Raw genomic sequence first — 64784 nt, 5'->3', positions numbered from 1 at the left:
TAGCGGGCAGCCTCTCTCTGCAAACATTGTCAACTAGGCTAATGAGTTCACATAAATAAAAAAAATATGCTATTTATTACACAAACCAGATGAACATAAAATGGTACAAAATGATTAATAAGTCATGTTTAAAAACCCAAGTCTGCCCCACAAAGAACTGTAAATTATCATTCCACTCTCCTGGATTATTCTAAGTAATCACCCCAAAGTCTCAAATTGTCAACTCTCCATTCTGACAGTCAAACTTAGAGAATCCCGTTTCTAGAATAATGACATGGGACCCATCTGTAACAAAGAGACATATTCATTATATTTCCCACTACACAATGTTAAATAAATGTATCACACTTCTCTCTTTTCAAAGGCAACTGATTCTAAGTCATTTAAATATGTGCTATACCTTTGATGGGCCTTGCCTCAACACCTGGTGTCTTCTGAACCGTCTTCCTTCCCATCTCAAAGGAATGTGTGCTTTTCTCTTAAGTGCCTCAAGCGGCCGGACCTGTCGTGCATGTACAAACGGATGTACACATCTACCACACCATAAGATCGCCCATGGCAACAGTTCAAACAGCCATCAGCCCAATAATGCTCACATATCAAATTCCTTCATTTCCTAGAAGGCTATTTCTGGGCGCTCTCTGTCTCCAAGCTAGAGAAGCTGACATCACATAATTCACTAACACACAAATTCATTCCTTAATATATACATACATGTATATAGTATATTGACAGTTTTGTATGCCCCAGATTTGCCTATGTATAAGACTTAAAGGGGAAAATATCAAACCAGCAGGGAGATAGGTAGACCCATAAGGATTGGAGTGACAGGGCAGAATCAAAGAGTGGCTTGCTGGGTCAGACCCGTAATGCCTCTCCAGGGACCGCACTCGGAGGGGGTCGCTGTTTCTTCTGACTAGATCTTCAAATTTAATTAAAATCCCCACTTCATTTTCCTCACTTTTACTGGCCGTAGACCTTTTCCCTAATCCACGGGTCATCACCAGTGACATTGGCCGAAACCAGTGTATGAGGCCTTATAAGCAGCCAGCACCCTCCATCATCAGTGAGTCTGCTTGTCATCACGGTGAAGCTCTACGATTGAACCTGGGCAGGCAGGAACTCATTCTTCACATATACTGAACCGATCGTAACCCTGTTACTGGACCACCTGAGAAGCTTTGATCTAGACAACCTGGAGATGTGTGTGAGCAAGCATTACCAGGAAGCAAACACGGAGTGTTACCAGTGCAAGTTACCTACTTAGCCGTACCTCTGTGTTCCTGATTGCCTGAAGAAGCCACCCATACCGAGGCTGATATCATTTCATTGCCCGTTTGGCTCACGGACCACTTGCAAATGGCCATTTACATTCTACCCAATTAGGTAACTGATGCAATAATTATGAATTCAGCGCATTAATGTTTTGCCCTTTTTTTTGCTTGTTCATTATAGTGAGATTCGTCCATTATTCCACTGTTAAATTTACTTTGTTGTGTTTGTAAAATAAAATAAGTGTTAAGAAACATATCCTGACTTGGCAACCTTCTAATTATTAATTGGACCTTACAATTATTCCTTTTGTATATATATATATATATATATATATATATATATATATATATATATATATATATATATATATATATATATATATATATATATATATATATATATATAGTATAGACCCAATTGAAGTACGCAAGCTGTTCATCATTTGGAACAAAAACATTATAATTATAAACTCAACCAAGCGATTTCGAAAAGCTAATATAACTCTTTCGTGCCTGTTCTTAAAGATGTCAATCATTGCCTGTCATTTCGGCCGGGATAATGACTGAGCATAGACTTTGCAGAAAATAATAGTGTCTAACAGGCGTCTGCCGATCAGTTAAAATATTCTTGCTATATTGGTGAGTGGCGTTTGTGAAAAAGAAAAAGGAAAATATACAGATCGGATTTCGAAATGCTGGAAACAGATCTTGAATTATCTAGTGAATGCGTCATTCACTTGGTGTATAATTTAAAAGACGGGTCAGATGAAAATGTCTCTAGTATCTGGAAAAAAAAAAATTGTAAAAATCACACATGAAAACATTCAAGGTTGGAATGGAAGTCTATGCAGCAGCAACTTCCTCCGATCTTCGGGATTTTCCTTCTCTCTCTTTCTCTGCCCCTCCCATCTCTTGCTCTGTGTCCCTTTCCATAATGCCTATAACCTTCTTTCTTTCAAGCAGCTGTCGTCTCATTCTTATTGTGATGCGATCATTTTTATTTCCCCTTTCCTTTTATTGCTTCGTCCAGGTTTTGGCCATGTAGGAGGTCAGAACTGCAATTATTTACACACGCACTCTCTCTCTCTCTCTCTTTCTCACACGTCACACACACACACACACACACACACACACATATATATATATATATATATATATATATATATATATACAGAGGAAGGGCACAGAAACACATACACACCCAACACATACATTTATTGTTAACTCGTTTCTTGACCCATGGTCACATCACCAGGACATTTATAAAATAAAGAAGCATTCAGCGTTCATAGTAATTAAAAGAAACATACACAAAATATAAGAAAATTTAATATGGAAAATCAGTTAAATACTCAATCATTAAAAAACCATGAAAACTTAAATTGGCCGCGTCAAGGAACCTGGAGACCTGCTTCTCTTGGAAAGTCTAAACATCAAAAGAATTCTACTCACGTTAAATTGCCAATTATCGGCTGATACCTTGTTCATAGTATAACTCGATTGTTTGTTTATATTTGTCCCCCTTCTTTTTTGTTCTTAAGTTGTGTATACTTTGTGTGTTTTCCTCTTTCACCCCGAGAGGTGGGCCCTTGTTGCTCTTCCTTTTAAGTTCATATGTAAATTCTTTTTTGCCGAGTTCATTTTTGTAAAGCTCATTTCAAGTTTTCTTGGTTTTTTAATGTGTAAATGTATTTAAGTGTGATTGAGTATTTAAGTTTAACTGATTTCCAATTTAAGTTTTCCTATATATTTTTTTGTATGTTTCTTTTAATTATGTATGCTGAGTACTCCCTTTTCATATAGATGTCTGATGATGTGACCATGGGTCAAGAAACCGTTGACAATAAATGTATGTGCTGGATGTGTATGTGTTCTGCGCCCTTCCCCTGTCTAAATATATATATATATATATATATATATATATATATATATATATATATATATATATATATATATACACACACACACACACACACACATATATATATATATATATATATATATATATATATATATATATATATATATATATATATAATGTGTGTGTGTGTTCCTGCACCCTTCCACTGCCTACTATAGTGCCCTTTGATTGTGGATTATATATATATATATATATATATATATATATATATATATATATGTGTGTGTGTGTGTGTGTGTGTGTGTGTGTCTGTGTTTTATTAACGACCCAAACATAAACAATGGATGAATTGCTGGAGCGACCCAGTAACAAGCTAAACAGAATTCTTGTTCGGTCATTTGAAGAGTTCGTCAGGAGTCTGCCACCAGAGACCATGGGACAAGTGTTAATTGTCAGGATTAAAGAAAACCTTTCATTCGAATATTAACGACGTCTTTTTATTTATTTATTTATGTATATTTTTACAGTCCATTTGAGGACGTCGGCCTATGGGATTTTATATATATGATTAAGGTGATCGTGCGACAAAAGAAAGCGCTGGCTTGTTGCAGGAACTTTACCCACGCCGGACGGTTGATGGTTACGGGTAAGCTCGAAAAGTCTGATTTCTTCTTTAATTGATATCAACTGTATTAAAAAATATTTCTCCAACTTCCTTTGATAATTGGTTAAAATAAATGGTTTGGATATACAAGGTGTTAGTATTATGGTGGTACTTTATTACTCGGGTGTGGATTTTTTCAACTTTGGTACTTGGAGCTTATAGTGTGATTTAAAACTCTGGTGACTGAATATTAGATTATTGTAAATTCGGTGGTTTGCAGGATTGTCTACGAGATTAGACTGTCTAGCCTAGCGTTCGTATTGTTGATTGAACCTTTTTGTTTATTAGATTCAATTAGGTGGATTAGAGGGTAGTGGTTCACTGCAGTGGGAATATAAATTTACATAACCCAGGTTAGTTAATTTGATCCTTATTGCAACTTTTATGTGAAAAGTTGGTGATAACACTGAACTGTGGGATTCTAAGGTCTTATGAATCTGGTTGTCTTTCCTTTTTAATTAATGGAAACGTGTCCTGTTGTAGGTTCTAGTCTTTTGGCTGCCCAGACTCCGCCCCCCCCCCAACACCCCCCTCCACCCCCCCCGTTTTTTTTTCGATATCAATCGGGCTTCTCGTAAAATATTTAAATCCTAGTTAATTGGCGAAACAACAGAAGAAAGTGAGAGCCTTCGTAAAAGAGTTCGTTTAGTCTCCAAGAATGACAACAGCCTTCTGAGCCTTAAAACCATTGATAAACTGTTGTGAGCGCGCATCAGTCAATAAAAAACAAGTTTTGCGACGGAAAGTCAACTAACTATTATCTGATGGATTACGACTTCACAGAAAAATACTAGGCTAGCATCCGAAAATATGAGTGAAAAGCTTAGGCTACACAAAAACAAAAGAACGCTTAAATGTATAGTTTAGACGTAAAGCAGACATTCATTCAGAACAGCATATGAATTCATGAAAACTATAGTACTTCACCCATTACCTGTGATACAGAGACATTAACTTCATTTTGCTTTGAAAGGGATTTGACATCCGTGAGCGTTGGACTCTTGATATAATTAAAATAATAAAACTCACATCAATATGCATGCGCAACGACAGTAATTGATTCTGTCGACGGTTCACGGGAGTTTTTGTAAAGCATATAAAAGGCAGGGATCAGATACTCGACAATACATCAATATGAAGAGCAACTTTTCCTAATCGTGTCCGATTATTCATCCGTGTGCGTGTGTAGCCTATGTATGAAAGAGAGAGTAGGTATCGTATATTGGACTTACCTCCAAATAATATTAGGAGAAAATCCCAAGATATGAATTAAGGTACTGCTTTACTACATCTTCTTGTCCTCTGTGTTTTTCTTTATTTCGATGTAAGAAAGGGAATTTTGTTAATCAGTGAAATTTTTGCCAGGTCTTGTGATCAGCTGTTCAATTAGTACCCGTTCACATGAATTTCAACAGCTGCATTCCAAAAGAGAAACATTTCACAAGGGGTAACAGGCGTTTTTGGCCACGGGAAGCTTTCATCCATCTACATAGTGTCCATCACCTTCGAGTTCGATGAATCTGGAAGCTGGTAAGTGTTTTACCGACAAATTTCCTATAACGTACGTGATTTTAATGATGTCTACTTCTTTAATCATTCATTTTTTCCGTATTATGCTTTTTCCATTATGTATCAAGCCCTCTCAAACGTTCCATTCCGATTAATGTTGTAATGGAAAGCATGAGAGAGCTTGATGCATAATAGAAAAAAGCATAATAGTCTCGAACAAATATGAATTTCACAGAAATACTAATTTTCCACACTCATGGACCGCACGAAATACTTTTTTTTTTTTTATTGGAAAGCAATTCAGTTGTAGCTTACCGGAAACAGCAAGCCATGAGATAAAACAGATTTAGGCCTTCTCACGAGATTTCATTTTATGACGTAATGTTTAACGCGTTACAAAAGGATTCACCAACCAATGTTCAACTATTTAACGGAGAGAGAAAGGTCGTCTCATTCTCAAATGTGTGTGCTTGTTCCCTTTTCATGTCTACACACATTAGACTGATACATTTTTCATTGATAGGAAACTTATGCCTCTTGTTTACCTGATGGTAACAAAGTTTAAAACACGAGAAGGGCTTAACCTGGATTGAAAATGATTGTGCATTACTTTACAAAAATAACAACCAGTGTGCAATTTATATAATTAAGCTTTACAAGTTAAATATTCTGAATAGTTAAAGAATATTCGGTGGAATTGTCATTTGTTTAAAAGTCTACGTGTAAGAAATTTGTCTAGATAGTGACAAAAGGTAAAACCGATAATTATCATCAATAAAAAAAGAACGTTTTGTTTCAATCTCCGTAGAGTTTATTGATTTTCTGTAAGTTATTTGTAACAAAAATTAATTTCTTAAGGATATCAGTGAAATACATAGAGAAAATTATCAGGGAAATATGATAAGCTTAACGCAACCAATTAATAACCCATCTAGTTTCCATCAGTGTCAATATCATTCAGCCCAGAATTTGAGGTGTTTCATAAACCTTACATGATAGAATACTTGAAAATGTAAGCATAAGATTGCCTTGTAGTAAAAAAAATATTTTCAGTTTTTCCCTTAGCCATACTTGCAACCATTATTTCTTAAATCTAAGGAATGATGAAGCTCTGCACGGAACAAGACTCAATGGCGCTCTCGTCCACACCCCTCCGAATCCTGAAGTAGCCACTTTCACCCCACCAATCTCCCCAGGAGTTCTTGAGAGTCCAGAACTTTTCTCCTGTCATTTTGTCCACGCCATACCCCACAGCCAGCACTGCATGGTTGGTTTCCTGGAACGGGAGGGTAAAGCCTTTTATTTTAACCCACGTAAAAGTAGTTAGTCTATAGGTGTAACTGAAGGAAGTTAAAGTTGTGTTCTGTTACATCCCCTTCGTAAGAAATTCATTATATGACTGGCTCCCGAGTGCCGAGAGTCGCGTTATTTACAAAATTATCTCTTTCTAACTTGGAAAGAAAAGAGTTTTAAGAGTTGGTCTTTGGTCTCCAGGTAAAATTCTGCGCAAGAAAGCTCAGTTCAGAGTGACGCTTCTTACCTCGAAAGGGGTAAATTCATTTGGTATTCCGGTGTTGTGATAAATGCCGCCGCCATAGTTGACAAGATCCCCGTTCACCATGAATGCAACAGCTATTGGGCCATTGTTGACCAGAGCATGCATCATTTCGACCTCGTTGGTTGCTCCGTAGTATCCACCAATGTACTCGTAGTCGCTGACGTAAGTTCGGCTGCAGGAGGGGTCGGTGTCGCATGTTTCGTCCTGGGAAAGCGTCGGTCTGGATTAAGTCAAGAAGAAGAACCACCTACGCCTTGGCGATTTGAACTGCTGACAGTTCAGACGCTATATAGGCAATATTATATTCTTTATTATTAACTTTCATTTGAAATAAACGAAAAGGCCAAGCTTTGACAGGCAAGATAAAGTGCCCGTTGTTAAGGTGAAATATTACCATTCATTCATAGATTACCTTGTCTATTTAATGAACAAGTAATAAGACATTAATACGTACTATTGCCTCGTAAATATTACATTCCTCTGCAACCACACCTTGTTCGAAAGTGTGACGACCAGCGGTCAGGAAGTTAAAGCCTCCGTCGCAGCCTTGGGCAATCGTCGAACATGTCATTACATCCTGCAGGTAATTAACTCTTTGAGGAGAAAGTCAAGATTTAAAGGTAGTTCCCGCATTTATTTAAGGGAACTATGTGCATTTGTCTTTGCTTCTAAACAAATCTGAAAGGTTTCTGAGCTTCGAAAGAAAAACATATTTTCTATTTTTTCCTCCCTTCCAGCTTGAACTTCATTACCTGCGCAGAAAATGTATCGTTGCGTTGATTTTTTGAAGTGATCCTAAGTCTGGCTTCCAACATTCCCATCGAGCCAAAAGCATAACAGGAGCCACAGTTTGCTTGATCCCTCACAGGGGAAACGTAATCCACCCCATCGATATTCCGCCAGTCAAATTCCTCCGGCAGGAAGTCAAGCTTAGCTCGTTGTTCCTTTGTAATGGGTGCTGGACGAGGGAAGCTGTCTCTGGTGACTGGCCTTCCGCCAGCTCGCTTGTACATATCTTCTATGGTATATCTGGTAAAAAATATATGTATATCAAAATAGGAATTTGTTTCCTCTTGTTACTAGAAAGTTAAGTTACGCTGCTTGGTAGCAGTGGCTTTATGACTTACGGCTTACCGAAATTCACTGTAATAGACGTATGAAGCACGCCCTCGCATGATTAACTTGTATCACTTGTATAGAAAAGGTAAAAGTTTTTTCTAATTTCATAGGCATAGCGTGGAAAGTATAATTGTTATAAAACAATATTTTTTGTTGTGATGCGAGTACCTTGGCATTAAGGTACCAGTAACTTAATCGTTTCATCAAAATCATAATGTGTTGTCTCTCATGAGGCCTTTTCATTATGTAAGTACATATACTTTTCTTAGCAGTTAAAGGCTTTTTGCAGAAAGACTACTTTGAATATCTCATTTTGGAGTAAATGTTTTGTAGTATACATTTTTTTTACTTGGGTCTAGATTCTTCTTTATTGTTCATGCACACAATTTTCTCCTTAGCGAATGTTTGACAAACTCGTGCGTTTAATTTTTGAATTAGAAATTCTCGTTGATGTAACGTCACATCTCAGAAATACTTTTCATGGTTGCTGATTAGAAACTGATCATATTTTGAGAGTATACAATGTGGCAACTAACTTAAAAAGACACTATGTACTATAAAGCAGGATTCGAGCTCATTTAGACAAATAACTGGGTGGTAATGCGCTTAAATGAAATAAAGTTATACCCCATTATAGTATTCGATTAGTCCAGTTCTGTCTTATTGCAAGTTGTTACTTAATACAGTTAATGCAGAAATTCCAAAGATTTTAAGTTTTTAGTTGCGTGTAAAGCATTTGTCAACTGGGGTACTACTGATACCAGCAAAGTTGGAAGACAGACCTACTTGGATGCGAGTTGAAGTTAGGCTAAAATTGTGCGGGAATTGGTAGAAGTAAATACAGAAAAGAAACGAATGGCCGAAGAAGTCCTTTGCCTCGCACGGCATTCAAAACTATGAATGAAAATGACGATAGTGAAAACATGATTACTTTTGTTGTCACGAACATTCAGAGCAAGAAAATAAATAAATAAATAATACTGGGAAGAGAGGGATAGCGACCAAAAGGTGACTTTGAAATCAGAAAATCGTTACACATGTAACTCACTTCTCGTGCTCAGGATATGCTTTGGCCCACCACGATTTCTGGGAGGAGTTGATCTTCTCAATCTGCTTAGGATCGTTCTTGTAGAGTCCCTGCCTTTGAGTGGATGTTTTCTTAATGGCCAGCGTTCTAGGTGGTACCTGAATCAGATATGAGACTCAGAGGGTGACGAAGCATATCGCGTAATATTGCACTATTCTTCGAACGAGAACTACTCATATTCAAGGCCCACTAGGAAAAACGAACACTTATCATCACATTACAATTCCTTTTGATAGCTAGATAATAAAGCTCTTTAGAACTATGTATAATACCAACGCTGAATTTTCATCTGTATGACTAGATTTTGTGATTTTGTGAGACTTATCCTGCAAAAGTTGAAGGGAGTCGCGTCTTACCGCAGACGATTTCTGAGCAGAGAAACAAGCCCAGTTTCTGTTGGTCAAGTCGTGAGACCATCCGTTCATGGTCTGGTCACAGTAAGAGACCGAGTGGTCAGCAGTCGCGGCGTACTTGAAGTACGCGAAGTATGAACGCTCGTTGATTCGTACCTTGAATTTGAAAAGATAAAAAGCTAGTCAATATCGAAGACGCACTTAAAGATAGTTTTGTTCACAAGGGCCATCTGAATAATAATGCCTCTTATTCTATTTCACATATTGTTTGTATCTTGGTGTGATTCAGATTCATAACATCCCACTGGGCTCAACCAAGTACTGTATCTAATTAAAGTTTTTATCAAATGTTCATATATATTAATAATTTTGAACAAAGTTCAAAATGAGGCTTCGAACAGAGAAAAGTCAAACCTGGAAACTACGCTTGGCTACTTTCGGTTGCTTTTCACTCATAAATATTATCATGTTTTTATTCCATGAGAATGCTAACACTGAGAATGCATGAAATGACACACACACACACACACACAACACACACACACACATATATATATATATATATATATATATATATATATATATATATACATATATATATATATATATATATATATAGATATATATACATATATATACTATGTATATATATATATATTGTATATATATGTATATATATATAGATATATATATATACATATATACATATATATATGTATATATGTATACACACACACACACACATATATATTATATATATATATATATATATATATATATATATATATATAATCTAATGCTTTTTAATTAAAGGAAAACTCAAGCAGCCAAGCCGAAGAAACTTGCCTCGAATCCCTCGTCGTACATGAGCGTCCACGTCCCGAAATTTCCCAGTTCGTCTGTGACAGTGTTGGGGAATTCGAGGATAAATGTCTTCTCGTAGACGATCTCGCCCAAGGCATCGCAGTTTAAGGTATGATCGTTAACTCTGTCCGTCTCTGAAAAAGTCCAGGTCCCCAGGACTTCTTCATACAAGCAGTGAATCGGCAGATCGGCCAAAGCAACAGCCGAGCAACACAGAAGCAGGAGCCCACGTAACTGCAACAAAAGGACAGGTATTGTTTCCTGGTGGTCATGTTGAACAGCTAGAGGAATGTCGACGGTCGGTTGATTTTAATTTCTGTCATTTTTTTTTCTTTGACTGAAATGCCAACGTTGACTGCTCTTGTTTCACGTTAAAATGCCAATTCTGTTGATTTAACTGCAATCTAAAACACCATTTGCACGTCTCCTGATGAATTGTACATTTAATATACATATAGTATATAATTATATCATTGTTTACATAAATATAATTATATAAATGTATTTACTATGTACATATATAGGATTATCTCCCAGAAGTTATCATAATAAAGCTTTACCTGTATATTTATAGGTAAAGTAGTTTTAAAAATGGGTCGTTCCAATTAGAAGTCTGGCAATCCAAAATCAGGGAAAAATATGGTGACCTCTACTGAGAAAAATCATCACATTTTAAACATGCGGATGCGGAGAAAGTTGGGGTTTCCTAAATTTTATAATATCTAAATTCGGAAAACACAGTCATGTGTTTCTCACAATGAAGTCTGTTGTATTTTCTTTGCATTTTTCTGGGAAATAGTACAAAGGGAAATATTCTGTGCAGATAATATGGGTCATAGATGCTGCACTTTGATAGCAATTTTGGTCTCCTGATGAAAATCTTTATGATGTTTCAAACAAATTCTTTCCATTAGTATCAATATTTTTGTGTCGTCAGTGTCATATATCTCCCTTTGATTCAGCTTGATATTTTTATTAGAATGGTCTTTATTCCCTTAGATATTTTTGAAGCATACCTTTATTATAAAGATTCCAAGTTCTGCTTTCCAGGACTACTGAGTACTGCGAAGATACCGTTGAGGGCGAAACAATTATGTATATTATAGTAATAACAATATATGCTTTAAAACCTATACGTAAAGTTGTTTTCGTCTTTGCAGTTGAATGACATTATCTTGCTTTATCGATAATTCTAGAAAACACTTAAGTGTCATATTACGATAATGTAGTAACTATAAACAACCTTATTAGTTTACTCCGTTTGTACTACATAAAGTCTTTAAATTTGGGCTATTGTTGGTACGCTTCGTATCGGGATCAAAGTGAATGCGAGTAGACGGCGTTTGGTGTATCTAAAGGCGATTGTCTGTGCTGTGCAATGGACTGAGGGGTCCATCACGTCCGGGAGTCAATGGTTGTTAGGCATGAAAACTGTAAGGGTTGTTGTATGTGAATAAGAAGTGCGTATGAGTACGTGATGGGACAGAGGCACTCCAGTGATGATTAATCCAGGTCCGTATTGCGTATACTTGTGAACAAGATTAAGAATATTCCAGTGATACAAAAAAATCTGCAGGTTTTAAATAAAGGTTTTCACGTTGTGCCAAGAATTAGGTATTGCCTTACCGCGTCAGACTGAATGCAATAGGCCTGTTATGTATGTGTGAATGTTTGTCTGAGGCCTAATGTGACCTGACTACCTGGAAGTGCCTCGGTAAATTATACAAAGGTAATGCTCAGCCAGCATATGTATATATACAGTGCTAGGTTTGTAATCTTAAGGTGATGTATTTTATCCAGGATTAGTTTTTATGTCAAATTGTTAATGCATTTCCTTACCTCCTTAATCCGAGTATTTCTGTGCATTGATTTTATGCATAAACCTGTCTACAAGCGAACGGTCCTATGACACTGAGGTCCATGAGCATTTTTGATGCTGGATAATCATTGCCTCACACTCGCTGAATTGATATTTAACTACAAAATAGCGTAGTGTTTCTTGAATCAGGACCAAAAGCAACTATTTTCCGAAGGCCATAATTCTATGTATATAATAATTAATCCTGACAATATTACAGTACATATTAATGATTATCTCCCCATTTGTGTTATATTATCAAATGGAAAAACTTTACACATGATCTTTTGAAAGTGGCTGTTAACATCGCGACGAGGCGAAGTAGCGGCATTTTTCGCGGTTCATCTCCTCCCAATTATAAGCACGATTATGGATAAAGTTTTATTTATACAGACGAAATCGATAGCACAATGAGGCTGAGAAGGCACCGAACCTGCGCGGAAAATTGTCTTTTTATTTTTTACCAGTATCAGTATTATTTTTTGCAAATTATTTTCTTGATATACACTCAATGTCTTCGTTGCTGAATATGTGCGCTGATAAAATGTCTTTGCTCATAATGAATATGATGTACCACGAAACTTAGAAGATAACGGTTATTATTATCATCGGCATGTTTCTTGACTACTTATTATGAACCACAGCAATGACTTATGAAATGTGATAAAATAATTTCATCAAAATGTGGAAGTATTGAATTATTAAACATAGAGAAAGAACAATAAGACAAACGAAGTACCAAAAAATCAATAAAGAAACCTCGAAAAATAAGCGGCGACTACTCACCAACATATTGTATGTGCAGCAGCCAACACTGACAGCAAAATTCTGCTTGCAGCCGCTTTTTATCAACCTTGGAATATTGCTAATCTTGAGGTCGTGGGAAGTAAGTTATGTCGAACTGATAGGCCCTGTGGGAACTGGGAGAGGTGCTCGCGTATCATGTAAACAGCACTTGTCATCAACACTACTGCTTTATTAATTGTTGTTGGATTTGTTTTCTTGTTTTGGCTCGTCGGGTTCATCGACTTTACCGACAGATATGCATTTTTAATGTTTTCTTGCATCGACGTTGATTGTAAGAATGACCGTGCAACCAATTCTGATAAAAAAATATCGTAAGTTAATTCATTCATTCGCATGCATGATTCATCAGGGACAAACGAGTTTTCACTCGTTTTGTGAGGGAACGGCACCTTCAATGTCACGCTAAAGAGCAGTTGTTGCGTCAGTGTCAGAGATGTCGATGCCACAGAGTTCAACCACGGGACCATAGGTCAACAGAGGCTTTACTCACGAGATACTCCTTTGCCTTGTTTCGGATCAATTCCTTTTTCCCATGATTAATATATTATATATATATATATATATATATATATATAGATATATATATATATATATTATATATATATAATAATTAAATAGCTTGTTTCTTTACTGATTTTTATTTTAAAATTTATTGCCATCTCTCATTATGCTATTTGTTCGAGCATAGGAGCATTTACTCTTGTTGAAGTTTGCTGAGTTTTTTTTTTTTTTTTTTTTTGTCTACATTCTTTATGAATGTGACATCAGACAACTTAAAAGAATTCAATCCTGATACGTATGTGCACCATAAGATAAGAGTTAATATATGTGAATCTTGGTTGCTCCTATCAAGTCTAAAATGCTGTTGGGATGTTACAGATGCTGTTAATTATCGGTTTGTGTAATAGTTGCTACTTACTTACTTTGTCACGACTAAGCGTATTTTCTCTCGCAATCGCATCAGAGATATTTTATTGTTCAAGGAGAAACGAGTGGATGATTTTGGTTTCTCTGTCAGCATCAAATATATCGAGTAGAGGTTGTCCTTGTAATGTTATATGAGAGGTCTTTCATATGCTGAATTCATTAAACTTCCCTTTTAGATGGGGAGTCTGGAGTGAATTTCCACTTACCAGAGTTCATGGACAGAAGGTAATTTGGGCAGTCTCTCTGCTGCATGTGGACTGCAGACTCGACCTGCAAGAGTATTTGCATCTTCCACTGTCAAGATTGATCAATCAACGACGTTAGCTAATGATAATTCAGAATCATCAGGAATTTTTTCTTAGGGGATAATGTTATCAGAGATACTTGATTTTTCAACTTTAGCATTTTCAGACTGTAGTTATACGGCGAGCACTTCACTCCTGCCTTCCCATATAATATGTGGCCTTGATGTGGACGAACGAATAGTTGTGTACGTATAGTATAGCTATAAATAGGTATAATCTTAGGGAAATGTGTGTGCATGAATAGATAATGTACGTTAGGTTTCGCAACTTTTGTGTAGCAGCATCCTGTTTTCAAACTCACAAACATCGTTCGCAGTTTTGCCACGAAACATTTACCAAATTCAGAGCAAAAAAAAAAAAAAAAAAAAAAAGTTCTGGCAGTAAAAAAAAGAGCGAGTGGGAACTGGTACACCTGGGATCGAGCAATTGGTTTCCCCCGAAAAAAAAAAGGAACCCGGGGACATACAAAAGCGTGTATTTTCAGTTCGACATCTGGACATAGGCAGGGATTACAGCAAAGTCATGGCACGTTGATGTGATAAAAACTCTGGACGATTCATTGTGAACGTTGCAAAATAGTTATATTCTACAGAGAGAGACATCGATTGCAATTTTCTTTCATCAGTAAATAAGTGTGAACATTTTCGACAGAAACTAAGTTCTTGTAATCACACTAAAAGAAAAAAAAACTAACGCAGTACAATCTCTGTCAAAAGTTGCTATGAACGCATTCCCCGAATTAGAGTTAACACAACTTTGCCCTTTCCTGTGGAAACGACCATTGAATATTATCTTCAAATGACGACATAGCCGAGTACGGATAAGCACGTCCTGCTGAGGATGTCAGAGACAGCCGAGCTTAGTGTCGGTTTTGATGTTGAACGTTGCGAGTTGACGTTGTTTACGTACAGAAAGAAGTGTTCTCCAAATAACTTGCGATGTCTGTCGATACGTTACCCGGAGAGAGAGGAGGAAACTTGAACGGAGTAATGGATGAGGAGGTCTGTCTGAATTACTCGTTGATTCATTTTTTCTTCTTGTGGTTTTCGTAAACTAAGTATGAAAGCAGGTTCTCCCTTCCCCTTTCCATTTATCTATTTATGTATCTATTGAGACAAATATCAGATGTAGGTTCGGCATTCTATGTTCATTTCCCTTGTGCGCTGACGTTAAATGTGTTGTCGTCTTCGAATATAAGTCTGCAAATTTGATAGACACCGCTTGACAAAGACTTACCCATGGAAAGGCTTTCGTGTGTTTCAGGTATTTGTTATTAAAGATAGAGGAATGACCTTCAGTGACTAAGTTCGAAAGGTGGCCAAACTCTTTCTTTGAAAGGTCTCTTAATGAGTTTAATTTTACATAGTTGTTATCTAGGGAAGTTGGTATGGAAAGATTCGATATCAAAGTTATCCATGACTGATGTTTCCGGTAGTTTTACATCTATTAAGTAATCGAAAAACACTTCGGAATTTCTCAAGCTGTTCTCGTTTATGGACAGCTGGTTGATATAAGGAATGATGAAATCATTGGCGTAATCTTTGAAGATCAAATAGGTCGAATTTGAATGTTTAGTATATGAATCACAGGTAAAGAACACACTGTACCTGTTTCATCTAATTGCTTCTATTCTTGTTTAGTAACATTTTAATTTTATAGCTTTCAAGGCTTCTACTGTAATTTTTGTCTCATAAAATATTTTAATTTTTGTAAGAAATCAACCTTATCTTGTACTACTCTTCAGTCCTTCTAAGGCCTAGTGACGTGTAAACTAATAGTTTCCTGGAATTTTGAGAATTTCTAGATCATTTTCTGAGAATATGTTTTGAACTCTTTGTCACACGGTTTCATGATTTTATATGAAACAGTTTTTCGCACATGCCAATATTTAAATGAATCGTATCGTAAAACGGTAATTATATTACTGTTATACAAAATCTCAAAGGTCGAAAATTTTTTACTTCCGAGATTTTTGGTTTTGCTGTGTTCTAGACATAAAGCAAACGACGTTGGTCTTTTTTAAACAATGAGTAGTCAGAGAGATTTCTGTGACTATATATATGTATAAACAATTGGAGCGGACAATATAGAAGCGTATTATATATGGTCAAATTTGTATATTGTTACATGAGAGCACATTAAAAGATCATATAAAACCATAAACCGCAGTGAATACACTGTATCAGGCAAAGAGTTTTAAGAATACGAAAAGTTGAAAATAAACGCAGATATGAACATATATAATGACACATTGTATATGTTCCTGTGTTCCAAGAGGGAATGCGAAGGACACAAACACAAAAACAGACAAAATGAAGATCTGAGATAAAACTAGTGATTTACGACAGAAATAGAGGCAGTTTGAATCTTTAAATTAGGGAACGCGTAGTTTGATATTTGGCGATTCATTATAGTAATTTTACACTTGACGGCATGATTTCTTAAACTGGATTGCTCTGGATCGGACAGTAACATCCAGTTTTGTAACTTGCCCCTCTGTGGGAGTCGGCTCTGGCCGTGGCCACCGTGTTCACACTGATCCTGAGAAGCCGCCTATAATATATAGCAGATCCCGAGTCCCTATTTAAAATCTAGAGAGCGAGCCGATCGCTTTCGGATTTTCTGGGACGAGTTTGATGCCAATGGCTCAAAAGAAATTTTGAACGACCTCAACGAAATCCCTTCTAAACCGGCATCATGTCAAAAGGGAAAACTGGTGTATGTAGGCAGTTCAGGGACATTCAAGTTCACTGTAGGGTTGAATGATTTGTGATTAGTATTCGATAGAAATTTTTGTTTGGAAAGCAATTGGTGTTGAAAAAATGCTGTAGGGAGGGGATTCCTTGAAGAAATAGTCTAAAAGTGAGGGTTAAAGCACAATGTATGAGTATGTGCCAATTCTGAATCGTGTTCTTTTTGTAAGGTAAAAGTGCTGTTATGATAGGTGTTAGCGAACTCAAGAAACCGGTCAGTTTCGACTTCATGTTTACAAAGGAATAAGGTATCTACATATCGGGAATAAAAAAGGGGGCAGAGTGCCTGGAGCCATACGTCAAGGTTTTGCTCCTCCGAGTAACACAGATATTCGCAGAAGTTGGTCCGAGTGAACATCCTATGACCCTGGCCGTGTTTGTTTAAATAGTTTTCCATTAAATACTGTAGGTTTCATCGAACTCAAAAACTGAGAAAATCATCAACAAAAAATTATATGTGGATCCTTTTTCAAATGGCTCCTCTCTCGGCAGTTTGTTTAGCCTTCCCAAAATTCACAACCCATGTTTCCTTTCGCACTGCTCTTGCCTCATACAGTGTAGCAAACAATAAGCTGGCGAAATTAGATAGAGGGGTTGGCCATAGGGAGCCCACTCAACTCTTGCGAAAATTTTTGTGCTTCCTGGAAGAGTACATCCTTGGTGAATTCCCCCAAACCAATCGCCCACATTTTTATTCTCTATATGCAGTTTATGATAAAGTTGTCCTTATCAAACAAAAAGTCGATTCTGACCGGTTTATTGTGTTTGTCAACGCCTACAACATCACTTTTACTAAGGAAAAGGGCCATGATTCAAAATTGGCTTTTTAGTGATTTTAATTTTCCATTGTCATGCTCTGTGTGTCTCCTGACTCGAGGATGTAAGAGGCCTTGGACAAAGCATGAAATTATTTAGCTACTGGTCAACGTCAATTTCTATAGGACTGAAAGGCCTCTAGTAAATATAGACATAGCTGCAACTGCTGAACAAGAATTAGGTAGAATATTGAACGTCAAGCAACAAGGCCGATGGTTCTGTAATACCACAGTTGAATATAAAAATGTTTGTGAAAATATAAAAGCACAGTACAAAGTAAAGACTGCCTTGATCTAAGAAAAGAAAGAGAACTTGGTGTTAGAGCCATTTAAAACGTGAGCAGTCAAATGGCTGCTCAGGTTTGGAATTTAGGAATTTGCAGAGTGAAGGTTGCTGATAATCATAAAAAAAAACCATAGAAAAACAGAGAAGGATAGGATGTTTCTTATCTAAAAAATAGTTTCTTCGAGAACATATATATTATATATATAATATAATATATATATATATATATATATATATTTGTGTGTGTGTGTGTGTGTGTATGTATGTATATAATATATATATATATATATAATATATATTATAGATATATATATATATATATATATAGATATATATATGATATATATATATATATAGATTATATATATATATATATATATATCTATATATATATATATATATATATATAATCTCGGACATTTGATATGTGGGAAACTCCTGAATCTTATTACACGCTGAATTACGCATTTGCCTTTATGCTATTATGTAGGACGTTGTTAGGAGAAGAAATGCAGTCCCTTACCCCTTGCAGGCCAAGAAGCTGAGAGACTTGTGCAGCGCCACAAACAACCTGGAAAGCGAAAGAATTCAGGAGGTGGAGTTCCTCCTGGAGGATTATCCCGACATCGTCAACATGACTTCTGAGGATGGCCAGACACCTCTTCACAGAGCTGCAATTAACAATCAGGCTTGGTATGCTGACAGCTTTTCTCATGAGTACTTTGGTCATCTCTTCCTAAAACCCTTGGAGACACTTTCTAAGAGTAGCATGCATTAACAGAAAAACAGGGGGTGAGGTTTGTCAAAGAAAAATGAACTTCACACATATCCGCTGAAATATTCCTTTCAACACGAAGTTTTAACCTCTCCATTTTTGTTCCAGGATTATTCCAACACTGTTACGCAACGGTGCTGATCCGGAGTTTTATGACGATGCTGGTTTCACTCCACTTTTCCACACCATCACACGACAGTCACTGGAGTGCTTTGAAACGCTTCTGGAAAGGTAGGTTTTAGTGACTTTATCTCTTTATTGAAGTACAAGTTTATATTCGTGAGCGTACAACGCAGTTCACTTTTTACTTTCTTAGTATTTGGTTTAGGAATCTTGGTTTTACTGGGAAAAAAATCAAGTATGATCGAAATTGGGGAATTTCTAGTTGTCTGCCTCATTCAGGTTCTTTAGTCGCCTTTAGTCACCTCACAAGCGTTACGTAGAGCATTTCAATTGCCTGGTTATGGTTCATTGAAGTGCATTTATTTATTCCCTTTACGGTCACAGCTTTCTAAAGTTTCACTGCGAAAGGAAAAAAAAAAAAAAAAAAAAAAAAAAGAAAAAAAAAAAAAAAAAAAGAAAAAAAAAAAAAAAAAAAAAAAAAGAAGCATAATTTAAATAGACGCGAGCCATCATTTACTTAAAGGGACCACTTGATTCAGTAGATCAAAATGAGGATTGGGAAGACGTGGTAATCTTTGCAGGATCACTTATGAATGAAATGGGTCATAGAGTGGTCACTTAGAATATAATAGTGAAAGGCGGTTTCCATATAGGATAAGAAAAGTTTCTGATGTAACTTAGTGGTTAATTATCAGTATTCAGGAAATAAACTATATGAAACTTGGAGATGTAATAAAGAAATAAAAGCTAGTGTTTGTTCAAAAATTGTTGTAACACTGAAGACAGTGGCAGCATTCAGAAAAACTAAAAGGCTTCTGGAAAACGAAATAGGTTCTCTTGAGACAACATTGGCAAATAAGAGGATCGCCATTGATAAACGCGGAGGAAGAAGAAGATGGGGAAGATGACACCATAAAACAGAAAAATTCCACATCATGCAGATGGGAGATTCGGTTCAAAAGTCTGCTCAGAGTTTTGTGACAGACTCAAAGGAGCTCAGAATCCGGACGTCATTGCCGAGAACGAACAACCTGATATCTATGAAAGGTTTACTGGCAGACAATGGCAAATCTAGCGTTTAAATGACTTACTATGAGATTCAGGGCCTCTGTAACACGGTTTTTTGGACTTTGCTCCTTGTCAAAGCATCGGATGTAGCTGAAAGTTGACATATGTATATTTTACACCCACACACAAATTTTTGTCAGCATTATCAATAACCTAAATAAACCCGATAGTTTTTAAAAATTTTTATAGAGTAAAAATCATCTAGCCGACGCCATGGCCAATGATTACGAGCCAAGAGTCGAAAAACATTCATTACGTAAGCAAAGTAAACACCTTTTGACAAAATGTTGCGCCGCCCATCCACTAGACAGAAACCCATTCACCTTGTTCCATCGGCTCTGAAACCCAAAGACTTTATGAATGGCTGAACGATACATAGATGTGGGTGGGGTATCTGTGCTAGCGTAGTAATACTACTGTAGCAGTAGTGCCGCAACAGTATAGCAGTAATATACATGAATTAAACGTTTAGCCCAACGGCTGGGAACCTTGAGGATTATTTAGCACTTCTTACAACTACTCGAGAAATGAGTTTTTATAGCCAGAAGTTAAATTTTCTAATCCAACAATGCCCATGATAGCCTTCAGTGTTATCCTGAATTATAACGAGGCCAAAGTGGGTGGAGCCTCATGAAGTTATCATTCTGACGATAGTTATTGGTGAAGGTTTAAAGCTAAAACACGGTACCGGCTATATTTTTTTCAGTAAATAGGTAGATAGCCAATAAATAAAAATTGCATGACATTGGATATAGCAGTTATCAAATCAAGCTTGTCTACTATGTTTTTGAAAATTACCATCTATTCCCTACATCTTGTCAATCTGATTGTGACCTATAAAGCACTGTAATTTCTTAGGAAACTTATTTTGGGAATTAATCGAAGTGTTTTTGTATTTATTAACATATTTTGTTGGTTTGTTCATTATGACAATTATCAGTGGAGAGTTTCAGAATTTATAAAGGTGTACTGCTTTGCTTGTATATAAATTTTTGTCATTGTTGCCAGAGGTATAGCCTTCGTTACGTATAGCCAATCATCCATCGAGAAGAGGAAGGAATGCTGTCATAAGTTACGTAACGAGTGCGTTCGAAACCTTTTCTCTGAGTAAGTTGGCCCGTCTTCAAAAAAAAAGTCACTTTTCTTTACATTGTAAGTACAAAATTTATTCAACCTACGTAATGCAGAATATCAGTCAAAATTTATGTGTAGATATAATGTGTATTCTGAATAAGCGTTATATTTATGAAATGCATAGATAAAAAGTTATTGCGAAAAACCCGTGTTACGGAGGCCCTGAATCTCATAGTACTGACTTTCATTATCTGAAAGTTGTGAAAGTGTGAATGCTTTCGTTCAGTCTTAATACTGAAATTCACCATCTTCATTGACCAGGATTATAGAGGAAAGCAGATATACTGATTTTATTTTTTGTAAGATCATACAAATATGGAGATTTTCTCTGTGCTTAACCTTGTCACTCATACTGATATTGGAAGTACAAGTAGGTCTCATCCGTAGGTTACGTAAGTTTTTTTTTTTCATTACCTCCTCAATACACGCAAAAAAAAGAAGTATCTTTTACACACGCACACTCACACTCACATCCATAGGTGGTTAGTTCCGTGAAAAAACTTGACCTCACTCACACAGTGCATTGCAGGCACTACTTAAGGTTCTTTGCAGCGTTCCTGTGGCCCCTAGCTTCGCCTACTTTCATTCCTTTTACTATGTCTCCGTTCATATTCTCTTTGTTCCATTTACTTTCCACCCTCTCCTAACAATTGTTTCATTGCGCATTTGCGAGGTATTCCTCCTGCTGCACCTTTAAAAATGTATTCTCTCAATTTCCCTTTCAGCGCTGAATGACCTCATATATATATATATATAGATATATATATATATATATATTATATATATATATATATATATATGTGTGTGTGTGTGTGTTGTGTGTGTGTGTGTGTGTGTGTATGTATAATATTGTGTATATAATATATAAGTATACAGCCATTAAATTATTAATATATATATATATATATATATATATATCTATATCATATATATATATATATATATATATACACAATGTATATAAAATATTTTTCATTTATTAGATGGTAACATATTATGATATGACAATTTGACAAATTATGATTATTAACAGCAGAAGAATACTGTATTTTTCACATACCAAATATTCTGTTGGTGTTCGAAATTGGCAGATTGTCGTGTCACATGTTATCATTTAATAAATACGAAATATTTTATCCAGTTTATGATATTCATGTAGCCTATATCCCTGAATGATCAACAGGGTCCTTACCATTGTTTGCATCTTAGAGGATTAGTTAGAATTGTCATGACTGACCTTTGTCTGTAATCATGCTGCTTTAGATTAAAGTGATTGGTTATGATTTTTTCGTCTTCAGATTATCATTAGTATATTTTTTTTTTACCTACGAAGCGCTTGTCCATTTTACTAATGTTATTTTTTCTGTTTGGGAAGATATGCAGTCAGCAATGGGATAATGATCTCTGTTATGCAGGTAACAAAATGCCAAAATCTCATTTTCCAGCGGAGTAGATGTCAATGTAAGTAGTGCAAAGGGCCAACCACCACTGCACTGCGCCGTGGAACACTATTATAAGCACGGGAGAATGGTGGGAAAGCTCCTAAAATGCGGCGCCGACGTGAACAAGGTAGACGAAGACAACCGCCAAACGCCACTTCACGTAGCTGCTCGTCTTGGGGTTGCCGTTATTCTTCAAGAACTGCTCAACGCAAAGCCCAGGGACATTAACGTACTCGATGCATCCAAACTGTCACCTCTGCACTTAGCTGCGGAAAAAGGTCATCGTGATTGCTGCGAGATCCTTCTGGCATCTGGGGCAAACAGTTCTGTTCGCAACAAGCTAAAGGAAACTCCACTGATGTTAGCAGTAAAAAATAGCTATACCAAGACTTGTGAGGTTTTGCTTCAGAATAACAAAGAATCTGTAAACGATGTTAACGATGCTCACCAGACTCCAGTGATTATTGCTTCGAGTAGTAAAACAAATGCTTCCGTTTTCGTCTTACAGTCACTTCTGAAGTATGATCCGGATTTAAAAGCAACATCATCAGGTGGAGACACAGCATTGCATTATGCTGCCAAAAATGGCTTTGCTCAGAAGTGCCGTTACCTGATGGAGGCTGGAGCTGACTGTAACTTAACAAACAAACTTAAGATGACTCCAATCCACTGCGCGGCAAAGAAGAACTCTGTTTCTTGTGTTGCTGCTCTTCTGGGTTTCTCCGAGGAAGATATTTGTGATTTACTCTTTTCTCAGTCTGGTTCAGAGGATACTCATTCACATTTTTCTCCTTCAAATGATATCAGTCAAGATGTAACAGATTCTCGTCCTGGAGATTATGACACTCATGATTCACAAGACGTCAACGCTAAAGATAAACAAGGCATGACGCCCCTGCATTATGCATTAATGAAAAGCTCAGAAGAGTGTTGCAAGCTGCTGCTCAAGAAACGGGCTAATGTTAATCTCAAGAATAATAAAAATAACACTCCACTGCACTTAGCAGCCGAAAGAGGACTAGCTAAATGCTGTATTTTGCTTCTTGCCAAAGGAGCAGATGTCAAAGCGACCAACGATGAAGAAAAGACGCCTCTTCATTTGGCTGCAGCTGCAGGATCTCGCGCTTGTTGTAAGATCTTGATGAAGAAAGGAGCCGAACTCGGTGCTGTTGACAAGATGAAAATGTCACCTTTGCACTATGCTGCTAAAGTGGGTTCTGCGGAATGTTGTGAAGTGCTGCTAAAGAGGGTTGAAAAGAACTTTGTATCTTATTCTGCTGATACTCCATTGCACCTTGCTGCTAAAGATGGTTATTTGAACTGTTGCGAGCAACTAGTTCAGAACACATTTACAATTAAATACTTATTGAGACGAAACAGATATGGACAGATGCCCCACAATGCAGCTTTTGACAACGGAAAAGATGATGCCTTCTGCTTCCTACTTCACAAGGCTGTAGATTACATCGTCAGAGAGGAGTCCTCAGAAAGGTTTGGAAGGTCACAGAGAAAAGACAGGCGCGAGGATGAACCGATTCTTAAACCTGCACTGAGCGACCTGCTCAAACAGAGTATACAACAAAAAAGGAGGTGAGCCGTTGTTGGAATTACCGATTAGGACAATATAGATGTGTATATGTTATAGAGATGATTATTAAGACATCAAATGATGTATGAGTGGGCTCAGCCTCTAAAGTCTTGCTGTGTGTCGTTTGTCAAACGTTTTCCTATGTTGATTAAAGAATTAATGCATTATGTATTATAGCTGACATCTTTAATCTTTCCTTTAACAGTAGTGCAATAGATGCCATTGTAAAATGTCCCCAGTGGTTGGAAGCCCTTTCATCGGAACACGAAAGAAGCTGTACATCCAATTTATGTCGCCTTATCAAGCATTTTCCAGAAGCTGCCAAGGTAAAATTTGCAAGCTATTTCATAGATATTTCATTATGCTTCGTGACTGGAATGAGCATAACCAGTTCGCTACTTTATGTTTTCTTCTGTACTATCGAGTTTTGTTAGAAAAGAATATTACAAAACTTTATGTAACTTCATGATTGTAATTTTATAAATTGTAGGAGAAACCAAGCACTTTACCCAAAATGAAACTCATTTTTTACACTTTTAAAAAGTTTTCTTTAAAACCTTCGTCACCGTATTATCAAATTTATTTCATTTCTTCCCTGGCTCACACAAACATACACACACACACAGAGTGACGATGTTATACTTTCAGGTTGTTCTTGATGGATGCATAGACACTTCCCAAGAGGGTAGAAAGATATACAGATTTATCTTCCTCGAAAATATTTATTTTTACTCAGGTATGTGATTTTTCATCTTATTAATTCTAATGTATTTGCATTTGTATAAGTTTGAGTGACTAACAGTCAAAATATGTAAGTTCTTCTGTCTTAAAAGAGATGTGCATCAAATAACCTCCTCAAAATCCTTGTACTACATAAAAACAATAAACTAATTAACTTCGGCAAGAGCGCAAAGATGAGGGTATCTCCCTTGGTGCATATACCGGTGATTTGTGTTCTCTACACAGAAGCTGTTTTATCGATATTCATGAGGCCTTACAATGTGACAAAATTACTTTGGCAGACTCTTGCTACGGGAGCACCGAGGGAGCAACCAGCACAGATCACAGCTCTGGCGAGGACAGAATTCAGTTAGGTTGCATATAGTTTGAGCGGCTGAATTCTATAAAACGTGACTTTCCTAATCTATCGCTTTATTTTCTTTTGTACAGACGCAAATGACGCGACAGACCCAGGCATTTTGGGACTGCGAAATATTTTCATTATAAAGAGGGCTTGTTCCTTTCTACGGCGGAACTTACTCTCCAAAACAACGGTTAGCGGCCTGATTCTCCGAACTGTCGTCGCGATGCGCAAGCGATTTTTTCAGGCCGTCGGCGTCGTCCTGAAGTTTGCTTTTCATCCGAAAAGCCTAAAGGAACACGAGATGACTACCGAGGGTATGTGATCCACAGCATTTTTATTGTCACACTTCTAAAAGAAGCACCATATATATATGACAGCTATTCAGTGCTCTGTCATTGGCTTCGCTTTCAATTCATCCATACAGTCATCCTGAGTTGATTAACAGTTGTTTTCTGTAGATTGGCATCCTAGTTTCAAGCTTGTATGGCGATTCATATTCTTCCGTCTAGTTGGCCTTTGCATTGAAAAGAAAATGATAGACTGGGGGAAGAGGTGGTCTCAACTTTGACCTCTTGGAATCAGCCATTCTCGAATGTAATGCAGCATTCTGTGCTCCTCAAAATTGGTCATGAATAATTCAGTGTTTTCACACATTTCTTTGGCCAAACCTGCAGAGGACATCTGCGAAAACGATGCAATCCGCGACTGAGTCGCTATGACTTAGATGTCGAGACATGCAGCTGTGCGGCGGGAGAAAGCCAGCAGTTTACAAAGAAACATTGATTGTTGGGACAAATTCCACCTTGATTGTCCATCTTCAAATTAGTGCCAAGGAAATGCGCTTTAATCTCTCTCTCTCTCTCAAGTATTTTCTTTAAGATTCTATTTTTGTTCTAAAATCTGATCTAGAAAAAATCCATGACATTTGCAGTCGCTCTAAACAAACTTATTACGTAGGCTCCGTTCATATTCATGCTTCTTGTACCTTATCACCAACTGTATACCAGTAAACCGAAGAACAGATTTTCTGTCTACTGAGGCTCTTGAGTTCTCGAAAGAGAAAATTTGATTTCATACTCGAAATTTATTTTCATTTGTTCTTGAATATTTCTTGTCTCCGCGTTAAATAGTAATGGTCATATAACTTATTCTTTTCCCAAATTTGATATATTTTCTTATGAATAAGTACATATTTTCACATGCTCACACACTGCACAAAACACACACACACAAACGCATACATAGCTATACATTCATACTGTATATACACTATACATGGACGTACACATAATCATATATATATATATATATGAATATTTATCACATCACCGTGATTCATATAAATCATTCGTAGCTCGAATGATTTATATGAATCACGGTATTGTGATAAATATTATTCATAATAAGGCTGCGTGGGTCAAACGCTCGAATCGGCTACCATGGTGGAGGGGGTTCCATATCGATTCTAATTACAAATACAACGAGATCGACGTTGATTTGAAATGGTCAGAATCGATATAAACCTTTAAGCCTCTCTTGATAGCCGTTTCGGTAGTGTCACTGTCCGATCCTGATTTTCGTTCCCGCCCCCGCCTACTGGATGGTGGTTCGATCCCATGGGGGTACGAAATTATTATCAACTAAAAAATTCCCCCTCGGTACATATATGAAAATTCGAATGATATATATATATATATATATATATATATATATATATATATGCGCGCGTGTGTGTGTATGTGTGTTTGTAAAATATATGTATGTATATGTTGTGTGTGTTTGTAATATTGCTTTGATTTTTGTATATCCATTTGTTTGATTTTATACAGTTTTTCATAGGACGAAGAAACGTTTATGATATTGTATCCAGTTACATTTTATATGTTTTTCGCGTCATCCCTCCTTTAATCTAAGCAACACATATGCTCTGTTTTTTTTTCCATCTGTCCATCCGCCTGTGGTGGTCGCGCATGGTAACACTGCGTCCCGGGCTTTAAATAGCTACGCTGTGCGTAAGTTTTAGGTAAATAAATAGACATCTTGGTGTACATTTGCAACTGAAGAGTGTTTTAATAATTTACTGTATGCGAATTACACCGTTAATATTCGAAATAGGATATTATTTAAAGCTCGGGACGCAGTGTTACCATGCGCAAACACCACAGGCGGATGTACAGAAAAAGAAAAAAAAAGTATGGTCATGTCATTATCTGAAGGGAAGAAATCGGGTTTGATTGCTGTCTTCGCCAGTCTTGACATTCAGCGTCATTCTTGAAATGTAGTCAACTTCCATGCCGACTTATTTAAGATGGATCTCGGACTTCATTGTGATCCATTGATGTTCACACCAAGCCGTTGTCAATTTTAGTCAAGGACAATTTTGGCCTCGCCCATTTATGAGAAATAATTAGTTGTGATGCATATTATTATAATTATAATAATAATAATTATTATTATTATTCATAATCTCGTGAAAAACAGTCTGAGTAATAAAAATCCTCAATTATATAGCAGACTACATTGCTATGTAAAATAAACAAGCAAAGACTTTCGAACACCGTTCATCAGTGCTAATGTTAAGATACAAGTCGAGAGGATATTTTTCCTACGAAGAGTTTTACAAATGGGGAGAGCTTTTGCTTTTGCTCAGTCTGGTTAAATGGAAAAGAAGGAAAAGAGAAAGCTCCTTTCTCTTACTCTCTCCAACCATCACTGTCTCTTTCCCTCTTTCTTCTCTCTCATACCAACTCTCTCTCTCTCTCAAACAACCGCTCTTCTCTGTCTCTCTCTCACTCACTCATTTTTTCCATCTTTCTCCTACCTAACACCCCCTCTACTCTCTCTCTCTTTTCCTCTCCCTCTCGCTCCTTTCTCTTACTCTCTTCAACAATCACCGTCTCTTTCCCTTTCTTCTTACTAATACCAACTCTCTCTCTCTCTCTGTCTTATTTCCTCTTTCTCCTCCCTAACACCCCGTCTTCTCCCTCTCACTTCCTCTCCCTCGCATTCTCTCTCTCTCTCTGTCAACCCCCTTTTTCCCAAATTCGTAAAGTAACTAAGTCTATGGGCATAACCAGCCCTGTTTCATGGGTAGAACCAGCTCCATTTCAGAGACTCCTTTCTCACCCCCACCCCCTTTCGGAGGGGGGAGAGGTAGGATGAAACCCCATATAAAAATACGCGCGTAATCGAATGCAAGGTTGTGTCAAAATTTCAAAGCAATCAGTGAATAACTTTCGGAGATTTAAGATTTTGAACAAACGAACATTTACATTTATTTATATAGATAGATTATTATCATTATTATTATTAGACGGCTGAATCGAATTTCTGTACCCAAAAAGGCTAACCAAAAAGTTTAATTCTTAAGGGGGTAAGAATGAATGTTAATAAACAAACTGGAACATTTATAACATCGCATAAACATATTTCTAAGTTTAAACGTAATCACGAACTGTGACCTTACAACAGCACATTTACTATACCTTTAAGTAATCAAGTTCTTTCATGTAACTTAGTCTCGACAAAATCAATTCTTAGACTTACGGTACCTGCATTCTTTTCTCTCTCTCTCTTTTAATTTTTAGACTTATGATACCTGCATTCTTTTCTCTCTCTCTTTCTTTTTTTAAAGAGGACTAAGTTCTCTGTCTTTGCCGCTAGATCTCTGTGTAAAAAGATGTAATGCTTCATAAATATCTCTTGTAATTCTGTTTGTGGAAAGCTTCACCTTAAACTTTCAAGTGGTATACCCATTTTTCAGAAACTTTTTACTTAAATATATGCCAAAATATGCTGTATATTTTATCAATATTTGAAGAGAGATGTTTTCTAAGGGCTTTGACAATATTTCTAGACGATTTTTGAGATAGCAAAAGACACTGACTCGGCAATATATATTCAGTTTTTCGAACTCAGATGCTGACTGTTATGATTATTCATGTTCATTCCTCAGACGAGCAAACAATCGGCGGAATTCCCGAGTGGTCACCTTTTTTGTGCAACGGAAGCCTCAAACCTTCGGCTCGCGAGAGACCAGAGAGTGAGACTAGTGGACCGGAACACCCGTTGATTTGCATGGTCGAGTACGTATCGATGATCACTTTGTACTGAATCTCACTGTGAATCCATAGGCCAGGCATGGTTCCGGGAGACGCGAGCCACTCTGTGGCACCACAGAATGGCGCCGGTGTGTGGTGGGGATGTGGCTTCCCTTAGTTTTCCATTGTTTATGAGTTGTGCTGTGGCAGGGATCAGCGACAACTCGCCACAGACGCTCATGTGCTCGACAAAGCTTATAAACAATGGAAACCTATGGGAAGCCACATTCACCGCCACACACAGACGCCACATTGTGGCGTCACAGAATGGTTCGTGTACTCCTGACCTAATGACGTTTTTACTGTTACGGAATATTGCGAACTTGCAGTGGACCTTTTATGCTGGCTGCAGAAAACTGTCGACAGTTTATCTTTCCTGTGTTCATGGTCAAGCCTCATTTTCCTCTCTGTTTTTTTTTATTTTATTTTTATTTTTGTACCATTATATATGAAACAGGATATCTTTAATTGCATCTCTTGTACCACATGAAATGAAAATATAATTGAATAGTATTTCCAACTTTCTTGTGATAGTTACAGAGAGTTTGGAAACCATATAAATGGAAATCAGATTCTTTTAAGGGATAATCAGAATTCTTTCCAAAAGAATCCTTTTATCTTTTTTAATGTATCTTAACATGTGAGTGACTTGCTGTAAATGAGAGGGCTATGCATGGTCAAAATGAAAATGCAGAATTAACCATCACAAACTTTTTAATGAAAACTAAACCATTCTGAACCAAAACTGAGTATTAACATGTTCTTCGTGACGTTTTTTCGCAGAAACCGGAGGCTGGATCTACTTGGGCACGAAGTTTGCCAAAGACTTTTGAAATACAAATGGGACAGCTATGTTAAGAGGATATCTTACGGGCTCCTCATCTTCTCGGCGCTATTCGTAGTCATTTTATCCATCTATGCGACATTGGCTTAGTAAGATCATTATTCTTAACTTGCTTCCTTCATGCGTTGAACACTCTCAAACTTTTGTTGATTTTCAGATAAAAACTAACTCTCTCTCTCTCATGTCATAAAATTCTTTTCAGTGACTGGGTCTATGTCCATCGGGTCCACAACCTCACCAGAGAGAGTGTTTGTGGCCACCGATGCTCTAACAGAGGTGGAGAGCAAGCCAGCTGTCCTAGCAATGCTTCCGACCCTAACGGTAACCGTGAATACTACTTTAGTCCTAAACCGGTATGTCCTCCATGCACAGAAGTCTCTCTCTCTCTCTCTCTCTCTCTCTCTCTCTCTCTCTCTCTCTCTGTGTGTGTGTGTGTGTGTGTGTGTTATAACATAGAGATAAGATTGGTTACAAGTGTATTATAATTCGAGAGTTTTTTTAATAAGGAGGAGAAGGGACTAAGGAATGAAATGAACTCAGGAAGGACGAGAGTGCGTGGAAGACGGGTGAGTGACTAAGGATGTACGCATCAGCGTTGCCGATAGCTCTGCATACTAAAATCGGCATCTTATAGAAAACGGAATTCATTTTATGGCCCAGGGGTACTTTAAGAAAATAAACCAATCTTATGCAAACACCTCATCGATTTATATTCATCATCATTCAAACAAAAGTATATATTAGCTATGCATATACACAATTACAACCAAAAACAACAATGATATACATATAAACAAAGTTTTATAGATAAACTTTATAAAACATAGAGATTACACACAAAATATAGGTAGATAAGTAAACCTACTCAGTTTTATAAATCAACTTTATAGAACATATAGGCTATATAAATATAAAAAAATATATTTTTCTTCATATATCAGGGTATAAATATGTTTAGAGAATATATTTTACTAATTCCAGATTTTATATCCTGTTTTATGCTAATTTCTTGAAGCCCCCGCCCCCCACCCATAATGAAGCCTAGCTCCTGGATTCACCAGTGATGGAATAGTAATTACGCCACTCGTAACTACATGGTTCATGTCAGTTATAATGTAATCACATGTCTTATCATCAAATTACAATTCTATGAATGGAAACATATCAAATATCTTACAATTACTTTACAACCATGTAACTCATTAAATTCATAACATTATAATTACAAAAAGTTACAGCTATTTCAATCTTGCTAGTTTTATCTACAGTTTGATTTTTTTCTTGTAGTTTGAATTACATTCCTAATCATACATAATATACTAAGATATGATATCATGGGTATTTAACTGCTAACACTATTCGTGTTTTACAATTATAAAGGGTTCCTTACCGTCAACTGAAGGGTTGAACGTTTTCAACGCTTATTAAGTGGAATCTCTTAAAAGAATCATTTACATATATTATGTAATAATAATGTAGTAATAATCATTTTCTACCCAAGCTTACATAAAAAGACATTTACTAATTAAAAAAAAAGTATTTAAATTTATTTGAGACGATAAATCAATCCCCTCGAAGAATGCCGAGTTTTTCTCGGCATGAACAAGGAGGCCGATTTACTCTCGGCATTGAAGGTCTGGTTCTCCGCCTGTAGAGTTTTTTTCTCGCAAATCTGGGGGAAAATTCGGCATTTCGGCAACGCTGGTACGCATGCGTGAATGTTTGTTATGGTAATCAATTAAAGGATGAATAGGCTGTTACTGTTGTTTTGTATCTGTGGCGGGATCACAAGCTAAGCAAGCAAGCAAGACTTCCCCACATTTACGCTAATCAATCCTGGCTTACAAATTTCCTCCAGCCACACTTTCCCCTTTACGTTACTTTAATTACTAAAAGGACACTTGGTTCAGCAAAGCAGAAAATAAAATCTCAAACGCATTTACTCACCAGGAAACTTGACGCAATCAGGGCGAGAAGCCGTGCTTTCAATGCGTATGGCCGTCGAAAAACAAACTCCACTGCCACTAGCAAACCACCAAACACCAAACCAACTGTCACCAACAAACTGCTGAATACCAGCACAAAAAAAAAAAACAAAAAAAAAAAAAAAAAAAAAAAAAAAAAAGCAAACAAGCACCAAGACTACAAACCAATTCATAAACATCAAACACGACAAATTGCTCACCAACTCAACAACCACAGATGGACACAAGCGCAACAGAACTGAATACCCAAAACTTATGTGAAATGCACACAGACGACTCTACTGACTGAATACCTCTCACTCCGAATGCCGTCATTGACTGACTGCTCCTGACTGACTGAATGCTCGACGACCAAGCCACTCAACAAGCCAAAGCACCCACCAAACAAGCAGTTCACTCGTCAACCACTCATTCATCATTCGCACCCTTTCTCTCTCTCTCTCTCATGCTCTCCCTCTCTCTCAAAACAAAAAAACAGGCACAAACCTTCCCCATACTATCTTAACAATAATAAACAAAAATGCAATATAATGAATATGCAAAACAAACAAGACCCTTCCTATCCCTTCTGATGAACTCAAACAACCCAATGAGACAACAGACGAAACACCCATTCGCTCTCTCTCTCTCTCAAGCAACCCTTGAGAATGTTGTCAAATGCAACCAATTCATTAATTCCCCATATTTCCTCCCTTGTTACATTTGACAACCTTTCACATATTCACAACATCCACACTAAATAGCCCTCCTTGAGACCCAGGGATGCTTGGATGCTGGCTCCCTGGCTCTCAGTCCCATAATCATTCACTTCTTCCATTCCACTTTCATTCAAATGTACACTATCTCCCTTGCTACTGTCCTCCCAAATCCCATTCACTATCTCATTTACCCCTTCTAACTCTTGCCGCAATATCGCCCTTATTTCTGCTATCAAAGCACTCACCTCATTCCTATCCCTGCCAAACTCCTGAAGAGACTCATTCATACTGCTAACTACTTCCCTACTACTTGGTTCCCTTCCCGTCGAAATCACACTGTAAGTCTCATCCATTCCCTCCCCTGGCTTATCTGTATTGCATGCTCTATCAACCGTCTCTATCTTAACACTAACCCCTTTATCATGCATTCCTCACCTTTCCCTTTCATTCCCTTTTCTTACCTTCTTCCGCTTTTTCCCATACTCAACCAATACTAACTGCTGATCCCGCAAATCCATTTGCTCACAGATGCTCAGCTCATATTTATTCACTTTCAACCACTCACTCATTGCATTCTCACGGACATACTGTAGCACATCCCTCCACCTGCGAAGTTGATTATGATGTGCCCTGACCTCATCCATACCCCATCCATTTGCAACTTCCCCAAAACATAACAACCCACTTGATCCCACTTCCAAAACCTCAAAAAACCCCTCAAACTTTTCCCTTACTTTACTTACATTCATTCTTCCCCTCCAAATTGCCCTCTTTCAACACTTTATCCCCAACCCTAAAACTTTCAAACCTCCCACTTGCTCTCTTCTACACATCCCAGTCACTCTCTGATAACCCCAACCTTGGCCTAATAATTCTCTCAAAATTCAACACATACTTACAGGGTGACATACCTGTACTCTTTTGCAACGTGGCAATGTACACCCACACTGCATACCCCACATGCATATCCCAATCATTATCACACTTACTCATCTTTCACAAAATCTCAGTCAACGTCCGAACAGTCCTTTCAGCCAAACCATTTGCACTGGGCATATACAGAGTAGAATAAACGTACAATACCCCATTACCTCAGCATTTCCTCAAATTCGCATACCACAAACTCAGGCCCATTATCACTCAACATTCTCACAGGCTTACACACACACACACACACACGGCAACATCACTTGGCTCACCATTCGTGCGAAAGTTTCACTCCACTTATTCTTGATGGGGACCGAATCCGCAAATTTGCTTATGTTGTCCACCAACACAATCATTTCCCCATCCCCTCTCACATTCATTGGCAAAGAAACAGTCAGTCTTTCATCTACAGTCACAACACAGGCGGACTCACATGCACACTCTGATACTTTCCCCTCTGACATTCTTCACATGTAATGGCCACATCCACACAAATCTTATTTAACCCAGGCACAAATAGTCTCTCTCTCATGCATTCCCACAACTTATTCTTCCCCATGTGCCCAAACCTGTCATGGACCAACAGGCACATACTCACGGCTTAGTCACGGAAACACCAGCACATACACTCCTCTTTCATGTATTCCTCCCTGGTGCAAGAAGTACACTACATTTTTTGCACACTACAAACCGTCTTGCAAACCTTTTGTATACCTCCAACTCACAGCCAATCTTCCAGACACACTCCTCTCAAAATGCATTCTCGCAACTTACTTATCTCCAAGCACTTATCTTGCATTTCCTCAATCCCTTCCTTGCTCAATCCCTTCCTTGCTCAACAAATTCTTGCCTCTAGCAATATCAATCATACCTGCAAAGTTTGCCACAAACACACTGCTATCCTGAATCCTTGCTATCTTACTACCTCTTCCCATAATAAAACACTTCCCTGTCCTAACCCGTGTATTCTGACACTTGTACACTGCCTTTTCATTCCCCAGTTGCATCTCTCAATCTCGTTACCACTGACCAACTCACTAGGGAAACCTGCAACCCCATATCAACTAAGCTACAGTACCCACTATTATTCACTCTGACAAACGTCACCATTTTCCCTTGGGTTCCATGCATACACACATTCACTGCTGCATCAACCAGATCATCCTTACCACAAGCATCCTCCCTACATTCCTTATCAGTTATTTCCCCACTATCATACTTTTGATTCAAATCCCCCTCAGAATCCCCTTTTCTGACTAATCAACTACAATCGTGTTCCCCATACTGAATTCTCAAAATAACATGCTCACTATTTGCAGTTAGCTTCCCTCTATACTCAAATGGTTTGTTCCACCCAGATTACAAAAACACTTCAACCCCAAACAACTCCACTACGACCAATAACAACCGTGATAACATCTCCTCTCCCCCACCTTGCTCCTCTGTACATGCCCCTTCCTTCTGCACATCACTCACCAACCTTACTTGCAGCTCATTTGCACTCTCAGGCACTCCCTCAACCAGACCCTTACTCTCCAAATTTTTCAATGCCAAAAACAAACACTCACAAACCCTGTTGTCCCCCACAAACCTCTCTCTTACAACCAAGCCCTCAGGCACTCTATCAGGATCCCAGTCACTTTTCATGGGATCATCATCCTTACCATGCATCCTCAACATCGCATCTGCAACCACATTCTTACTCCCCGGCACATACTCTAACCTAAAGTAAAACTCACTCAAATCCTCAATCGTCCTCGCAATCCTAGCATTCACACTTTCTTTCTTAATCATATACACTAACGGCTGATGGTCCATCCACATAACAAATCTTACCCTGTACAAAAACACTTTCAACGCTTTAACACAGAACCTTATAGCTGCCAGTAACTACCAAGTGTTTTCGCTGCACTTTATTAAAGGCTTTACCTACATACGCTATCACTCTCAATTGCTCTTCTCCGTTCGCCTCTTGCAACTGCACTAAACATCCCCCCATACTAAACTCACTAGCATCTGTGTAGAGCTCAAGCCTACTCGCATCCTTGCCATAATTCAGGAATGACAAGGTGACATCCCTTGCAGCCTCCTCTTTCAATTTCTCAATGCTGTCACCATTCGCTCATCCCACTTAAACTTAGTGCAATTTCTCTTCCCCGTCCATTCAGTCAGCGGCTTTCCTATCCCCAAACAATCCCTAACAAACTTCCTTCCAAACTCAATCCAACCCAAAAAACATTTCAGCTTACGCACAATCCGGGGACGTGGAAATTCTCTTACCTTTTGTACAAATTTTTTGTTTTTCCTTACACCACCTGCACTCACCATATGTCCAAGAAATTCCACCTCCCCGGCCAACCATGTACACTTCTCAAGTTTCACTTTCACTCCAACCTCTTCCAAATGCTCCAGCACCTTCTCAAGTAACTCCATATTCTCTTCAACAGTTTCACTCATAGTCAAAATATCATCTATAAACACAATCACCTTCTTCCTATCAAACCCAGCCAAAACTACATTCATTGCCCTTTGGAAGGCAGCAGGCACGTTAGCAAACCCAAAAATCAACCTTTTAAATTGGTAGTGGCAACTACCACTCGAAAAAGCTGTAACAGGCCTGCTCCCCTTCTCAAGAGGCATCTGATAATAGCCCCTTACCAGGTCTAATTTGGTAAACACCCTCATCGCATGCGTCTTGTACACACAATCAGACACTACATTCATCTGGAATCACTCCTTCACAGTCACTTCATTCACCCCCTCTGTAATCTACACATATTCGCAACCTTCCATCTGGCTTTCGTACAGGGACTATGGGGCTATTCTAGGCACTCTCACTCCTCTCTATCACTCCTACTCTCTCAAGCTCCTCACACTGTGTGGCGGGATCACAAGCTTAAAAAAAACAAGTGGGCAAATCCCCCCCACATAAACCTAATCGTTCCAGGTGCCCAACTCACCCTCAGTCACACTTTCTTCTTTACACAACAAATACAGCAGGACAATTGACCTATACCTACAAAAAAACAAAAACAACACAAAACACACGTACTTACCAACACTCCAGATACTCCGGGCTTTGCTGCGCTGTCTGCCGTCGAGGTCGCAGAGATACCAACCACAACCCACAACCAAAACAACGCAACAACAAAAAAAGGAACACAACAACAAAACAGGAACACAACCACAAACCAACAACAACACCTAAAGACCACAACCCACAACTCAACAACAAACAAGAAACACAACCACAACCTAACAACACACAAACAACCAGGAACACAACCACAAACTCACACATAACAACAAAAACTCAACAACACAACAAAAGACCAATACACAAACAATTACCAACACAAAAAAAACAACAACACAAAAAAAGGCAACATACACACCCACTAACAACACCAACAACAACCCTCAACTACAACAACTCACATAATAACAGGAACTCACATACAACTCAACAAAGACCTCACAGCACAACAACTCTTAAGCAACAATATCAACTGACAAAACAACAACTAAACAACAAACAAAACACAACTCAGCTGACTTTCAATTCCTCCAATAAACTGCTGTCTAAACTACTTATCAACACCAGCTCTCACCAAAGACTGACTCAAAAAAACTCAGAACTCTGATCTCTACCAGCAGACAGCCCAGCCAGAACTCACTAACAGCCAATACAGTCGTTAACTATCCATACAGCAATTACACCCCCCCCTCTCTCTCTCTCTCTCTCTCTCTCTCTCTCTCTCTCTCTCTCTCACACACACACACACAGATGTTGTCAAATGGAACTCCATAACTCCTCCATAACTGCTCCTCAATCTCTTGTGCGATAGGCGTGGAAAGGTGTCGGGGACGCTGATATATGGGAGTATTGTCTTCCAGAACTATTTTAAATTCCGGAAGCTTAGAGGCCCCAAAATCCTTGTCTCCATGGCTCAACACACTCCACCTATTCCACAACATCCTCATCAATCGCTCCCTGTTGCCATCATTAACAATTTCATCCACCCTAACTCTTTCTCTCAACTCATCATACTTCCAACTATTACTGTCTTTCACACTACCTGTCATCAGGCATTCACCCTAATGTTGGTACAGCAACCCTGCACAATCACCCTCACGTATACCCCACACTCGCTTCTTCCTAGCACTCGGTAACAAGGCCACAAAAAACCCAAGGATTCTCCATGTCTATGACCCCGTCGTACACATGCACACTCACTCTTATCAACTTGCTCGTATCCACACCTTCAACCACATATTCACACTTGTCACCATTGGCAATCCTGACCTCGTGCAGCACTTTCACACTCTCTTTCGCAACCAACTGCCTGCACCCCTTTCCATACCTTACTGTCTACCCTTCTATCCCTATCGAAGTACAACTCCCCACGTACATTCCTTTTCATCTGCTACTCAATCAGGTTTGCACTTGGATGGACCACCATTCCACACTCCTTCAAGAACCTATACCCTAACAACATATTATACTTATCATTCATTCCCGCAACCACACAAAAGTCATTTTCATCTATCACAAACCCCTCGATATCTATCCTTCCACACAACATTCCCACCACAGGCATACTTAAATTCCCTATTCCTCATACCTCCCCTTTAAATTTTCTAACATCACACCTACTCCGCAACTTATCACATCCAATCTTAAAGAGAATGTTGGGGCCGTAGCCAGTATCAATCAAAGCGACCAAACACACCCCCTTGCATCTTACCTTCACACTCATGCACTCGTGGGCTCTATCCCCAAACCCTTCCTCATGCAATAACCCTTCCCACACATGCATAACCCTTACCGTCCACACACTAAAGGACCCACCCAACTGAATCTCCTTAACATCTAGTTTCCTGAATTCCCAGCCTGATTCATCCTCTTTCACCTACACACACTTGCATATGACCTTCCACTCCACATTCAACACACTTTGCACACTGTTCCCTACACATCCTAGCATAATGCCCATTCTTTCCACAGTTGCCACAAACCACATTCACATGGGTACCCTGACATCCACTAGCTACATATCCTGTCTGCCCACATCTATAACATTTAAATTCCCTATCTCTGTGACACTCTAACTAAATGTCTCATCTTCCCACACCCAAAACAAGCTCCTAATGCCCACCGACATTCATTCTTCTTATGCCCTGGTTTCCCACATCTATAACACTTCAGCTAACCGACCCTAACCTTCCAACACTCACACTCCTATCTCTTTTAGGGTTCACCTTACTTACATTACTGGCCCTAACGCTCCTATCAACCACTCGCTCTGCCATTCGCCTCAGCCTTCTAAAACTGCCTCCCTATAGCTCCAAAACTCAGGCATACACTCATTCACTCCAGTCTTGACGCTGACACTTCTCTCTTTCATACACCTGTCTAATTCATATTCCTCAACTATCTCTAAGATATCATTCCATGTTAACCTCATCCTCTCATTGTCCACTTCCACCCTTTCCCTAGCTTCCCTCGCTGACCGAAGTTCTTCTCTAAGCCTCCTAATCTCATCCAACCCTTCCATCTTTACCTCTTCAGCAGTCATACTGACCTCGCAGTCCCAGTCGTCCCTTTACAGCCACACCAGCAGTTCCTGTTTGGGTACCAAAAATATTATGTGGTGGGATCATAAGCTAAGAAAGCAAGCAAGACCTCCCCACGTTTACGTTAATCAATCCTGGCTTACAAATTTCCCCAGCCACACTTTCCTCTTTACATTACTTAAATTACTAAAAGGACACTTGGTTCATCAAAGCAAAAAACAAAATCTCAAATGCATTTACTCACCAGGAAACTTGACACAATCAGGGCGAGAAGCCGTGCTTTCAACGAGATATGACTGTCGAAAAACAAACACTTCACTCACTCTCACTCTCACTTCCGCTACTTCCATCCTGACCCCTCTTAACCTCTTCCGAATACAATGAATCCACTTCCATACTCTTAGCCATGCCCTTCCTACCCTTCTTCTTCTTGCCTACTTGCTCCCACTAGCAAACAGCCAAACACCAAACCAACTGTCTCCAACAAACGGCTGAATACCATAAAAAGAAAAAAAAAATACCAAACAAGCACCAAGGCTACACACCAATTCACAAACACTAGACACGACAAATTGCTCACCAACTCGATATCCACAGATGGACACAAGCACAACAGAACTCGATTAGTGAATACCCAAAAAACTTATGTGAAATGCACACAACCAGCTCTACTGACTGAATACCTCTCATCCTGTCCCTTACTTCTCAGCCCTTTCCCAACGTCCTCAGTCCTTGTCTCATCCTGTCTGTCATCCTTACCAATCTTATTCTTCTTAGTCTTATTTCTTCTCTCAGCTCCCTTCTTACCCTTGTCCTCAGTTTTATCTTTGTCCTGTGTCTTTCCCTTCTTTTCCTCACTTCACAAATGCATCACCCTCTTCACTCATACTCTCATCCACTTGCCCTCTCACCTTCTTCATTGCTTCAAGCCCTGTCACCAGACCAGGAAACCTACCACCACAAGCCCTCTCTCCAAGAAGTCCATTAAACATTTCCTGCACAGTAATCATCACCAACTCCAGCTTTTCATCCATTTTCTCAATCATTTGCTCTTCAGGCTCAAACCTTCCCCATACTATCTTAACAATAATAATAAACATAAAAATACAATATAATAAATACACAAAATATCCAAGACCCTTCCTATGGCTTCCGACGAACGCAATCAACCCAGCGAGACAACAGACGAAACTTAACCAGCCTCTCTCTCTCTCTCTCTCTCGCAAGCAATCCTTGAGAATGTTGTCAAATGCAACCAGTTCATCAGTTCCCCCATATCTCTACAGATCCACCCATTTATGGGGAATAGCTTCTTCGTGGATATATGTGTATATATATATATATCATATATATATATATATATATATATATATATATATATATATATATCATATATATATATATATATATATATATATATATATATTTATTTAGTACTGAAGATTCATTGAACCTGACTCCATCACGAGAAATCTGTTTCGTTTTCAGGACCTGATTGCTGAGGCGGAACTACTTCAGAGCAGTTTCCTTGAATTCTGGCCTTGATGCTACTTGTCATCAACGTCACCATAGAGTTGTTTCGGATTCATCGAGTAAGTCTCACAACAACAGCAACAACAACAAAACCCTAAAAAAAGTTGGGAATCCTGGTTTGTCTTAGTTTGAAAACTGTTGTTCTTATAATTCTTAATTGGCGATTAGTTTCAGTCACTGTAGTCGTTAATGGAGCAAACTCTCTCTCTCTCTCTCTCTCTCTCTCTCTCACATTGAGCTGAGGTGGTACCAAGAGTATAGACTCAGCTGGTCTTTATAAATGAGGTGGTAGACCCATGACCTTTTCTTGGTCCCCCCAGCTGCCGCTGGTGCCAATCTTAGAGCCCTTACACACGAAGACACTAGTGTCCGCCACCAGTGTCGGACACTAGTTGCCTCCCATATTATCAAATGGAGCCTTTCACACGAGGCAACAGCAGTGTCCTAAGCAGACAACTTCCGGGCAACAGATATTTCGGTGTGCGCGCTCCCGCAAACACGTGGCGACACTGACAGTTGCCGCCACTCACTGCAAAGCATTGTTTTAAATGGAAGCTTTCACACGTAGCCAACCAGTGTCCGCCACCGCTGCCCATGGCCAGTTCTCATGCTCAGTTTGACACCCACCATCATCCCATGATGGGGAAGGAGACGGCCTATCAAGGACAATTTCGAAGAAGGTGGAGGAGAAGCTGAACACGGAGGACCTCATTTGTGAAATAGAAAAACTACCAGCACTATGGGACCCATCTGTGAGGGATATGCAAATAAGATAGAAAAGCAGAACTGCTGGAATGCAATAATGGTGAAACTCATTCCTGATTTTGAAGAGAAACCCCTCTCAGAAAAGAAGAAAAAAAAAAAAAAAAAAAAAAAAAATATGTAAGTCCTTTATGTTTATTTTTATTTTGTTCATTGCATGTTCACAAGGCAAGTAAAGAATCTACTGCAAAGCAACAAGTAGAAGCTCTTCGTTTCCCGCCATTCTTCCGACTGAGGTGTGTGAGTGGCTCACTAGTTGCCAGGCGGTGTCTTGAGCAAGGACACTAGTGTCCGACACCGGTGGCGGACACTAGTGTCCCTCGTGCGTAAGAGCCTTAGCCGGTCGGCTGGTGTCTGTAGACCGGGCTCGATCCACAGTTAGCGAGTTCGGTGCCATACCAATCACCCTATCTAGTAGCTAGATAGATGGGTGACAGATAGTACTCTGTAAGAGATTCGATGAGACCTTGTTGACATTGTTATCCTCGATGATGAAAGAAACTATTTTAATTGTTTCCTGCTGTTTTTCATGACGAAATTCTACGAATGTTAAGATTTCCATGTATTGTTTTAAACAACTCGCAACCATTCCATTACCGGTTTAAGATTGAATAATCCTGCCATGAAAGTGAACGACTGTGATGCATATGCATATGGTGGCATATATTAGCAATTACATAACTGGTAAGGCTTCGTATCATGGCAGACATCTTCTCGACAGTTAAGGTATACGCAAGACAACACTAATGCTGGTTAGCTTAAGTCTTTATGATTATTAGCCTTTTCTATTTCAAATTATGCAATTACAAGTTTGTATATTTTTTAGATCGTTTTTGTTATGAGATCAATGTTTTCTTAGGCACCCTCTCAACCTGAACCATTATTTTGTTTTATTTATAACCATTCTCAATAAGTTTGGATATGCTGTTATGCAACAACATACATGCTGTATGTGACGCCGTCATAATATGAACCCAAATAAAACACCATGTATTACAGCTATATCTTTGAAGAAATATAAACCTCATTGTCATTTTTAGTAATTATATCCCAACTGTAATTCTTTACCAATTATATAGTAGTTGCTTGCGTCATTCTTGTTACTTAGGCAAATGACTGTTGATGTCTGAGTACTCCAACTTCACCTTTTCTCCTTAACAAATGATTAATAGTGGAAAACTGGACCTTTCTCACTCTCATCAGCTGTATGTAGGCTACCGTCAGCTGAAGCGACTGGCCCCAGTCATGATCAGTTATGTCTTTTCCGGTGTGCTACTTGTCAACTGGACGGAATGCAACGTTGTCACTGAAATAAGAGAAGTAAGCGAGGGCTGTGTATTTTTTTTTTTTAGATAATTCTCGTCATATATATATATATATATAATATATATATATATATATATATATATATATATATATATATATATATATATATATATATATATATATATATATATATGTACGTATGTATGTAGATGTTTACGTAGGAATAACTGTTACTATTACTAATCCAACCACTATAATATTGCCAGATTTTATCAAAGCTAGTTGATGCAGAGACTCCAATGCCCTAAAAATCCTCCAAGCATTAAGAATTTTTTTTTCCTTATACCCAGCGGAGCTTGCGCCACCATGTGGGCACGTTAAGAAGAGATTTTTGATCAAGTGGTTTTGATGAATTGATAAATCATCTAGTGAATTCATTGCCTGAGTCTTCAGAATATTTGTCACGCAGTTCGGAATAGATTAAAACAATTTGTGTACCGATAACACTGACATATAAAACATACACATTTTAGCAAAGGCCCATATTCATCCAGTATTGCAAATGGTGTCCCGCTGGTGAATAATTACAGTGTGCTAATGATAAAATTGTATTACTAAAATCATCATTATTCCACAATTGAACATCTTAATAGATTTGACAAATTGTAATTTACCTTTAATTGAAGTGAATTCTCACTCGAAGAATAACAGGTCATTATTACAACTCATTAATTACCTTTAGTCTCATCAAGAAGTGCCAGCAAACTCCTTACTTATCCGGCTGAGATGTAAGTGGCTAGAAGGTGGCATGGTAACTTTAGGCAACCATTTAAAGCGATATTACTAATGTGTTTTGCATAGTACTATTAATATGACGATCTGTTACTTTTCAGGAATGGCAGTGGGTATGTGGTGTCCTGTCAGTGATGTTAAGCTGGTTCAACGTGGTCATGTTGCTGGGTTGGATACCAGCTTTCGGACTTTACCTCATCATCCTGAATGATTTCATGATGACGATGCTGAAACTTGCATTTTTCTTCTTCCTCCAAGTCATCGCATTTTCTGTCGCCTTCCAGATGCTTCTGAGAGACCACTTTGTCTTCAGTAACTACGCCAGGTCCCTCATGAAAATACTAACCATGGTCATGGGAGATTTAAGTTACGATGATCATTTCAGTAACAAGGAAAGACCCTTACATTACCCATTACTCAGTCACCTGCTACTCATTTGTTTCTTGGGAATTATCGGTGTCATCACGCTCAATCTGATTAGCAATTTTTCGAATGACGAGCTGGATAAGGCGAAGAAGGAGACGAAATTGGTAACTTTGTCGCACCAGGTAACAATGATACTAGAAATGGAGTCCATGTTTCCTCCTCTGCGCAGGCATTATGCACGAGGCTGGGTGGAGGATTCACCTCCAGCATAAAGTATCATCCACCATAGCGCTGGTGGCTCTTGCAAGGAATTACCAGAAAACATTTGAACGAAAACAAATCAGGTAGCTCTTATAGCTGTTCAGTTGGTGATGAAAAGTGTTTATGGAGGATATGAGAATTCAGGTTAGTGAACTGAAGTCAAACAAGAAATAAGCTAATCATAATTAATCAAGGTGTGAGTAACACTCTGTAGGAAACTTGAAAAATAGGTCAATTTGCATTGCTTTCATATCAGAATGCCAAAGATGGGGCAAATTTGCCTCTTGTGGTCACAAACATTATTTTGAGGTATATTTTATGTATTAACATATAGTTACATATTTATGTTTATATACTTCAAAATGTGTAGCTTATGTCGAATGTTTTGAATCTAAAGTCATTCTGTTATGGTCTCTTTATATATGTGTAGTAATATATATATATATATATATATATATATATATATATATATATATGTGTGTGTGTGTGTGTGTGTGTGTGTGTGTGTGTGTGTATGTGAGTGTGTGTGTAATGAGTCACATTTACACTTTTTCATGTCTGTAGACGTGAGAGTTTGGTGTCAATATCGCTTTCGAGTGTACGCACATCTAGATGTGGATTTATAGTACCCTTGTTTTATGGATCATAAATTACAAAGTAAATTACCGTTGTAGCACTTTAAAGTTTTAAAATATATTTAAATAAGCCTTGCTCTTACAGTTATAAATTGTTCTAGATAGTAGCATGTCAGGAATACAATGTTACTCATGAGAGATTTTTGCAATTCATTCAGTTTCAAAATACTAACTGTAAGTAACTAGCAAATGGCATGCATAACTTGCACTGCACCCGAAGAGTATCCTCAGACGAGGTGACGATCTGTACTTTTTAGCTATATCTTCATTCTTCAAGAATCTCAGTTTATTATTGTGGCTCAATTCAGAGTTGGTGAGGTTTTCTAATATTGGGTTACGCTTCCTAGACTTTTTTCCATTTTCAGAGCTTAAGACAGTCTCAAAGAAAACGCGTTTTTTATTGTCTCTAATCTCCATTATGTTTTTTTTTTTCATACGTCCGCTCTTTTCTCTCATTAAAGTACCTTTACATCTAAATTAAGAAACTCTTGCCTCTTTACTTATACCTTGCATTTTGAGGACCTGTGTTATCCTTAGCAAATAGGGGAGACTAAACAACTATATTATGTTTTGTTGTATTGCTTAAATTAGATAATTTATGAATTGTTATGACTAGTTTGATCATATGCATAAATATAAAAATTATTGAGATTTTTTACTTGTGATTTTTATTCACTTTACATGAAGATTGCTTCGAAATCTAACGTTCATTTCTTTTATTTATACTCGTAGATGTTCTTATTTGCACCTTTTTCTTATTATGAATGAAATGTAGATTTTCAAATAGCAAAACTGATAGATGAACTTATCTGCAAAATACATGACTTCAAAAGCATTTTGTCTGCTAGTTGCGCTTGGGTGAATCAACAACAATCGAACAGCTAAAACATCTAATCATTTACTCGTTACGAAAGATACAAAAATTACCAAATTGGTCTAGAGAGTCAGTGTGTTCTGCCAAATTTCTTGAGCATAAAACTTGACAGATAACATAAATATCTACAGAGAGAACTGTCAGTTTTGAATTTTAGGTTTGGCAACATAGTCTTCTTCCTTCTCTTCGACTCATACGTTTCTAAAGATTAGTCATCTATTTTTACAGAGAATTTGTGCAACAAAACTTCCCAAGTCGATATGCAGTCTTCTCTTTAACAGTGGTAGTTTTTTTTTTTAGCAGAAATGGCTTATCGCAATCTTCTTTTGGAATATTTGTTACAAATAACACAAAGTAGAGAATGTTTTGTATCCTTATCATTATTATTATTATTATTATATCTATTTTATTCTTATTCTTGTTTATATATATATATATATATATATATATATATATATATATATATATATATATATATATGTGTCATCTTTTTCCCACCGTTATCCCTACATTAAGGGGCTGGTTGCCTGATGCGCCTTCTCCACTACCTTCTATTGAAGGCATTATCATCCACCAAACCTCATCTCTCCCTATCTTCCTTCACTTTATCTCGCCATCAAATGTTATGTCTCCTTCTTGATCTCCTTCCTCTTCTAATAGGTTTCTCCCAAGCCCTCTTCACTCCCTCCTCGTCATCCAGACTCAACACATACCCATACCATCTCAATCGTGACTCTCCTATCATCTCTGTAATCTTTTCTAAGCCTGCCATTCTTCTTACTTCTTCATTTTCCAATCTCTGGATCAGCGATATTCCCATAATCCACCTCAGGATTCTCATCTCTTTTCTCTCAAGTTTTGCTTTCTCTTCCCCATGTTTCCGATCCATACATTAACACTGATCTTATCAATGTACTATACATCTTGACTTTTAGCTTGATTGGCATTTTGTTATCACATACTACTCCAGCTACCTCTCTCCACTTCCCCCACACAGCTTTTATCCTACTGTCAACTTCAGCCTCACATCCTCCTACTTGCCTTAAAGTAGATCCTAAGTATTTAAACTTTCCCACCTGTTTGGTAATTGAGCCTCTGCTTTCTTGTATTACTGTTCTTTCTCTACCTTCCCTACTGCAAACCAAAACCTCAGTTTTATTCACATTCATCTTTAAGACACCCCTCTCTAAAGACTCCTGCCACTCTCCAACTCTTCTCTGTAGGTCCTCCTCATTTTCAGCAGTAATCACCAGATCATCTGCATACAACAACTCCCACCGCTGTTCATTCCTGATCTTTCAACACTTAACTTCAAAGTTGTTATTACTTTTGTCCTCATTCTATGACACATCATCTCGATCAACCTAACTAACTTTTTTGGGACTTTCCTCTTTCTCAAACACCAAAACATTACTTCTCTTGGGATTCTATCAAATACTTTCTCTAGATCTATAAATGCACAATAGAACTCCTGATTTCCCTCTAACCTCTTTCCTGCAGCTGTCTTACAATGGAAATGGCATCCATCATTCCTCTTCTTCTCATGAATCCATATTGCTGTTTCCTGATTTTTACAATCTCTTAATCTCTCACCCAGTATTGTCTCTAGAATTTTCAATCCATGCTTTGTTAGTTTAATTCCCCTGTAGTTACTACAATCCATGACATCTCCCTTCTGCTTGTATATATATACCATTAGACTCTCCTCCCAGTCCCTTGGCATTCCTTCTTCTTCACATATAGCTTTTAATAAATCCAGCATCCATTTCTCCTCCATACCTAGTAATTTCATCATTTCAATTTGGAACCGATGGACCTGGTGCTTTACCATTCTTCATTTTACTTAATGCTCTCTTCACCTCTGTATCCTGTATTTCCATCACTGGTCCCTCTATCCACTGTGCTTCCCCCATCTCCTCTCTCTTCTTTTGAGCATTTAAAAGTTGTTCAAAATACTCTCTCCATCTCTTCTTAGTGTCTTCATCCCCATGCAGTATATTTCCATCTCTATCCTTGATGACACCCAGTTTACCCAAATCCTGTCTCTGCCTTCTCTTCAAGTTTGAAATCTTATAGATATAATTTTCTCCTTCCCTTGTTCCTAGTCCTTAAATGCTTTTGATTTCATTTTAGTTGATTCTTGCACCTCTCCATTCCACCACCACTTTTCCACTCTCAACCCTACATATCCGCTGCTTCTTCCCACCAGTTCCACTGCTTCCCCTACACATATTTCTCTCATGTCTGCCCAGATATTTTCCACTGTTACCCTGCCCAAATTTTACATTCCCCCTTTCCAGCCATCTCTCTCTAACAGTCCTCCTAAATAACTACCCCTGTTCTCCTTTAAGGTCTCAAATCTTAATTCTAGATCTCCTCTTTCTCTTCTTGGGTTTCCTACCTCTCATTTTAAAATCCATCACCACCAACCTATGTTGTAACACATATTTTTTTACGATTTTCTATGCTGCTGGATTGCTAACTCCTAGAGTTTACAGGGAAAATATCAAGACAGTAGGAGTGTAGGTAGACCCACAAGGGTTAGAGTGAAGTGGTAGAACTTGGGAATGACCAAGCAGCCCTCTTCAAGGGTCAGGCCTGCAATGCCTCTTCAGGGAAAACAGCTGGGAAAGGTTCCTGTTTCCTTTGTCTAGATCCTAAAATTTAATTAAAACCCAGCTGTGTTTTCCTCACTTTACTGGCTGAAGACCATGTCTCTAAACCACAGGTCATCATAGCCAGTAACATCACCTGGAGCCAAGCCCCAAGCAACATCCGAAGCCTTATAAGGCACCAGCGCCCTATATCGACAGTTAGGCTGTTTGTCACTATGGTGAAGCTCTGTCCATCTGAAAATCAGACCACAGGGGGGCGGAAAGTCATACTTCCCTTACACTGGACCAATCATGACTCCATTACTGGACACTGCCCAAGAGAAGCTCTGATCTTGTCAACCTAGAGTTCTGTGTGCAAGCAGCACCAGGAAGCAAACACGCAGTGTTATCAATGTACGTTACCTACGTAGCCATTCCTTTGTGTTCCTGATTGCCTTAAGAATCCGCTTGTACCGAGACTGATATCACTCAATTGTTGATTGGCTTATGGACCACTTGCAAGTGGCCATTTACTTGTACCCTGTTGTGCAATTGATGTGTTATTTATCCACTCAGTGAATTGCTGTTGTACCCATTTTCCACCTGTTTATTTTAGTGGAATTTGTTCATCATTCCCACTGTTAAATTTACCACGTGTGCTTTTAATAAAGTAATGTTAAGAAACATACTCTCACTCGGCGACCTTCCAATTAATAATTGTTATTGGAGTTATTCTGCTTGTGGTCTTATGTGGGGTTTTGTAAGGCTAAGATAGTAGAGTAGCGTAAGACACAGTCACCTCCTCGTAATATATGTACACACACACACACACACACACACACACACCACACACATATATAATATATATATATATATATATATATATATATATATATATATATATATTATATATATATATATGTATATATGTATATATATATATATAGATATATACATATATATATATTATATATATATATATATATATATATATATATATATATATATATATATATATATATATATATATATATATATATATATATATATATATATATTATATATATATATATATATATATATATATATATATATATATATATATATACAGTGGTACCTCGACATACAAAAGGCTCAACTTACAAAAAATTTGAGTTACGAAAGCAAATACGAAGATATTTTTGGCTCTACATACGAAAATAGTTCAAGTTACAAAAGGTTGTTGCTGTAAAGTCCCGAGATTCGCCCAGACCACCGAGAACAATTGTAAAACTCGCGCGCCGCCAACTGAGTAGACTCGTCACCATCCTCCCGCTCTCCCATTGGTTCCTGATGCTAGTCACCGCCGTAACATCCTGCTCTCCTATTGGTCAGCATCTACCCCATGTGCTCTATGTATTCGATTGGTAAAAGGATGCTGTAAATTGAAAAACTTATTCATGCAATACATTTAATAAAAAAAACATTAGGTAAAGATAGAATAAAGAATAGAAATGAATGGTTATTATACTGTTTGGTAGTTTCAGTAGTTGAAGAGAGATAATGAAAATTTGATTACTGTACGTACTGTTGCTAGTGTCAGTAGTTTAGAAGATATGAAAATTTTCATACTGTAACGAGTACTGTGTGCTATATGAAAGTGGTGCTTGGTGATCGTTCGGTACTGGTAAGTGCTGAACGCAAACAGAAGGTTGGAAGCTTTTTTTTTTATTGTTTATTATAGTTAATGGTTACTTAATAATTATTTGAAATGAGTACATGCGATACATTTAATAAAAAGAATTGTGAATTAGATATCATAAAATATTAAATAAATCAGACTGCTATCATCGAAGCCAACAAATATTTTCTAGAATTCTTCTTCTGTTTTAATATTATATGTTTCATTATAGCTGTCAGTAACTCGGTATCTCCATTAGGTAAAGATAGAATAAAGAATAGAAATGAATGGTTATTATACTGTTTAGCAGTTTCATTAGTTGAAGAGAGATAATGAAAATTTATGACTTACTGTGTGCTAGGAAAAGTGGTTGCTTGGCGATTGTTCGGTACTCGTAAGTGCTGAACATCAACAAAAGGTTGGAAACTTTTTTTTTTTTGTTTGCTTGTGTATTATAGTTAATGATTAATTAATAATTACGTATTTGAAATGAGTACATAGTGATTATTTATACATTTTATTGGCATATTCTAAGCTTTTAGCTTCTTAGGTTTAGATGTCAGAATCATAGACTAGGCTACAGTAGCAACTGCTAACATAGGCTAGACTTATTCCTATGGGACATATGCTAAAGTCCTAATATATATGCAGTGAAAATGGGGTTGAACATTACATGCAGTTGAAAATTACTCAAGTATATACAATATTTTGCCTTTTTGGAGTCATATTTCTTCCGTCGGATCGGCGTCGTAACCCTAGAACATGTTTTGTAAGCCTGGAAATATAATTTACTGGGGTGTTTTTGCAGGGCTTGGAAAGAATTAGGCAATTACATGTAAAATGCGGTTCAAGATACAAAAAGCTCAGGTTACGAAGGCCGCCTCAGAACAGATTAATTTCGTATGTCGAGGTACCACTATTGTTCAAGATTTAAGCCAGAACCAAGGCGAATTAACTGATTTTAGAAGGAAACTCAGACATTTTTTCAGTTGCCTGATTCACCAGCCTCTGTTCTCTTTGAGTACCTCCTTTGTCCCTTCCGTATGGCTGCCTTTGAAATTAATCCCCGCAGGAATGCAGCAGGGAGCCCTGATTCAGACTTCGGGCAGGGCTTACATTGGAAGGAGAAAGTGGATGGACCTTGGGCAGAGCACGTGTTGATGGGAGATGACACACCTGCCCTCTCTTGGAAAGGTGCACAAACCTTGGGACTGTAGTTATAAAACGAGGATACAACAGACGGACTTTCTTAGAAATTATTGAGCTGCCACAGCATTCACTCCTCTTGCCCCTTGCTCTCCCTCTCCTCTGGGGATCCCCATGTGTTCATTTATTGCCCAAAGTGATAAGACCTACTCCTCAGCAATTTGGAAGAAGTCAAGACCACGGATACCCTGGTACTGTGATGGAATAATTTTTAGTGTAGTTAGTTTGTTTCTTTTTATCTCTTGTCTGTACTTCCTTTTCATTTTTCCAAGGTGACTTCTTGTTGAATCAGCATCGCATTCCCTATTTTTGGTTACCATAACGCAGTCCACCATTGCTACTATCGATGCTGTAAATAATTCCCCTATGATGCTAGTAGTGATATCAAATCTAATTGGGATATTCCCATTTGACTAGTGTCTGCTACATCGAGAAGTAACATTGTTGTTTCATGCTAAACATCTCCTAGTTAATAAAACAACGCAGAATACTTTTCTGTATAAGCTCCCAGTCATTCTGTATCCCTGTGAGTGGACTTTGATGTGAAATAATAAGCGAGAAATAGTGTTTATCATTCCCTACGTGTCTATTGCTTAGTACTGATCCTAGAATACAATCTCTTAGCAGATGCAAATATCTTGCCTAGTTGTGAGAGAAAATTGGAACCCTTTAAAAGCGGCGCCAGGAATAAACAAGCAATTCCCTGTGTGCAAACCATATTTCTGTGCCTGGGTCATTTTCCAGCCACATCTTCTGGTTGACCCGGTTGACCTGCAATCAACCACCTTCCATTTAATTTCTGGGCTCGTTTGATTCCCTGTCACCCTTAAGGTGTGAATTGCTTACTCACATAATTTAGCTTAAATATACTACAGTTAAACTAAATCTCTAGGGTTTTACATCATTTTTCCCTCCATTGGTACTGGCCCTCAGCTGTCCTCTGACAATTGTTTGGCTCTCAGATCTTCTTTAACTACAGCTATCTACCTTCACCTCAGTCTTTCTCTTGCTTTCCCACCGGACACCTCCATCTGCATCAGTCTCCTCCCTACATATCTCATCCCTTCTCATCACATGGCCATACCACTGTATTCTCTTTTCCTGGACCTTCTGTGATAGTTCTACGATTTTAGTAGTTCCTCTTTCATTCTGGATTCTGTCCATTTTTGTCATTCCACACATCCATCTAAGCGTTTTCGTATCTCCAATTTCTTTTCTTGTACTCTCTTTACTGCCCATGTTTCAGCTCCTTATATCAAAATTGGTCCCATTACTGTCTTATACACTCTTCCTTTAACCTTTATTTTGGTGCTGCAGACACACAAAACACTTGACATTTTTCTCCAATTTTTACATCCAGTCTGCGTTTTGTGTGTTATTTCTATATCCACATTTCCATCCCAAGATACTGTTGAACGAAGATACCTGAATTTTGGTACTGGTTCCAGTCTTGTCCCTTCCATACTAATCGTGGTGTCTTTATCTTCATTGAACCTTAAGATCAACATTTCGTTTGCATCTGAAGGTGGCATGATCAAGGAGATTGTCGATTTGCCGATTTCCGGTGATACGTTAATTTTATTCAAGGATATCGAAATTGTTTTGCATTTTGTTCTGACATCCTTTTAAATGATTGTTTGTAAAAATGTATACCCTGTATATCACATGTTTTTGGCCTTAAGTTCGAGGTGGATGATGTGGGGGCTTCCGTGTGTTTTCACACTGATATGGGTGTGGTTGATTTTGATTATGCATTCGAAGCTGATAAGAGATGGCGATCTCTATAGATTCGGACTGAATAGGGCATTAATGGAAGAAGCCTCTGAGGTTACATATGTTATATATATATATATATATATATATATATATATATATATATATATATATATATACATATATATTATATATATATATATATATACATTATATATATGACGTATATATATATATATATATATATATCTATTATATATATATAATATATACATATATATATATATATATATAACTATATGTATATATATATATATATATTATGTATATATGTATATATATATATATATATAATATATATATATATATATATATATATATATATATAAAAACTATATATGAGGGCCTCAGAACCACAAGGTGGTAAACGCCACTTTTTAAAAAAATTGAGTAAATTGCTCTCAAGTCTAGCATCATTACTCTGCCTTCTAAGAAAAGATATTGATTTAAACAAGTTTCATATGAAAGCCCTACCCTTTATCAATTTTTGTGAAAATTTTTTAAAAAAAAAATTGTGGGGTGCGCTTGTGCGCTAGCATTCAAAATGTACGCCTAACCCCCCACATTTGTGTATATTTTATATATAACCAGCACTTAAACCATAATTAAATGTGTAAAAGGATAATAAAGTGTTATTATATTCGTGTTATAACAGCAATAGATGTAATAATAATAATACTAATAATAATAATGATGATGATGATGATGATGATGATGATGATGATGATGATGATGATGATAATAATAATAATAATAATAATAATAATAATAATAATTGAAGTATATTTGGATGGACACGAAACTCAGATAGATCCTTTCTGAATGACTTTATTTTAAGACTAACTTATAATGATATACAGTTTAAAAGAAGACAAGATAGGTTAACAGGGTGAGTTATACTTAATGAGTAGTAAGTATCTGTAAACACCAAATATAACCTCTGGTAATAGGTAGTTAATAAACATAAATACCTAACACCTTTTCCCCTCGGGAAAAAGAATGAAAGATTAAAGCAAAAATAAAAGGATAAAGCAATCAATAATAAAATGGTGGCATAGCATTGAATAAATAATACAAAAACATACATAATACTATTAATTATTTTACATTCTAAAATAGTCAGGTGGTCTACTTTGTCTGGTAGACCTTCGAAGTTTTGGTAATTCAGATATCGATCTATCAGGTGAGCCATCAGAAGTTTTACCATTTTCATTTCCCGATAGTTCTTCTGCAGCTGCCGCCTCCTTTTCTCTACATTTGGGATTTCATTCTTCTCTGCACCTGCAACTGCATCGCCTAACTCTTCACGAGTATTTATGAACTCTTTTGGTAATGGCGGGTCTGGATAGCTGACCAACTCTGAAAAATCACGTGCTAAAAGTTCATTTTTTGTTATCTTGAGAATCATTGGAGATCAGTCTCATTTGATCAATATGCCTCTTCCATATTAAGTTACCGTCCACTTGTACATTGTATGTGCATGGACCCAATTTAAGAACCACAACTCTCGAGTCCATATGCCCTTCTTGGTATTTTGACGATAATCCCGAACCAGTACCACGTCCCCCTATATCGAGTTCCCTCATTGGTTTCTCGTTCTCTGAGGCTTTTCTTTCAATTTCGCTGAGATGCATCGGGTGTAGTAAATCAAGGCGTGTGCGTAACTGCCGACCCATGAGCTCTGCAGGCGTGCGTTTTGTTGTACAGTGAGGTAGTTCGGTAAGTCAGTAGAAATTGGCACAACTTGGTATTTGATGTATTACACATGAATTCTTCATCGCCCTTTTCATTCCTTGTTTGAATGTTCTTACTGTATTTCGGCCTGCCCATTACTGCTTGGGTGATAAGTGGGTATCAGTATAGCTTTACACCATTTTGGGTCATGAACTCTTTAAATTCCTCAGCCACAAACTGTCTTCCATTATCAGACACGAGCTCTACACAAACCCCCATGCTGAGCAAATACCCGCCGCATGATCTCGATGGTATTCATAGTTGTAACTGATTTCATTGGGTGTACTTCTGGCCATTTTGAATATGCGTCAATCATAATGAGGTACATTTGTCCCAGGAATGGTCCTGCGAAATCAACATGTACTCTTTTCCACGGACCAGAAGGCCATTTCCACGGATTACCCTCAGCACGAGTCGGCATTGGCTGAGTAGCCTGACAAGCAGAGCACCCTTGCACAGTGTTTTCAATATCTTGATCGATATTCGGCCACCACACATGCAAGCGAGCTAATCCTTTCATCCGAACAATCCCCGGATGACCACCATGTAGCTCTTCTAAGATTTGAATCCTATATCTCGACGGTATTGCCACCCTGGCACCCCACTAGAAGACATCCCTCTTCAATTGAAAACTCACGCTGACGGCTATGGAAGGGTTTCAGTTCCTGTGCTATGTCCTCAGAGTCTGGCCATCCATTTCGTGTCCTATATAAAGCTCTAGCCAGTACAGCATCATGCAAAGTTTTTTTCCCTTGCAACAGATTCGCAGTTACAGGAAGAGAGTTCACCTGGTGCATGTTAAATGCAGTGCTTCTTGTGTCCAGTTTACATGCTTATCTGATGCATCGGAGTCACAATCTGGTAAAGGCAACCGCGAGAGTGCATCAGCATTTCCATTGTCACTTGAACGACGTAATTCAATGTCATAATCATAAGCTGCTAACTGTATAGCCCAGCGTTGTATTCTTGCAGCTGCAAGGACTGGAATGCCCTTCTTGGGTCCAGAATGTATGACAGTGGTTTTGTTATCTGTAATAAGGGTGAATTTACGACCATATAAAATATTGAGGAAACTTCCGTAGTCCAAAGATGATTGCCAAACCCTCACGCTCAATTTGGGAATAGTTACGTTCAGTGGGTTAGTTAACATTCTTGATGCATAAAGCAATGGTCTTTTCTCCGTTACTGGTGATATTGGGAAAGCACTGCTCCAAGTCCTTTGGGTGAGCATCTACTGCCAACGTCACAGGTTTACTCAATCATAGTGCACTAATACTCCTGTTTCAGTGGTCAGCATTTTTTTTTAATCTCAGAAAAAGCTCTTTCACACTCTAGTGACCAATGCCATTTTTGTCTTTATGCAGTAATTCCGTGAGAGGCGCTGCGACTGATGAGAGATTTAGCACATAGCGACGGTAATGGTTTACCAGCCCCAGGAAGGATTGCATCTCAGACCTTGATTCTGGCCTTGGTGCCTCCGTGACTGCTGCAATGGCATCCTCCGTCATAGAATACCCTCTTCATCTACAATGAAACTCAAATATTTCAAGGAGGGCTTCATAAATTCACATTTCGACAAATTACATTTCAACCATTGATGTGAACCGCTCAAGTACCTTTTCAAGATTGTGTAAATGTTCAGCTTCGGTTCTCCCAGTAAGACTAATATCATCTATGTTTGCATCCACAAGGCACTCCTTGCAGAACTTTATCCATTAAAAGACTGAAAAAGTTTGTGGTGCTGCTGCGAGCACCATATGGTAAACGTGTATATCGGTACAAACAAGTGGTGTGTTAATCGTCACATATTTCCTAGATTCCTCATCTAATTCCACTTGCTGATAAGCTTGCGATAAATCTAAACTTTGAGAAAGTTTTTCCACGTTCAGTCGCTGGTATAGTTCATCTGGATTTGGCATTGTCTTTGAACCATTGTCTTTTGAAACGGGCACTATCGGTGCCGCCCACTCACTATAGTCAAACTTTCTCAATAATTCATTCCAATTCTAGTCTTTTAAGTTCTGCATTCACAGCATCCCTGATTGCATAAGGAACTGTCCTCGCTTTATAAAAGATTGGTTTTGCATCCTTCTCTACACGAATATGAGCCTTATATTCTTGGCTGTACCCAGTTCACCATCAAAGACATCACCATATTTCCTTAACAGTCTTCTAACTTTGAGGTTTCAGAATACCAGAATGCAGATGATTTACAGCTAACTTTTCCAGTCAAATTTCGCAAAATGCAGCCAGTCCCTACCGAATAAGGCAGGTCTATTCCCCTGTACCACATACAATGGCACTTCCTCCACTCTGTGTCCATGAACTTCCATAGTTACATAGCATATCCCGACGCACTTCTATTTTTTCTCCCGTCATGGTTTTCAGCACAATATCGCTGGATTGAAGTACTGTATTTTTTCAGATGTTTAGCGTAGAACTCTTCACTTATCAGTGACACCGAAGCTCCCGTGTCCAATTCCATATCAATTGGTATCCCATTTAATTTAACTTTCACTATTATCTCTGGAACCTTATTGTCTTGCTTTCATTTTCTTAACACAGTATTTCAATGTATGCACCAATTCATCCTGTAGTTTGCACTCTGTATTTTCTTCTTTCGAGCAGTGGTCTCCGCGTCCTCTGCCATGTTGACCGTCGATCGTTTCCTTCCTTGTCTTCCATATTTCCAATTTCGATTGACTGTGGTGTGATTTTCCATTCGGCACATTCTACGAAGGTGTCCTTTCTTTTTTTATGACACCATTACACTCAGTATCCTTATGGAAACAAACATCAGCCTTATGGTTGTCTTCCCGCAACGGGTAACACTCAAGGATGAGAAGCTTTCGGCCCCAACAACTTTTACCTTTTTTTATCTCCTGAGTTTGACCCTGAATCTTCGTGACGTTTTCATCAGCCATTTCCTGACTTAAAGCAATCGAAAATGCTTTCTTTAAGTCAAGCTCCTGTTCACTTAATAGTTTCCTCTGTGCCGAGCGGTTGGCCAATCCAATAACAAACAAGTCTCTTAAAACTTCTCTTGAAAAGCACCAAACTGACATGTTTCCGCCAATTTCCGTTGCTCCGTTGCATAATCAGTGATGGATTCTCCTGGACGTTGTTTCCTATTGTAAAAGCTTGAAACGTTCAGCTATCAGGATGGGTTTTGGGTGGAGGGATTTTTGATTTTTCAAAAGCTCAGTAAGTTCTCGATAAGTCCTTGATGAGGGCTTATAGGGGCAAGCAATGTCTTCAGAAGTCCATATGTAGGAGCGCCGACGGCGCTCAAGAAAACTGCCTGTTTATCTTCCTCTGTTATGTCATTTGCTAAGCAGAACTGATCAAACCTTTCGACATAATCTTCAAAGTCCTCGGATTTGTCAAATGCTGCTATATTACCCAAATGCGCCATCCTTAATTTTCCTTTCGTGAGTCAGTTCCCCTCGTCGCCATTGAAGTATATTTGGATGGGACACGAAAACCTCAGATAGATCCTTTCTGTAACTTTATTTTTAAGACTTTAATCTTTAGTAATGATAATACGGTAATATTAGTATTGATGATGTTGACCATGATAACATCCCATCATCATAATGTTTAGCATTAAAATAATCATCACCAATATCATAATTATAATCAAACAAAAAAATTATAGAAAAATAATACTACTACACTCACTACTACTTCTCTAAGAAAAGTAAATGTTTTAATCTGTACTCACCATGAAAATACAGTGCATCCGCTTAAGAACGTGAAAATAAGGGGAGGGGTGGGGAATGTAAACTGTGCGGTGTGAGTTGGCCGGACACTTACGGCCGCCTATTGGGGAAAAATGCTGATTTGCTTAGAACTGAGGTACCCGCTTAGTGGACCGCGCGCTCTCATTGGCTCACTCTTGAGCTGCGCACGTACGTCCTTGTGGTTTCTAACTGAGATCTTATGAGGCTGTAACCTCCGCGCGACGAACGTTCATTCATGTAGACAAAATCGATAATTCCTACTGCTCAAGTAGGGATTTCGACCTTTTTGAAACTCCTGAATAGCATAAAAATGCAACATATAGACAGAGGAAACGTTGCCAAATCTACTGGTACGCCTAACTCAATATTGGTGGGGGTGGCGTTTACAACTCTGTGGTTCTGAGGCCCTCATATATATATATATATATATATATATATATATATATATATATAATATATATATATATATATATATATATATATACAGTAAGTCCTCGGGTTATGCCGGTCTCGACTTACGATGTTTCGTGGTTACGAACGCGCCCCCATAAAATATTAAAAATAATATATTTTGCGTCGTTCCGTCTTACGCGGTTTAGCGTCGTAAGCGACGTAAACAAACGCGAACTAGTTCCGGGCACATGGCGGAAGAATACGCTTTGTGGGGGAGAGGACGGCGTCACTTCGCAACGCTCATTCCTCGCCCATACGCCATTTTGGTTGTTTACACTGCCTCTCTCTCCCTCGTGTTGTATCGTTTTTGTAACTTTTTGCTCTTTGTTATGGCTCCCAAGCGCAAGGCGGACTCTTCTGATGGTAGTGCATCGAAGAAAAGAAAGGCCATCACCATGGAAATTAAAGTGAACATTATAAAGCGATCTGAGAAGGGAGAAACGCCAACAAACATTGGCCACTCGCTTGGCCTTAGCCGTTCGACCTTTGCTACCATTATCAAAGATAAAGAGTGCATCGTTGAACATGTGAAAGGATCTGCTCCTATGAAAGTGACAGTGATAACTAAGCAGCGTAGTGGTCTAATAATTGAAATGGAAAGGTTATTGGTGCTTTGGTTGGAAGACCCAAAATCAACGGCGTATCCCAGTCAGCCTTATGGTGATTCAGGAGAAGGCGAAAAGATTGTTTGAAGCGTTGAAAAAAGAAAAGGGGGAGGGAAGTGAAAGTGAAGAGTTTGTGGCTAGTAGGGGTTGGTTTATGCGATTTAAGGCTCGGGCCAATTACCATAACCTTAAAGTGCAAGGTGAAGCTGCTAATGGGGATGAGAAAGCAGCGAGTGAATTTCCTAAAGCGTTGTCTGAGATAATTAAGAAGGGGGGTTATTCTGCTCAGCAAGTGTTTAACGTAGACGAGACAGGTTTGTTTTGGAAGCGTATGCCTAACCGCACTTACATCGCCAAGGAGGAGGAAGTCAGCACCCGGTCATAAAGCCAGCAAGGAGAGGCTAACTTTACTTCTTGGGGGTATGCAGCTGGCGACTTCAAACTGAAGCCCTTGTTGGTGTATCATGGCTGAAAATCCAAGGGCACTCAAGGGCATTTGGAAGGGTCAACTACAGTAGTAATTTGGAAGTCCAAAACAAGAAGGCATGGGTGACACTTGCAGTGTTTGAGGGACTGGTTTCGTAACCATTTGTTCCATGTGGAGCGGTATTGCGCCTCCAAGGGTATCCCCTTAAGGTGTTGCTAGTGCTGGACAATGCCCCTGGGACACCCTGCCCCCCAGCTGGAGACTTCAACCCTAATGTCAAGGTGGTTTACCTTCCACCTATAACCACAGCCCTTTTACAGCCTATGGACCAAGGAGTGATTGCTTCGTTCAAGGCCTACTACCTACGAAGGACAATTGCTATGGCTTTACAGGCAACTGAAACCAAGAAGGACTTGACTCTGAAGGACTTTTGGAAATCCTACAACATCCTTCATGCTGTAAAGAACATTGCTGATTCCTGGGAGGAGGTTAAGCAAACAAACATGAATGGTGTCTGGAAGAAAATTTGTCCTCAATTTGTGAATGATTTCTATGGGTTTGAGGACACAGTTCAGCAAGTTGTCAAGAACGTTGTTGCCCTGAGTAAGGAAATCAATTTGGAGATGGAGGTTGATGATGTTACAGAGCTGCTGGAGTCTCATGGGGAGGAGTTATCTGCTGAGGACCTGATACAACTGGAGAAGAAGATGATAGAGGAAGAAGAAGAAGCACCCACCCCAGAGCCTAAGGCTTTCACAAGCAGGACTTGGCAAGAGGTTTTGCAGAGTTTGCAGCAAGCGTTGTCAACTTTTGAGGCTCAGGATCCCAACTTGGACAGGTTCACTAGGGTTTCCAGAGGCATCATGGATTTGATGCAGTGTACAAGGAGATCTTGGATGAAAAGAGGTTGCTCTCTGTTCAGACTAACCTGGAGCGTATTTAAGAAGGTAGAAGGGCCTGCAAGAGATCCTGTACCCTCTACCTCAGCTGCATCTGCTAATCCAGACTCACCTGCCCACAATCTCCAGCATTCTGAATGTTCTGCTAACCCAGACTCGCCTGCCCCACAATCTCCAGCACCTTCTGAATGTTCTGCTAACCCAGACTCACCTGCCCCAGCATCTCCAGCACCTACTGTAGGTTCTGCCTCACCTAAAGACTCACCTGCCCCAGCATCTCCAGTAGTATGTTCTGCCTCACCTCAAGAATCACCTGCCTCAGCATCTCCAGCATCTTCTGGAGGTTCTTTTTCTCTTCACTAACCTCCCCAGTCTCTCCAGCACCACAGCTTCCTCTCCAGTGTGCAAGCCAATCAAATAAATAAAGGTAAGGAATTGTTCTCTCGTTGTTATTGATAAGGTAGTTACATTAAATCATGTGGTATTTTTTTAATGTTCGACTTACGCTGAAAATCATGTTACGACGCATCTTAAGAACGGATCAACGTCTGTAACTCGAGGACCCCCTGTATATATATATATATATATTATATATATATATATATATATATATTATATATATATATATATATATATATATATATATATAATATATATATATATAGTACATATACATACATACTACATACATACATACATACACACACACACACACACACACATATATATATATATATATATATATATATATAATATATAATATATATATATATAATATATATATATATATATATATATATATATCGAGCCACAAATGTCCTTTAATATCCAATTCGCTCTACCTCGGAATTAATGTATTTTCATAAATGTTAAGGCATACACAGGGTAAAGAGGAAAGGTACAGAGAAGAAGAAAGAGATGCAAGAAGGAGGATAGGTATGGCTATTGGAAGGGCGGCAGAGCAGTTAAATGAAAGACTAGGAACAAAAGAAGGAGAAAAGGATATCTATAAGATTTCAAACTTGATGAAAAAGCAGAGACAGGATGTAGGTAAATTTATGTCATCAGGGATAGTGATGGGAATATATTGTATAGGGGTGAAGACATTAAGAAGAGAGGGCGAGCGTATTTTGAACAACTGTTAAATACTGAAAATGAGAGAGGAGATGGGTGGAGGGATTAGTGATAGAGATACAGGATACAAAAATGAAGAGAGTATTAAGGAAAATGAAGAATGGTAAAGCACCAGGTCCATCAGAGTTCCAAATTGAAATGATGAAATTACTAGGTACAGAGGAGGAGAAATGGATGCTGGATTTATTAAAAGCTATATGTGAAGAAGAAGAAATGCCAAGGGACTGGGAGGAGAGTCAAATGGTATATATATATATACAAGCAGAAGGGAGATGTCATGGATTGTGGTAACTACAGGGGAATTAAACTAACAGAGCATGGATTGAAAGTTTTAGAGAGATATTGGATGAGAGGTTAAGAGAGATTGTAAAGATCGGGAAACAGCAGTATGGATTCAAGAGAGGAAGAGGGACGGTGGATACCATCTTCATAGTAAGACAGCTACAGGAAAAGAGGCTAGAGGGAAACCAGGAGCTCTATTGTGCATTTATAGACTGAGAAAAAGCTTACGATAGAATCCCAAGAGAAGTGATGTTTTGGTGTTTGAGGAAAAGGAAAGTCCCAAAAAAGTTGGTTAGGCTGGTCTAGATGACATATAAAAGAACAAGCACAAAAGTAATAACAGCAGTTGGGGAAACAGAAAACTTTAAAGTTAGTGTTGGATTACACCAAGGTCAGCATTAAGCCTATTTTTGTTTGTGCTGGTCATGGGCGTGTTGAGTGAAGAGTTCAGGAATGAAGAGCTGTGGGAGTTGTTGTACACCGATGATCTGGTGATTACTGCTGAAAATGAAGAGGACCTACAGAGAAGGGTTGGAGAGTGGCAGGATGGCTTAAAGGTGAATTTGAATAAAACAGAGGTTTTGCTGAGCAGTAGGGAAGATAGAGACAGAAGAGTAATACAAGAAAAAAGAGGCTCGATTATAAAACAGGCAGAAAAGTTTAAACCAAGTGGGAGGATGTGAGGCTGAAGTTGACAGTAGGATAAAAGCTGCATGAAGGAAGTGGAGAGAGGTAACTGGAGTAGCATGTGACAAGAAAATGCCAATCAAGCTCAAAGTCAAGATGTATAGCACAGTAATAAGACCTGTGTTAATGTATGGAGCATAAACATGGGCTCTAAGAGGAAAAGAGGAAGTAAAGCTTGAGTGACAGAGGTGAGAATGCTGAGGTGGATTGTGGGAATATCACTGCTTGCGGATCCATAGAATAGAGTGGCAAAAATGTTGCTTTGTGGCGAATAAAAGAATAAAGTAACCGACGTGTTCAGTAATTTATTCAGTCTTTGAGAATGCTAATGTTAAAAGTTTTCTAGCCACCAACGATAGTACGGTAGTAAATAAAGAAGGTAGAAGGTCAATGAACTCTGTAGAGAATATTCTCTTTTTCAAACCCTCACTTTCCGCCTCTGCAAAATATATATACCAAATATGGAATGATAACCGAAACTTAAATTATCCATAAGTCTTTAATGCCGGGTGTAGATATCAGAATTTATAAAATACTAATGGCTTAATGAAAGTAGTTATGCATGAATAGAAAGAGATGCGCAGTAGTTAACGGATGTATTAATAGATGACTGACCGGACGATTACACGGGACTTGTAAAATCTGTTGAACCAAGGGCTGATCTCGGAGAATGTACTGAGACATATACCTTATGATGAGCAGTAAAAAGGGCGAGTTGAAGGGAAATTATGGTAAATCATGAAGTAAGATAGGGAAGAATGTAAGTAACGAAGTCGAGCACGGAATTGGACAGACCAATTAAAAATTATTATAGTAAACCAGTTTCGGAAGCTCGCTGAACCTTCCTTATAACTAAGGTTACATCTAAATGGTTATCTGTAACAGGATTACACATTGCTTTCCATAAAATTGCCATTTTTTACATATAAATACTGAATTTACTGTGCCTGGGCTAACACAATGCATTATATAGAAAATGTTAATTAGATACCCTTTGTTAGGAATGTGGGCATACTGAAATGTTGAGTCTTAACGTATCTCATCAATGAAAATCTGCATTTATGAATACTGTATACTACACGGAAATGGAAACATTAAATTGACATTTCATAGTTCAAGTGGCGGTAGCAGAGTTAAAAGAAGAATGGAAATTAATGTTTTTTCTTGAAATTGGATGATATTGATTAATATGTATGACAAATAGTAAAATTCCATACCTTTGTGAAAGTGGATTTCTTCTGGTAACTTTCACAGATATTATAGAGGTTTTGTTTGTAAAGCAGGTGCATCAAAACAGACTTTCGTTTCAGCATTAGCAGAAGACACAATATTAGGAACTTCTATGTTATGCGTAATTTTTTAGTTAATTTTCAAATTAAATATGAAAATATTTAAAACAAAATTAATGGCATATGCATACTACAGATTTAAAAAAATTATGTAGTGAATTGTAAGTTACAAATAAGTGTTCATTTTAGAGTTGAGGTTCTCGCTTGATAATTGGGATGTAAACAATACTGATCGTTGGTGGGTGAGAATTTGTTAAGATGGGAGATTCTAGAGCCATAAAGTGATATGATATTATTTACTCGGAACGAAAAGACTTTTCCCAGCTGACGACAATTTTATTTGGGCCATGTTACAAAGATCATTATGGCTACTGCATCGGACGACGCAGATGGGGAGAACCGCAGAAATAATGACTGGGAAGAA

General features: G+C 38.1%; 4 protein-coding genes across 7 annotated transcripts in view; 3 read left to right on the top strand and 1 right to left on the bottom strand.

The window, feature by feature from the left end:
- Positions 1–6096: 6096 nt before the first annotated feature.
- On the bottom strand, positions 6097–13085 carry LOC135220874 (dipeptidyl peptidase 1-like). The gene is made up of 8 exons (XM_064258468.1): positions 12934–13085; positions 10272–10523; positions 9429–9581; positions 9034–9170; positions 7619–7895; positions 7321–7443; positions 6849–7070; positions 6097–6584 (listed from the first exon to the last, which is right to left on the bottom strand). The coding sequence occupies exons 1-8, from the start codon at positions 12937–12939 to the stop codon at positions 6402–6404; spliced, it is 1353 nt and encodes a 450-aa protein (XP_064114538.1). The 5' UTR covers positions 12940–13085; the 3' UTR covers positions 6097–6401.
- A 1622-nt stretch (positions 13086–14707) lies between these two features.
- Positions 14708–42999, top strand: LOC135220872 (ankyrin-1-like). Of its 4 annotated transcripts, none has more exons than XR_010315806.1 (12): positions 14708–15187; positions 18531–18733; positions 18924–19046; positions 22586–24172; positions 24376–24496; positions 24819–24906; positions 25341–25568; positions 29210–29339; positions 30138–30287; positions 30401–30519; positions 40874–40977; positions 42884–42999. XR_010315806.1 is itself a non-coding variant. In XM_064258464.1 (12 exons), the coding sequence occupies exons 1-11, from the start codon at positions 15125–15127 to the stop codon at positions 40928–40930; spliced, it is 2901 nt and encodes a 966-aa protein (XP_064114534.1). In that variant the 5' UTR covers positions 14709–15124; the 3' UTR covers positions 40931–40977; positions 42884–42999. The 4 variants fall into 4 exon arrangements, 3 of the variants coding, with proteins under 3 accessions (XP_064114534.1, XP_064114536.1, XP_064114535.1); XM_064258464.1 differs by having other exon boundaries at positions 14709–15187; positions 30401–30551; XM_064258465.1 differs by having other exon boundaries at positions 14711–15187; positions 18573–18733; positions 30401–30551.
- On the top strand, positions 41867–44810 carry LOC135220873 (transient receptor potential cation channel subfamily A member 1 homolog). The gene is made up of 2 exons (XM_064258467.1): positions 41867–43000; positions 43840–44810. Exons 1-2 carry the CDS (start codon positions 42842–42844, stop codon positions 44374–44376), a joined length of 696 nt encoding a protein of 231 aa, XP_064114537.1. The 5' UTR covers positions 41867–42841; the 3' UTR covers positions 44377–44810.
- Positions 44811–64586: 19776 nt separating this feature from the next.
- The window catches only part of LOC135220871 (SH2B adapter protein 1-like), a gene marked incomplete in the record, with an annotated part of 324700 nt that continues 324502 nt past the window's right edge, over positions 64587–64784 (top strand). Inside the window, 1 exon segment of the mRNA XM_064258463.1 lies at positions 64587–64784. This exon segment is cut by the window's right edge and continues 573 nt beyond it. Within this exon segment, the coding sequence (XP_064114533.1) occupies positions 64725–64784 (60 nt within the window).

Source organism: Macrobrachium nipponense, chromosome 2, assembly GCF_015104395.2.
Source record: "Macrobrachium nipponense isolate FS-2020 chromosome 2, ASM1510439v2, whole genome shotgun sequence".
Lineage (NCBI taxonomy): Eukaryota > Metazoa > Arthropoda > Malacostraca > Decapoda > Palaemonidae > Macrobrachium > Macrobrachium nipponense.
Note: the sequence above shows the minus strand (reverse complement) of the source record. Positions and strands in the feature narration are given on the sequence as shown.

Coding starts and splice junctions, on each gene's coding strand:
- LOC135220872 (XM_064258464.1), top strand. CDS start 15,125: ATGTCTGTCGATACGTTACCCGGAGAGAGAGGAGGAAACTTGAACGGA. Junction 18,734..18,923: donor GCAATTAACAATCAGGCTTG/GTATGCTGACAG, acceptor TTTTTGTTCCAG/GATTATTCCAACACTGTTAC. Junction 25,569..29,209: donor ACACGAGATGACTACCGAGG/GTATGTGATCCA, acceptor TTCATTCCTCAG/ACGAGCAAACAATCGGCGGA.
- LOC135220874 (XM_064258468.1), bottom strand. Junction 9,582..10,271: donor TGTACGACGAGGGATTCGAG/GCAAGTTTCTTC, acceptor TTCAAATTCAAG/GTACGAATCAACGAGCGTTC. Junction 7,071..7,320: donor GTAATATTTACGAGGCAATA/GTACGTATTAAT, acceptor ACGCTTTCCCAG/GACGAAACATGCGACACCGA.
- LOC135220873 (XM_064258467.1), top strand. CDS start 42,842: ATGATTAATAGTGGAAAACTGGACCTTTCTCACTCTCATCAGCTGTAT. Junction 43,001..43,839: donor TTGTCACTGAAATAAGAGAA/GTAAGCGAGGGC, acceptor GTTACTTTTCAG/GAATGGCAGTGGGTATGTGG.